Raw genomic sequence first — 72,089 nt, forward strand, 5'->3', positions numbered from 1 at the left:
CCAGGGGGAGGTGAATTAGCTATAATTTTGATTTACATTGGAAGAATTGAGTATTACATGGTACTGGGCATTTAAAGTACAGAAGTAAGGCTGTTTTGTGACTTGAAATGACCAAAGGTAGCAGTTACAGAAGATGTTCTGCTCATATTTTCTTGGTTTGCACTATTACCATGCATAGCAACCTGATAGCTTCCAAACAGAAACACCTGCAACTCTTTACCTAAACTCTTTTTCTGATGCTGATAACTTTCTTCACCTGTGAGCTGGTCCGGCTAGTATTGCCAGGTAGTTAATACTTATCCTCCCATGAACAGCCCTCATTCAATGACTGATGGTAAATGATGGAAAACTATCCCAGCTCACTGGCCTCAGATGGGAAAACCTCAAGGTATATGTTATCAATACATTGTTACTCAGTTTTCCCACTGGAATTGAGCTCCAAGTGTCTTTTGCAGTTACCTGCTCCATATGGCATCCTTTGTTGCTTTCTTCCCTTTTCTATCTCATTTTCCCACCCTTCTATCAGTACTTCCTAGAATCACCTTGCAAATAACTACTTTCATTAAATTCATGTTTCAGAATCTGCTTCTTGGGAAAGCCAATTTATAATAGGTGGTAACAGAAGGGGTCTTAGTATACAGGCCCTCAGGATAGGGCTGTGGAATTGAATCACTGATGGCCAGATGGTAACAAATACCCTATTCCAGGTGGTCCCTGGAGTGATGATCATTCCTGGCATGCTGTCACATCAAAACTACTTAAACTCTCATTTATAGGGAACTGAGATTGAATATATGTAGAAGACACCATAGTTGATGCAATGTCTCTAGTACTTGAATGTAGAGACATTGCTAATTATAAGACTTGAAATATCGTTGGCTGTTAATTGCCATTGAAATTTTGAAAGAATACATTGAAAGTCTCAGTTCATCTAACTATCAACTCAAGGAATAATCATGAACTCCATGGCAGCATTAAAAAAGATACTTATTAATATTTCATGTAGCCGGAGAACATGTTGTAGTAAAAATCAGACCCAGGTACTAATAGTGAGAGAAGCAGAGTGATAAAGAAGGTTGAATTCATATTACTGGAAAATTTTCTATGCTAAAATCAGAATCCTGATAGGGAAGTAGTGAAGCCCTGAGTCCTGGGGTAAGGATATTTGGGTTGAATGCACTTGATAATATTACATCCCAAGTTTCACCTGAATCCTATGAGCCGACATAAATGACCCCCTTCCCCTTGATAGAGAAGAATGCCTTCCTAATGTCTGAATATCATGCAGAGATTTCACCTGAGTTAAGTGTTCACAAGCTGATGCTGTCCGGCCCCTAAATCTGCCCTTGAATTCCTCATTGCTTCCAAACCAATAACTAGGGTCAAATCTTACTAGGGAAGTATTGACTCACCAGAGAAGTAGTGACCTGAATAGAGGAGTACTGTCCCTGCTACAGAGTGAGATTATTTATTAAAAGAGCTGCCGATCTGGCTAATACATGCTGGCAAGAACCAGCGTAACATATTTGAGAATAGATTTTAACAGTGCTGGACCCTAGGTAATGCAGAATATAATTCCGATATATAAATAGGTGAAATAAGTCACGCGGAGATAGGTAAATACCTTGTGATCTTTCTTATATGTGAAATCTTAAAAAAACAAACAAACAGAAAACCAAGCTCATATAGTGAACAGATTGGTGGTTGCAAGAGGCGGGGGAGGCGGGGGAGAGGAGGTGGGGAGAAATGGGCAAATTGTTGTTATTGTTTTTTTTTCAGTTTAAGTTGATTGAATATAAATAAATCGGTGGATAGATGGATGGATGGATAGATAGACAGATTAAAGTCTGTTGAGATGGGGGTACCCTCCCATGACTCAGAATTCAAAAGAAGGATAATTAGAGCCTGCCTCATTCTATGTCTGGCATTGCTCTTTGAAGTATGGAAACAACAATGGCCTATAGTAAGTGAGGTAGTGCTGTGGAACTGCTTTAGAGAAGTATTGATCAAGTGGTCAAAAGTCTCAAAGAATAGGAGTATTATAATTGATTAATAATGTTGGACCAGAGAACACACAGCTGACTATGTGCTTTGGCAGATACTGCCTGATACTTTCTTCCCATAAACAATATGAATACATCAATGAAGGGTACACATGCATTGTTGAGAGGGTAGTAGTAGATTACTGTGGATTTGGGCTCCTGGTATCAATGGGGATGATAAGAATACCAAATAGCAGAGGTATGGTGATAGCATTTAATAGTCAAAACCAAGATAAAATACAGTGTGAGGGAGCATGGAAAGAATGGAAATCAGAGAGCCTCGAGTGACTGGAATTTATGGATTTGGCTATAGATCATGATGATGCTAAGTCTGAGATAGTTGAACAGCAATCCAGCATACTACTTGCCTTATAGGACCAGAAAAAATCAAGAACAAGGAAGAGAAGGTTAAAGTCATTCACTGTAATGGAAAATTGTAATTCTTTTCCCAGGTTCCTGACTTGACCTAGTTCTCAAACCCAGAACCCATAGAATGAAAAGGAAACCAACCAGTCCCTTTGGGAAAAGACCCTATATCCCATAGCATGTCTTACAATTACCCCAGTCTTTCTGCAAAGGGATCTATGGCCATTTTCCAGAATAAGTTGGCTTTGGAAAACAGGCAGTACCCAAATTATTTGATGACCGTTGGGGACAGGATCTCATCTGTTGTTGATTCAGTGGAACAAAAATATTATTCCCCCTTTAAAATGAGGGCATATGGAGGCCCAGTAATAATGAAATCTTGGTGCAGACTCATTTCACAAAGATCTAATGGGTTTATGGACCAAACCTTCAGTCATTTCCCTTATCTCTGAGTGCAAAATTGGAATGGTTATAATTAGCAGCCAGCATAACATTCATATTGGTTTCATGAACTGTGGAAAGGAATTATGGTAGGAAAGTAAAAGTGGAAGCCCCTGAAACTAACCTTGCTCTGATTCTGACCAAGATAGTAAATCAGAAACAATACTGAATTTCAGTTAGAAAAGATTTGGCTCTAATTAGTGATATCTTCAAAGACTTAAAGAATATGGGGGTTGTGGTACCCACCATATTTCCATTTAATTCACCATCTCAGTTCCTTTAAAAACCAAATGTATCACAAATGATGGTGGAATATTATTAAGTTAACCAAAGAGTTACCTGAGTTGCAGTTGCTTTGGCATCTCTACTAAAGTTGATTGATTTAGCTTCTGGAACTTGGAATGTGGCTACAGATACGGCAAATCCATTTTTTCCCAATTCCTATCAGGAAAAAAGATCAAAAGCAGTCTGCATGCATGTGGAGTAGACAGCTGCATGCATTTATAATCTTGCCCCAGGACTATGTTAACTATCCTGCTCTGTCACAGTATAGCCCAAAGGATGATGATAACCTGGGCTTTCCACAGAAATGTTTGTCCACTATTTTGATGACAATTGTGTTAATCAGACCTCAAAATAGATCTTGAATTTGTTTTCTCTACTACTACTCTCCTGGTTCACTCCTTTGTATTGAAATAATCTCTTGGGTAGTCCCTCAAACTCATTTTTCCCTACTCCAGTGGTTCTCAATAGTGTCTCCTTGGGGCCACATTTGGCATTGTTTGGAGATAGTTTTGGTTGTCACAATGCAGGGGTGCTACTGGCATCTAGTTGGTGGAGTACAGTGCTGATAAACATTGTACAATGCGCAGTACAGTCCCTCACAACAAAGAACTGTCCAGCCCAAAATGTCATTAGTTCTAAGGTTAGGGAACAGTGCTCTGCTCAGTCTGCTCTTAGTACCGTAATCAAGTATCAAGGACAGTGAAGAGTGTGACATTTTACCTCTACTTGTGAGCTTATAAGTTAAGCTACCACAGTTGTTTTGTTACTTGTAGAAGACTTCATAGTAAGAGACAAAGGAATTTATTCGCTATGGCCCAGCAAATATAATGAGCATCAGCATATCTGCATCAATTCTTACCTTCAAGTCCACCAGAATGACACAATGAGCCTAGATAAATGCTACCCATTCAGTGGCTTTACCTCTCAGCTGAGAAACCGAGGAACCCAGAGGCTTTGGAGAAAGCAACACACATTGCAGCAAGATGCAACCAAGCCATCCCCCTTTTCTCCTCTGGGATGTGAGCAGTTACACAGGGGATATACTGTAGTTGCCTTGACCTGCTTATTTTCCTTTGTGACTAACTACAGAACTAGCTCAGTATCTGGAGATGGGTAAGTCTTGTGGTCTGATAGATTTAGAAAGAACATGAAAGGATGCTCAGAGAACACGGTGAATTGTCTATACTCCACTGTTTTTACAGTATAAAGTTCATTCTGCTTTATGTGGCAACATAAGACCCTTGTGACTTGATTTCTAAGTCAATCTTCACTTCTTAACAACAAAAATAGATTTCAGGGCTTCCCTGGTGGTGCAGTGGTTGAGAGTCCGCCTGCCAATGCAGGGGACGCAGGTTCGTGCCCTGGTCCGGGAGGATCCCACATGCCGCGGAGCGGCTGGGCCCGTGAGCCATGGCCGCTGAGCCTGCGCGTCCAGAGCCTGTGCTCCACAACAGGAGAGGCCACAACAGTGAGAGGCCCGCGTACTGCAAAAAAAAAAAAAAAAAAAAAAATAGATTTCAAAATAATAAGAAACTATGTTTACATGCCCACCATGTTGCAGGTACTGTTTGAATGCCAGGAATACCCAGGGAACAGGACCTAGTCCTGACTCCCATAATTTAAATATCTAGTTCCAGCTAGATATTATCAAAATGCATCCTGCATTTGTGTCTGTGTGTGTTGGAACTCACATGCCTCAAATCCTGAGCTATCTCCCTATTGACACAATATATTTGCAAAGAAGATATGCAGAGAAAAGGCAAGCCCCTGGAACCCAGTCTTGGATACCAGCTAGGCCATTGCCTGCCAAATCCTGACCTGGATTAAACCATGTGGAGCGTTGCCTAGCCTTGTTCTCCAAGCATATCCCTGTGTACTGGGGCATAGAGTGCCTGTGGGAGATGCTTGGACAGGCATTGAGGGGTTCTAGGTCCCTTCTTGACTCCCTTTCTGTCACACTACGTCTGTGAATTTCTCTCTTGCTACAGTAGAGAAATGACTATTATGTTTAACGTATAGCTGCCATAACTAAAAAGTGATGATGGAACAAATAATGACTGGAGGATTATTTTATCAAGACTGTATTTTCTTTTTTGCTTTCAAGTTGATATGTTCATTTCCTACAAAGAATTGTGAAATGGCACCATTAATTCCCTCTCCTAACTACGCCATTAATTCAAAGTGCCATGGAAGCACTGTTGAATTTTTAAATTGCTTTTAGTTTTTAATTTTGAGTTTGACTTAGCAAAAACTAGGAAGAAACTGGAACCTGATAAGCTCTTAACAAATTAATATGTCTCTGTAGATATGCAATGCATTCAGACGCACAAATATGATTATATATAAATTGATGCAGATTTTCTTCTGATTTTGATAGTACTGTAATGGATACAATGGGAGTGCCAAGTTACTCTTTCCTAACATTTTACTTTTTATAGAAGTCCACCTAAACTAATGCTAGTGAGTGATACCATATGGGGTGGGTTTATTCACATTTTAATTCAACCATGAAACAGCCAGATGTGCACTGTGTACCTTTCAAATCTACGTCTCTTCTTCTGTTCTTCAACCAGTGAGAATGACATTGTTCAGTGAAATGTGGGCTAACATGCATTCCAGGTGCAGATTTTCTCTCTGTTTTAAAGCTGCAATATAGAACATGGCTTTGAAAAATTGGATTAAGCTTTTTAAAAATAAGAAATTATAATAAAACTGTGCGCAGGTACATTTTCTTTTCAAAGAATGGAACTTTTGCTCTGCTGTCAGTAAGATAAAGCATCAGCTACAACTGCCAGGACACAATTTCATTTCATTGCAATTTGATACAGATGTTCAACTTCCCATTGAGAAGAATATTCCATATACAATATTGAAGATAAATTAGATTAAGAGAGACAGAGTAATTGCCAAAAATTGAAAGACGTAAGTTTTATTTCCATTAACAAAGCAAAGTATTTCTGGAAACTTGGAGCAAACATTTGGGTCTTCTTAGTCCAAAGCTGAATTGAAATAATACTGCTGTGCTTTTGGAAGTAGCCACATCAAACCCTCTACTTAATTCTCATCACCATCATCCATTCATACAAGTGCCTTCCTACAATATCTATTTGTCAAGACTCCTTAAGGAAATAGTGGAAACACTATACCTATTTAAGTATCTCTGAGATATCTTCTCAATATATATAAGTCCAACAAATTCTGGACTAATAAAACACCCACTACTTGTCAGATTCTTGTTATCATACTTAATTCCTATGAAGTCAGGAATACTACCTCTCTTTTACAAGTCAGTAAACAGGTCAAGAAGCTTCAACATATAAATTTGAGGGGACAAAATTCGGTCTATAACAGATGGCATGCTGGGTGGAGACCCTTTGATCTATTTCAGTGGGGATATGTTAAAATGTTGGGATTATGTATGGCCTCAGTGTTACAGCACTGACCAATGTGTCCCTTCTGAAGTGTACTTCACAAAGCAGTGATTCCAGCAGAGCAGACCAAAAGCCAACATGGACTAGGCAGGTAACATGAATAAGGAAGGAGAAGTCTGGTTACAAGAAAAGCAAGGATGTGTTAGCTTCTTTCATTTTTTCCTCCCACCTAGAGGCATGGCAACACAGAAATATTTCTCACTGTAATAAAGCAGCAGAACAAGCACAGTGATAAATGGAAGTGGACCTTTAACTTTGGCTAATAATGGAGAGATATTAAGGAGTGGTGCAGACTAGGACAAATTGGGCCTTCATGCCATCTTAAGTGGAGCAGCTACCATGTAGGAATATAGAATTTCTGTTGTCAGAACTTCTGATTTTTTTTGAGAAATATTGGAAATATGGATTTTTTAATGAAACCTCTTGATCTGTAAACAAACGAAACCTAATAAATCAGCTGTTTTTAGAATGTACAAATTCAGAATAAAGTAAATAATTGAGACAAAAAAAGAGATGGGGCTTTTTGATGTGGAGAGATAAAGGGGATGATGCAAGCAGAGAGAGGTTGAGAGAAGATACCAAGGAAGGTAGAGTGCCAGGTCCAGGGGTTGAGTCACCACCCAAGATATGCTGAAGCCTATATAAAGGAATGATGGGAGCTGGCCAGCCAGTCGTCCCATGAGATGCAGCTTTCACCACCACATCTCCAGCTGGTACCAGTTGACTGTCCAGTCTACAGTCAGGAGACATCTTGCCCTGAAGGCTGAAGGCATTCCCAGCAGCTGGACTTCCAGCTGGAGCACTCCCAGACATGTTTCAGGACTTCGCTCAGCCCTTTCATATATGCCACAACACCATGTCCCAACAATGCCCTCAGGACAATTATAAGACCACAGGAATCCCTTGACATCTAGCAGGATGGCTGGGGGAATCACGTGGGGTGGAGGCCAACTTTGAATGGTTCCCTTTCTAGAGGCTGATGTTGGGACCACCAGTAGACACTGATCCATACAACACTAGTCCCATAGGATGCTGAGGAGGTGCAGTGGGGCCCAGGAGGAATCTGTAGTTTAAAATGTTCAAGAACTGCAGAACTACATCAAACAAAAGGTGTGTTTATGCAGGGCGCTCAGATAATGTCTATGCTAGTGAATTTTATAAATCTGCAAGGGTGGGTGTAGCATCTATTGGGTTTCTAATTTATGTGGCCACAGAACTCTCTCTTTAAGAAGCTTCTGGCCCAGAAATCTCACAAGGGCAGCCTCACTGATATGTTTTGTCCCACAAAAGTCTGCTGAAGAAATTTTTGAGCTGAAAGATGAAGGAGAAGCACATGAGATAGGAGGGTGTGGGTAGGAAGATCTTTATAAAGGAGCTGCATGAGCAAAGGTACAAAGGAAGGAGGGCAGACTGTTCTCAGGACCTGAGAGAAAGTCGCTGTAGCTAGAGTTCAGAGAGCGAGCTTTCTGTGAAATGAACAATTGGGGATCAGACCACAAGGTGTCTTTTTTTGTGTGTGTGTGTGGAATTTTTTTTAATACATATATCCTTTCATTTAACTTTAATTTTTTCCCAGGCCCATATAAAACTCAAATGGGATACTTTTTGTAGTTTATGTCTTAATTGGGGAAGAAATTATGTTGTTATTAGGTTGAGTCTTTCTATTCAGCAACATATATTCCATTCAGTAACTTCTTTTCCATGGATCCTGATCCTTTTGAGGTAAATTTATTCCTGGATATTTTAAGGTGTTATCACTATTGTGCATTGAAGTTTTCCTTTTAAATTTCTGAGTGGTGATTATTATTACTGATATAAATTTTTTAAAGCTATTGATATTTGTATATTTTTTTCTTGCATTCTGTCACCTTACCAGAGTTTCTTGTTAGTTCTAACTATTTTTGTAAAGTTTTTTGTAAAGATTTTTGCAAAGTTTCTCGGATGTTCTATTATACAATTATATTACCTGCATATAAAGGTAATTTTGCCTCCTCTGTTAAATATTTATATGTTCACGTCCTTCTATTACATTGGTCAGATCCTTAAAATTCAATAATTGAGCTGATAATGGCATTCCTATCTTGTTCTTGATTGTAATGGCAGTGGGTCCAGTATTTCACAATTTATTATATTTATTATTGATTTGAGGTAAATAGTCTTTTGTGTATAGGGAGTTTACTTCTGTTCTAATTTTTCTTAGATTTTTAAATAAATAGGTACTGAGTTCTATCATTTTTTCATCTATTGATATAATCATGTTTTCTTTAAGAGGTTGACTTATTTTCTAATTGTATTGAAAATTTTCTCGTATTGAACTCTGCTTGCATTGTTGGGATAAGTTCCACTTGGCCACAATGTATTACTCTTCAAATTCACTTCTGGTTTTCATTTGCTAATATTTGATTTAGAAGTTTTAGAATTATTTTCATGGTTGAAATTGGTTTATAGTTTTCATTTTGGAGCATCACTGTCAGGTTTTGGCATTAAGATTATGCTAGCTCTGTAGAATTAATTGAGGAGTGTTCTTCCTTTTTCCATAATCTGAAAATAGTTTTAATATCAAGATAAGCATCTGAATATTTTTTTAGTGAATACCTTTTTACTTATTATTTACATGTAACACTCGTTCACCTATTTTCTTGCTCTTGTTTTTCTGTGTTATATCATTGCAATAGCTATCCATTATTTACTAAGACAAATAAGAATCCAGACTGATAAGAACTTTCAAACTCCAGCACAGCAGAGATTATGCTTTAGTGACTAACTGTGAATTCATGTATATGGATATTCATAAGAACAGGTAATTTCAGTTGTTCTCTTTAGTGTGTTTGCTCTTATGGGGGGATAAATGCTGCCAAAGAGATGTTACATAGGAACTCAAAAACCTAAGAGTTAATGTGCACTTTAACTTATCTTAAGGTGTTTTAAGATTCATGTTCAAGAGTTAGTCCCTTGAGGGCAAGGGGAAGCCTTTGAAGTGTTTTAAGCAACAGAGTAATGTAATTAGATTTGCTTTTCAAAATAATGACATTGACTGCTTGTGCAGAACAGATTGCATGGAAGGCAGTCCAAGTGGGTGTTGGAAGATCAGTTAGCAGCTTTTGAAGCTGCTCAGGTGAGAGTAACAGTGGCTTGGATTCTGGTAGAGGCAGAGGAAATGCAAAGAATTAGAATAGAAAGAGTTAATTACTGGGAAGTAATGATATGTCCAGTGAATGTGTTAGTGTCCATACTGTCCTTTTGAAGTCCTTCAGGGACAGGAAATATAGCTTCTTAAACTTTCTTTCATAATACTCAGTATAATTACAGTCAGAAATTTAATAGATGCGTCTCATCATAAAATCATAGACTTGTAATGACCCTGAAAAGTTGTTCTACTTTACTGCCTTTCCTTAGGATAGGAAAATACAGTTTCTATTAAAAGTATTTTTATTCTTGTAATCTAGGTAAGGGGGTTTTGTATTAATTTTGGACTCCCTCTCATTAAAACTTCCTATAATCTAATCAGCCATGGGAAAACCCACTGGTATTTTCCTATCCTTCACTATAACTTGGTTTGGGATGCTCTTCATGACCCATCTGGATTATTTCTAATAGCTTCTATGTCAGCTTGTTTGACTACAACTTTACGGTGGTGTAACCAAATAGAAGTTAATTTTTTTAAATCACATAATAAGAAGTCTAGAGGTAACATGATTGCTGATTTTGTTAATTTTATGTGTCTATGTATTAATATCTCCATGATAAAGTTTCTATCATTCTCTTGGCCTTTTTCACATAAGGTCACAACATAGCTGGCATTATGTCTCCATTCCTAGCGGGAAAGTAAAAGAGGTATAATAAAGAAAACAGAGTGACAGTTATATCAGGAGGGCAAAGGATTTTCCAGATAGCCTAAGAGAAGTCTTGTCTCATTGGCCAGTATTGTCACATTATTTCTTCTACGTGAAAAGGAGTCTTGAAAGATGTATCTTTTAGCTCCCCATACTTTATAAGTAAGGAATGCTAATAAAAAGGAAATTGGAATCCGTGCTAAGATAGCCAAACTACAGTATCTACCACAATTTCCTAAATAGTATTTTTCTTTCTTATTCTTTGTCCTTTTAACTTCCCTACCCACCTATACTTCCCAATACAATGCCAAGTCTTATCAAATTAATCTTTGCAAAACGTCACTTTGGCCATATAATTTCCCATTGACTACAGGAAAAAATAATGCTTCTTAACCTGGCATTCAAAGATCTTTACAGCTTGGTCCTAAAGTACTTGTTAAAATTTATCTCTAAATATTCTTATATAGAAATGCTCTACTCCAAGCAATATCTGGCATGTTACTATCTTATGTCCTGTATTTTCCTAATTCTGTTTTACATGATCTTTACCTTACACAGATTCCATCTTTCCTCATTTTATACATTCATCATACACAACTTCCATTTTAAATTCTGTCAGACCCTCCCCTCTTCCCGCAGCAGTAATTATCCCTGCCTTTCAGTTCTTATGTATATTTATTTGCCTTGTTTTTACACCTTGGTTTTATTAATTATTTTATGTAGTCTACCAATTAAATTGCAGTTCTGTGCGGGCAGGGTCTATGCCTTTTGCCTTTTCTTGTGCCTGTATATCATATCATATATCATATCATATATCATATCATATATCATATCACGCAGTGGGGGCAGAACACATATTTGTGGGTTTAGACCATGTTGAAACAATTTCAGACAGAAAAATTATTTTTATTTAAAAATATTTCCAGTACTGCATCAGAGTTTAACTACCTCTAGGTTTAACCAGTTTTCTCCTTATGTGCCCTCAAATCAAGATATACAGCTATATTATGCTAGGTTATTTTAATATTAATTTACAACTATAAATGTTTACCTTTTCAAGATCTGATCAGCTGCATACAAGATCAGCATTTTGCATTTATATTGAATTTTCTTCATCATATAGTCTTGTTTCCTTAATCATTTGCACATTTGATAACAAAATTGACTTATTACTTATAAAAGGTTCACAAAACAGAATTCACCTCATGACCTTTTCTTATTGTGTTTTAATGGTCTGTATGGTATAAATTGATATGATTATGTCAGAAAATAGCAGAGACAGACAAATCATATGAACCCATAATGTATCCAGTGATCTGTGAGCTGAGAATACATTTTAAAATTTATTTATATTTTGGGGGATACCTCCCAAAGACGCTATTATGATGAATTGAATAACATTTCAGTGAAAATGTTTATAGTGTTTCAGAGTAACAAAAGCATTTACTACTGGAGATTTTCAGACTAGACAAATTCAATTAGGCTAGCTAAGAGGCAAGATGAAGAAAAGAGCTGCTTGCCCGTTCATTTTCTACTAGCCAGCTGAAATTTCAAATACAGCAACTTCTTTCTGTATCAGTCACAGGTGTATGGAGATAAATCAAAACAAACTATTTCTGTAACATTACAATATAGTAAATTGGCATCATGAGCTAGCACAGTGGGAGTGGTATCAAACAGATATTCAATTTGTGAAAAGAGTTATCTCAAAACAGGCATTTTCTGAAATACTTTGCTAAACACTGGTATGTTAATTGTTTTATTGGCATACCAATTCCTGTGGCTTATACAGAGGTTGCAGGATGTAGCTCATAAATTTCAGAATAAGATATGTGGGTGTGAATCTTACATCCATTACTTGTTAGTGTGGGCTAATTAGTCTTTCTGAATCTTGGTTTACTTACCTATAATCACAGTATGGCTGTGAACATTAAATACAAAAAAAAAACCTTTATAAATAGAATAGTACATGTAATAATTGATTATTAACTTATGTTAGAATCCTTTTTCTCTAGTAACGCATGTTTCCAATCCATTAAGCACTTTCCTAATTGTCACCTTAGGGACCCACCTGGCCCAGTTTTAGCATCATTAAAACAAAACAGAAATACTAGTATGTAAAAAAGGTAATTGCTATGTGATAACAATTTAACTTGTATCTCTCAAATAACTCTAAATTTTAATCAAGTTTATCTCATAAAAATACTTCCAAAAGTCTTCCTTTTTTCCTCCTCTTGTTTGTTTACAGCCTACAGGGTCTGATAAGCCTCTTATTTTTAGAATCTTTCACCCTTCCTCTCCAAAAACATTGCCTGAACTTTAACTCATGAAGATTCTTATGTCTTGATTTTTTTTCCTGCCTCTTTAGTCATGTTTCTTTCTACTCATTCTTTATTTTTTTTAAGTATTATTTCCATTTTATTGTCTTTTCAGAGAACAGCGTTTCTCCAGTCTTTAAGGACTTATCTCCTTACATGGGCTTTGGTGGACTTTGTGGGGCAGCACGCATAGATCTAAATTGGGGCGAAGGTGCTTGGTTCTTCCCGGCTTCCTGAGAACAATTCCTGACTACCTTGTTGTGAATGGCACAACTCACACAGTAATGTAGTTTCACATACAGCTTGGGAAACAGATAGGCATTGAAAACACTCACTTCAGAAATGTCCCTGAAAGCTGCGGCCTCTACTATGTTCCAAATGACAAACTTCTTAATGGCCTTGTCCTTGGGCATGCATTAGGCACAGCTGGTGCGGTGAATGGGCTGCACATGGCCATGGCCCTTTGGGCACGACCATTGTTCCTTTTTTTCTTGGTCATCTTGGAAGCAAGACATGAGAGAGGACTCTTTCTACTCATTCTTTAACTCCCTATATGAACTTTGGGAGAATGGTCTGGTAAAGGTACATTTTCTTGAGGGATGAAAGAAGGTGAAGGCAGGAAAGAGCAAAAAGAGAAGTAGAAGAACATTAACATTTCAATACATCTTTTTCCAGTTCTTGTCACAGGTGAATGAACTACAATATTTTTAAATTGTTTTGGGCAACAAAGTTTAGTCTTGAGTTACCAACTTCGTCTTGAACCTCAAAATCGATTCTTCTTATGATTTAGATTAGAGTACAAAACTATTAATAACTCCTATTTCCTAGAAATTAAAAAGAAAAGTTTTTAAGATTGTTCATCTCACTTCATTGAGAAATCAAGGATACTCTTTTATATACATTTCATTCTTCCTATTCTTTCTAACATTGTCATTCAAAAGTATATCCTTTTCAGATTTATTCTAATCATAAAATTACCTTCTTATTTTATATTTGTCTGGCATTTTGAAGTAGTGATTCAACAGCCAACAATCACTTACCGAACTCCAGATATATGTTAGGGACTAAATCATTTCCTAGAGATACAAAGTCTAAGAGGATAGAAGCTCTGTTCTTAAGGCCAGTGTTGTTCTAGTTACTATATAAGAGGGTGCACTTTATGAGAAGTTACAATTCCTAGATGACTCATAATGATGCGTACCCAATTATATTGACTTGTGCCATATTCTGATAGTAATGGATGCTTATGGGAAACACAAAATTAGAGGGATAAAAAAATGCTAAAAAAATGCCCCGTCCAAAAAAAGGCCAACTATGTTTTGTCATATTTTTGTGGAGAATTAAGTTGTTGGAGAAGGACATAGTTGTCAGGTAGAAACTTAGGAATTGTAAAGGGCATTCTAAAGGGCAAGAAAAATCCAAACTGTTTTAGTGGCTTTTAGGACATAGGAGCCAAACTACTATTCTCTTGAGGGAGAAACATATACGTTTCTTGGCTGAAACACAGCTCTACATGAGTTGGAACTCGTCTAAAAGAAAAGGGGAGTTAAGAAAGAAGAATGTAGTTAACAGAAGATTTAATTGTGAAAATATTAGTAGTTAAGTTTAAGGGCTCAGCATTCATTCATTGATCCAACAATATTTATTGAGTATCTACCATGTGCCAGACATTGTGTCAGATGCTAAGAATAGAGCAATAAAGTGGTAGACCCCTCATCTTTCATCTTTGGGAGCTCTCAGTCTATGAATAAAAAAAATGTACATTTTTATTTCTCTATGTGTTTAGTGTCTATGAAAAGTTATGTGATAAGCAGGCACCTGTGAAATATTCAGTGAGTAAGACCTGTATGTCATTCATTAATTATTTGCTGAAAAAAGGACACATTCCCTGACCTTAAGAAACAAACATAATAACTCACATTTAACCCTTGCTGTGTGCTAAGCAGTGGTAAGTGCCTTATGTTGATTTTTTTTAAAAAAATTGAATCCTTGCTATAACTCTATGAAGTACTCTGGTTATAGATGAGGAAAGTAGTTTAGAGAAGTTAATTAAGTTGGTCCTAAGATTCTATAACTACTAAGTGGCAGACCTAAATTTTGAAAGGAGCAGAGACTCCAGGTTCCTCTCTTAACCACTATATCACATTGGATTCTATTGCCTTCCTTATATGGTTGGCAGGTTCCCAGGATCTAAAAGTCTTATATGCTTTTACTCTCTATTGTTGATATTGTTCTAATACAGAATACAGAAACTGATCATTGCATCAATTCTATGAAAGTTTTCTTATAATGATTTATGTCAAACTAGGTCATCAGTCATCAAAAAGGGAATAGAGAAAGATCTACTTATTTAATTGGCATATTGTCTCAATCAAAAATCATAAACCTACCACTCCCTGCCTGTCAGAGTTCCCATTATGAGTTACACTTCTGGGATAAGACCTTAAACTCTCAATGAAAAAGTAAGTAAACAAAACAGTGTGGTATTGACACAAAAACAGACACATAGAATGGAACAGAATAGTGAGTCCAGAAAAAAAACACATGCCCATATGGTCAATTAATCAACAACAAACAGGCAAGAATATATAATGAAAGAAAGACAGTCTCTTCAATAAGTAGCGGTGGGGAAAAACAGACAGCTACCTGTAAAAGACTAGACTTTTCTCACACCATATACAAAAATAAACTCAAATGGATTAAAGACTTAAATGTAAGACCTGAAATTATAAAACTCCTAGAAGAAAACATAGGCAGTATGCTCTTTGACATCAGTATTAGCAGTATTTTTGTATCTGTCTCCGTAGTCAAGGGAAACAAAAGCAAAAATAAGCAAATGGGACTACATCAAACTAAAAAAAAGTTTTGCACAGTGAGGGAAACCATTGATAAAACAAAAAGGCAGCCTACTGAATGGGAGAATGTATTTGCAAATGATATGTCTGATAAGGGATTAATATCCAAAATACAAACAATTCAATTCAAAAATAGCCAGAGGATACGAATAGACATTTTTCCAAAGAGGACATACAGGTGGCCAACAGGCACATGGAAAGATGCTCAACATCACTCATAATCAGGGAAATGCAAATCAAAACCACAATGAAATATTACCTCACACCTGTCTGAATGGCTGCCATCAAAAAGACAATAAATAACAATTGTTGGCAAGAATGTGGAGCAAAGGGAACTCGTGTGCACTGTTGGTGGAAATGTAAATTAGTGTAGCCATTATGGAAAAGAGTATGGAGTTTCCTCATAAAAATTAAAAATAAGACTACCATATGATCTAGCAATTTCACTCCTGGATAATTATCCAAAGAAAACTGAAACACTAATTTCAAAAGATATATGCACCCCAGTGTTCACTGCAGCATTATTTAAGATAGTGAAGATATAGAAGCAAACTAAGTGTCCATTGACAGATAAATGGATAAAGAAGATGTGGTATATATGCAGGATGGAATATTACTCAACCATAAAAAAAGAATGAAACCTTGCAACTTGCAACAACATGGATGGACCTAGAGGGTTTTATGCTAAGTGAAACTTAGCTTTCAAACAGAGAAATACAAAAACTGTATGTTTTCACTTACATGTGGAATCTAAAAAATAAAACAAATGAGCAAATGTAACAAAACAGAAACAGACTCGCAGATAAAGAGAACAAACTAGTGGTTGCCAGAGGGGAGGTGGATAGAGGGTTGGTGAAGTAGATGAAGGAGATTAAGAAGTACAAACTATCAGCTATAAAATAAGTAAGTCACGGGGATATAATGTACAGCACAGGGAATATAGTCAATAATATTCTAATAACTGGTGCATTATCTATAAAGATATTGAATCACTGTGTTGTACACCTGAAACTATTATAATACTGTAAGTCAAATATACTTCAATTAAAAAAAGGAAAGAAAAAATAAGTTTAGTTGTTTGGGGTTGTTTAAATATCTTGTCTTCAACTATTTTCCAATAATTTGTTGGACAAATTCTACTCAGTATCCTGTTCATTAAATTCAGACAGTGTTTGAATCATCTTTTATTTGTCAGGTACTGTTTAGGTATTAAAAATACCAGAGTGGAAAAAAAGCATCCATGGTCTCATGGAACTGTATGCTGGGAGGGAGGGGTAAGGAGACAAAAATCTATCTTATCTATCTATCTATCTATCTACCTACCTACCTACCTATCTACCTACCTACCTACCTACCTACCTACCTACCTACCTACCTAATCTATCTAGGATGTTATGACAAATATTAAGAAGAAAACTAAAGCATAATAGAGTGAGAGATGAAAGTGCAGCTAATAGGTGGATTATGAAAGGCCTACCAGATGAGGTGACATTTGAGCACATATTGAAGTGAGAGTTAGCTGTGAGGGTATCTGAGAAGAGCCTTCACATCAAGGAGACTTTGGGACAACTGTATGCTGAATACGGGAGTGCAGAAAGGGATGAGGAAGGAGGAGACTATAGGGTATAAAGAATCTGTGAGACAATTTGACTGTGGAAAGTTTGCACACATGTCTGTAAGCAACACATAGCAGTGATTTTCAGATCACTTTGAATATATTTTAAATTATATTGCCTATAATAACAGTAAAATAATTGTTCATCCTGATTAGAGGCTTGATTGGTTTTCCCATTTTGGAAAGTTGATGTGTAAGAAGTGCAGCGTCATGTATGACATAAATCACAGCAAGATCCTTTTTGACCCACCTCCTAGAGAAATGGAAATAAAAACAAAAATAAACAAATGGGACCTAATGAAACTTCAAAGCTTTTGCACAGCAAAGGAAACCGTAAACAAGACCAAAAGATGACCCTCAGAATGGGAGAAAATATTTGCAAATGAAGCAACTGACAAAGGATTAATCTCCAAAATTTATAAGCAGCTCAGTGCAGCTCAATAACAAAAAAACAAACAACCCAATCCAAAAATGGGCAGAAGACCTAAATAGACATTTCTCCAAAGAAGATATACAGACTGCCAACAAACACGTGAAAGAATGCTCAACATCACTAATCATTAGAGAAATGCAAATCAAAACTACAATGAGATATCATCTCACACCAGTCAGAATGGCCATCATCAAAAAGGCTACAAACAATAAATGCTGGAGAGGGTGTGGAGAAAAGGGAACCCTCTTGCACTGTTGGTGGGAATGTAAATTGATACAGCCACTGTGGAGAACAGTATGGAGGTTCCTTAAAAAAATAAAAATAGAACTACCATATGACCCAGCAATCCCACTACTGGGCATATACCCTGAGAAAACCATAATTCAAAAAGAATCATGTACCAAAATGTTCATTGCAGCTCTATTTACAATAGCCCGGAGATGGAAACAACCTAAGTGTCCATCATCGGATGAATTGATAAAGAAGATGTGGCACATATGTACAATGGAATATTACTCAGCCATAAAAAGAAACGAAATTGAGCTATTTGTAATGAGGTGGATAGACCTAGAGTCTGTCATACAGAGTGAAGTAAGTCAGAAAGAGAGAGACAAATACCGTATGCTAACACATATATGTGGAATTTAAGAAAAAAAAATGTCATGAAGAACCTAGGGGTAAGACAGGAATAAAGACACAGACCTACTAGAGAGTGGACTTGAGGCTATGAGGAGAGGTAAGGGTAAGCTGTGACAAAGCGAGAGAGAGGCATGGACATATATACAATACCAAACGTAAGGTAGGTAGCTAGTGGGAAGCAGCCACATAGCACAGGGAGATCAGCTTGGTGCTTTGTGACCGCCTGGAGGGGTGGAATAGGGAGGGTGGGAGGGAGGGAGATGCAAGAGGGAAGAGATATGGGAACATATGTATATATATAATTGATTCACTTTGTTGTAAAGCAGAAACTAACACACCATTGTAAAGCAATTATACTCCAATAAAGATGTTAAAAAAAAAAAAAGAAGTGCAGCATCCAATGGAGTTTTCTTTTGTGGATATGGCTCCTCCACAGTAATGTATACTAGCTGCGAACACTTTATTTCTCTATGCATTTCTTTGTTCTTTTATTATTTACTGTTTTCTGTAGTTGCGTATTTTATATTGTTCTATCTTTTAGACGAATAGGAGAAGTAGATTTCCAAACTCCTAGTCTGCTGAAAAGTATTAGAACTTACAGTTTTTTTAACCTGGAGGAATTTTAAAATGGCATGATAAACCATTGCATTTTAAGACTGTTCTGAATAAATCAAACTTTAAAACAAAGTTTATTTTGCCAACCATAGCAAGATTTATCACTAGCAAACTGGTCCTGGATCAGAAAGTAAATATTTCAACTAGCAGTTATGCCTGGTTTGTGAATAATACAGCTAGTAAATAGGCCATTCTCCTTTTCAAAAAAGATAAGCATAAAAACTCATTTGAGATGAGAGAGGCCCTTTTTTTTCACATGCTAAGCACTGAAGCTCTTTAGAATATCATTTTAAGAAGTTAAAAGTGGGAAAAGTACCTTGGCAAAGAAATATAACTATATAGGAATGAAACAATTGCCGTTTAAAACTATTACTAAATAATTTAGGAATATTGTAAAATAGTAACAATTATTTCATTAAAATAGATGAAGTCAGAAGGTCAGTGCAACCATGATGCTTTTACTTGTGTTTGGATGGTCGAGCAACCTGATAGGGCTGGTTTTTAATTTATACTGTGATGACACTGAAGTATGCAATCATATTAACCCCATTTATGACAGTAAATCACAACATAAAGAGAGTGTAATTTTGCCAAATATATTAAGACAAGCCATAGAAATGATTTCCTGCCTGCTTGAATCTGATTAACTTACTTGTATGTATACATGTACCACCCAGGCATACAGCTTATCCTTACTTTATGAGAAATATGGTTCCATTTGGAACAGTGGTATTTCCCATCAAAATTTGAATTATTTTGGTAACATAATTTATTATTTTGTTTGACTTTGAGAAGTAAGTGATAAACACACCGATTTCAAAATAGTTAAGGCCAATGATCTTTTGTCTACCTTAATTTGATTGTGATTGTGAATTTAGCACACCAAGTGATACATGTTAAAATTTTAAATTATTTTGGATTTACTTTGATGTTCTTTTTGTAATGATCATAAGGTGCTTTTGAACAAAGTTAACTACCTACTATATTCTTTTTTTGTAGTTCTGGAGACGTTTTATTTTTAATTAAATTTGTCTTAATCTACATGAAAATACACATATCTTATTATGTAATATCAACTACATTAGAAGGAATGTTGCCAATTAGACAATCAATAGTAATACAACATTTTGTGCCAAAAGAAAAAGAAAAAAGTAAAAAAAGTAAACCTTGCCTTTGCTATAGAGTTACAGAGTCATTGTTCTACTTTAGCACCAAAATCTCCATCCGAAAGAATAAAGCGCATATTAGAATGAAAAAAAAAAAAAAGGGGATAATGAGATAGAAAGACCTGTATATTGGAGTATTATAGGTAAAGCTTTGTTAGAAAAAAAAAAAAAGATACAAGAAGGAGATAAAATTGAGGGATTTTTAGAGAATATTTATTTTTGTTTCCTTTGAAAAGTAATATGTCCATAAGAAATAATTAAAACAGTAACAAAATGAAAAAATTAAAAGCAAGTCATCTTCCCACAGCTGGCCTCAGTATACCAGACTCTCTCCTAGAGGTAATCCTTGCGACAGTTTGAGTATATCATTCTCAAAATGTTTTACACAAATGCAAGCAAGTAAATGTACACCTATGTTTAATTTAAACATAGATGCACACTTGCATTAGAGACAATGTTTTGTACTGTTGTGTATTCATACATCTTGGAGATAGTTCCAATCCTGTACCTAGAAATATACTTCATTCTTTTTGTTTTGCTTTGTTTAATTTTATTTGTTTGAACAGGTAATAGAGGCAATGTCACAAAATTCAAAACTCAAAAAAAAATTATAAAGCTGAAAGTTAGTTGCCTGTCCTCCAGCCACTCAGCCCTATTGATTAGCAACAACCATGTGACATTTTCCAGAGATTTCCAGTTATTCCATTTAGTTACAAACATATATAACACTTCCCCCACCACACACACACTCAGGTTGTATAATATACAAATTGATCTGCAAATTGGGTCAATTGTTGAGATGTGGATGGATCTAGAGACTGTCACCCAGAGTGAAGTAAGTCAGAAAGAGAAAAACAGATATCGTATATTAACACATATATGTGGAACCTAGAAAAATGGTACATATAAACCGGTTTGCAGGGCAGAAGTTGAGTCACAGATGTAGAGAACAAACGTATGGACACCAAGTGGGGAAAGCCGCGTGTGTGTGTGTGTGTGTGTGTGTGTGTGTGTGATGAATTGGAAGATTGAGATTGACATGTGTACACTGATGTGTATAAAACTGATGACTAATAAGAACCTACTGTATAAAAAAATAGAGAAAACCTATTTATTAGGTTTATAGACATGTGTGCAATTAAAAAACAAAAAACAAAACACTACTGTTACCTTTCCAAAAAAAATCCCAGATGTATAGAGTACTATCTCTGGATTTCTATTTTATTCCTTTGAAATTTCAGTCCTTCCATGAACTAATACCACATTTATTTATTCAGACTGAATAATATTTAATATCTGGTAAAGCTAGACCCTATTGCCTTGTCAGGTTTTCTTGGCTCTTCTAGTATGTATATTTTTCCAGAACTACTTTTGAATTGACCCTCTAGTTAAAAAAAAAGAAAAAGTCAGATATAAAGATTAACATATAAATAATAGAGTCATATTTGGGGGTATTGAATTACATTTATTGATTAACTCATGAAGCATTGACAATTTTCTGACTTTGAGTGTCCCTATCCAAGAGTAAGGTATGTCTTTTATTATTTTATCTGAATTTATGTTTTGCAGTCATTTTAGACAGTTTTTAATCATATTTTCTGTTGATTTTTATGTATTTGCAAATCTTAAATGTCACATTATTAAATTCTTTATTTTTTATAATGTATATTCTTATTGTTATTTGTAATAGTATCTATTATTGTTATTATTAGTGGTAGTGGTACTAGGTGTAGTAATAATAATATTGATTTTTCTTGGTTTATCTAAGAAATCCGGTAGTATTTGCAAATCATTGTAATCTTTATCCTTGGATGTTTCCTGTTATCCTTTCATATATATGTTTGTATATTTATATATATATATACAGACATATAATGTATATAAAATATTTGTATGTCTATATATTTCCTTTGTCTTAATAACTGATTAAGAGGGACTTCAAAACATTTCTTGCATGCTTGTTTATGTTGGGTGTTACTAATTTTTACTTTAATTGAATTATGCTCAGAGGATATTGTTTGTATTATTTTTATTTTGAAATTTATGGAGAGTTTTGTGAGGCTTACTATATGGCTGTTTTTACAAATGATCTTGGGGAAGCTGAAAAGTAGGTATATTCTTAGTTTTCAGATTTAACTTACTGAGTATACTGTTTGGCCATTTACATATTTCTTAATTTTGTTCATATGATCTGTCACATACTGAAAAAATACTTCTTTTTCTTATTTCTTTTTAAATTTCCTGATGTTTTTGTGTAAGAATATTGATGCTATGTAATTTGGTGCATAGATATTTTTAAATTCTAGAACTGACTACTGATGGTACTCTTTAGCAATAGGAACTACCTTTTTTTTTGGTCTCTTTTTTTTCTACTTCAACCTTGTTAAACCTTGTAATTATCTTATGTGACTGTTCATATTTTTATTTTTATCATCTTGCATCTATGTTTATACATACTGTGTGATGCACTCTTGAGAATTTTTTTCATTTTAAGGAAGCCTTTTTCTCTATTTACACTTATTGATATAAGTATTTCTAGTCCCAGAAACATATTTTATGTAATACTTTCTGAGTGTATTGCTTCTTTTTGAGTCTTTCATTCCGAGGAACATATTTTTGTCTCTAGGTTATTTTATTTTATTTTTATTGAAGTATAGTTGATTTACAATGTTGTGCTAATTTCTGCTGTATAGCAAAATGACTCAGTTATACACATATATACATACTTTTTAAAAATTCTTTTCCATTATGGTTTACCCCAGGAGACTGGATATAGTTCCCTGTGAGATACAGTAGGACCTTGTTGTTTATCTATTCTAAGTGTAATAGTTTGCATCTAATAACCACAAACTCCTGGTCCATCTCTCTCCCTCCCCACCTCCCTTGTGGCAACAAGTCTGTTCTCTATGTCTGTGAGTCTGTTTCTATTTTGTAGATAGGTTCATTTGTGTCATATTTTAGATTCTACATATAAGTGAAATCATATGGTATTTGTCTTTCTCTTCCTGACTTTCTTCACTTAGTATGATAGTCTCTAGTTACAGCCATGTTGCTGCAAATGGCATTATTTCATTCTTTTTCATGGCTGAGTAGTATTCCATTGTATATATGTATCACATCTTCTTTATCCATTCATCTTTAGATGGACATTTAAGTTGTTTCCATGTCTTGGCTATTGTGAATAGTGCTGCTGTGAACGTAGGGGTGCATGTATCTTTTAAATTATAGTTTTGTCTGAATATATGCCCAGGAGTGGGATTGCTGGATCATATGGTAGTTCTATTTTTCATTTTCTGAGGAACCTCCATACTGTTTTCCATAGTGGCTGTACCAACTTACATTCCCACCAACAGTGTAGGAGGGTTCCCTTTTCTCCACACACTCTCCAGCATTTGTTATTTGTAGTCTTTTTAATCATGGCCATTCTGACCAGTGTGAGGTGGTACCTTATTGTAGTTTTGACTTGCATTTCTCTAATAATTAGTGATGTTGAGCATCTTCTCATGTGCCTACTGGCCATATGTATGTCTTCTTTGGAGAAATGTCTATTAAGGTCTTCTGCCCATTTTTCAGTTGGGTTATTTGTATTTTTGTTGTTGTTGTTGAGTTGTATGAGCTGTGTGTGTATTTTGGAGATTAAACACTTGTCGGTTGCATCATTTGCAAATATTTTCTCCCATTCTATAGGTTGTCTTTTCTTTTTTTTTTATGGTTCCCTTTGCTGTGCAAAAGCTTGTAAGTTTGATTAGGTCCCATTTGTTTATTTTTGTTTTTATTTCTATTGCCTTGGGAGACTGACCTAAGAAAACACTGGTACAATTTATGTCAGAGAATTCTAGGTTATTTTATATTTCTCCAGAGATTTTGTTCTAATGATTACTTTTTAAATTATATCTTTATGTCACTGCAACTCAAAGGGTAGCCTATGAACTAGTGCTGCTCTGCACATGGTGGCTTAATGATTCATACAGAGATGAGTACAAAAATTGTGAATATGCTTTTAGAAACTTATAGGAATTGACGATGCAACATCCAAGCCTGTGATCAGTTAACAAGCATTAGTGAACAGGATTGTACAGACCAGTTTGGATGTTACTGTGCCCATGTGATGAGTCAAAGTAGCCAGACATGCATACTAGTTGAGCTCACTAAGACTGTGCTTTAGTGTGTAGTATCTGAAGTTTAATTTGTCATGGGTGTATAAATAAAATGAGTAAAAAATGTAAGGATTATCAACAAAAGTTAGAAAGTTAAAACAGAATTTCTCCGTATATTATTGCATATTCCATAATTTAACAATTGCCAAATGAAATAGGAGTTAAAGTTATCATTATAAGCCCTTATACATTAGAATTTTATTTTCAATCAAAAATCTTGATAGGTAATTTGTGTAACCATTTTTATTATTGATAATTTAAATTTAACTTTTTTTAAAAACGTCTTTATTGGAGTATAATTGCTTTATAATGGTGTGTTAGTTTCTGCTTTATAACAAATCTGGAACGCTTCACAACTTTGCGGGTCATCCTTGTGCAGGGGCCATGCTAATCTCTGTATTGTTCCAATTTTAGTATATGTGCTGCTGCAGTGAGCACTAAATTTAACTTTTACATTATAAAGTAAATAGTTGGACTGACTACTGGTGAAGGATTGAAGATAGAGTTTAAAAATAAATAATAAATTTATGAAGATTATTTTAAATTCAGTTTAAAATTATAAAAAATGAAAGTTTTCAAGTTATGAGGCAACATCTTTCTTATTTTAGAAAGAAAGTAAAAATAAATATTCTGAGTTTCCCACTGTGGCTTTAAAATATCTTCTTTCCTTCTAGTCAATATAACTTTTAAGACTGGCTTTTGCTACTAAGACTGGCTTTTGCTACCATGAGTGCTAATGAAGTAAAACATAAAAACAGTTTAGGTTGTACAACCCATTTTTAGTAGCATTATTGTCAACCCAATCTAGATGAGTTAAAAAACAAGCACATGCATTTGTCATGACTTAATTTTTTGTCATAAAAAATTTTTTAATATTGAAAAATAGTGTTTATTAAAGTGTCCATTTAATATAAGTAATCACTTAATATGGGGAATCACTCTAAAAACCAGGGTGTAATAGCAACTCTGTATTAATTATACGCATATAGTCAATAAACAATGTATACAGTTGTGTCATTTTCCTATTTTATTTTTAGACTATTAAAATGTTTCCTGTCTTTTGAATCTTAACAATATGAAAGGAGGTTGCATTTTGTAGATCTCTTTTTTTCTGGTAGTTCATTTTTTTTATTGAGGTATAATTTCTATAACATACATTTCACTTACTATAAACGTCCTGCTCAATGATTTTTCAGTAAATGTATGCAGTTTTGCAACCATGAGCACAATCCAGTTCTAGAACACTTCAATGATCCAAAAAGTTCCCTTGTGCCCCTTTGCAGTCACTCTATGTTCCCATTCCCAGCTCCAGGCAAGCACTCTTCTGGTTTCCTTCTTTATAGTTTCGTCTTCCCTAGGCATTTCATGTAAATGGAATTATACAATATGAAGCGTTTTGTATCTGGCTTCTTCTGTTTAGCACAGTGCTTTTGAGTGGTTTAAAAGCTGTCAGAAGTAAAAACAACAACAAAACATGGAGTCAGACTCCTCATTTCACCCTGTCACGCTGATAGAATGCTTCCTGTAAATATGGCTTAACTGTGCCCTTCCATGTGGAACACCTCCTTTCCAGACATGCACAGTGTTTGCTAGACAGATTGTACAGCCTTCAGGCTCACTCTACTTTTATTGTTCCAAATGGATCGCTGGTGATTTTGTGTCTTGTTATATACCATTACCCGCTAAGTAAATCTGCCAGAGTATACATAGATCTGCATCAGTCGGCCTTCTCTCTCCACACCCTTCCACACCCCTTTTCATCTTCAGTATTTATCAGCCTTTCTTCTCTTAATGGTTCACTGTGGATGAACCGGCGTTGATGATTTCAGTTGACAGTGAAAACATAAAAGCTAAACAACCTCACTCACACACTCTATTCTGCAACATTAGAAAAATTACTGACAGCCTAGTATATATCCCCTCATTAACTTCCCTTCCCCCTTATCGCTGTATGGAGAATGACTTAGTGAAGTCATATGAGTAGACAAGAAATAGATAAAGGTGGCTTGGACTAAGGTAGTAGCAATGGAGTTATTGAAAAGAGAGTAAATATGAGGCATTTTATTGGTTATTTATTATTTGTTGATTCTGAGTGCTTTACTTTATCCCACTTAACTCATATGACTATGGAACGGTTCTTTCTAACCTCAACTTTCACATGAGCAAACTGAATCTCAGAGAAACTAGGAAACTTTCCCAAGATAATTTAATAAAAGCTTGAGCTGAATTTTGACCTCCAACCAGTCTGGCTATAACTTTTGTTCTCTTTCGTGTTTGTTTGAAACCTCAAAAGCTCATTATCTAAAACAAAACAGAACAAACAAAATACCTGTGTCATGGAGGAGGGAGATGTAAACACAAATCATCCGTGCCAATCCAGTATAAACATTGAATCATTTTAGTGTGTATTTCTACACAATCTTTTTGCTTTTTCTCCTGTGTAAATAAGTGTCTTTTCTCTCACATCAGTTTTATAACCTCAATTTTTTACCTACAGTTTTAATATAAGCAGTTTCCTATCTCATTAAAAATTTGTAAAGCCCCAAGCAATAGTATGAAAAAAATCCTTGAAATGAAAATACAACTAAATCTGCATATCAAAAAGCAAAATTAAATTCCAAGAAATGTTGATTCAGAAAAAAATCATCAAAAATTCTGATATATTCTATGAACATTATTATAGTGAAAAGGAAAAATGTTCAGTTGGCTTTAGATTTTTAAGCAGAAATACCCAGTGACATAAGACAATTAGGATATGTTTGAATGAAAATATAACTCACAGAATAAAATTATTTTAAGCCAATGTATCATTCAAGTTCAGAAACAACTGATAAACATTCTTAAATCCTGAAAGACTCATGTAATAATGCACTCAGGACTCCCTTTTGAAGAAAATTGAGATGAGAGATGAATTTAAATAAAGAACTCAGTAATGACATCTAAGAAAGAGGACTAGTAGTGAACATTAAATTTACCTAAGTCTAAACAACTATGCAGAAACTGGTTACAAAATAGAATGGAAATGCAATAAACCTTGACATTTGTGAGGCTAATTAAAAAATTGAGTTGGGGAAAATTTTTGATAACAGTGTGAGAATGTCAATTATCTAATAATTCATAAAATAAATATATACTATCTACATTTGAAATATGTAATATGAAGACATGATTTAATCCTCTTAATTTTTAAACTATTTTTTCTAAATAGAGAAGATTTTATTTTTAGGACATAATATTCTTATGGGGTTTAGCATTTCCTTCAGTTTTACTTCAATATATTTCTTTCTGCTCAATTCAAATGCAGTTATAATGTTTTAATTTTAAAATAACTTATATAATGTGACCCCATTATTTATAAAATTATTTCTATCTTTGTATTTATTTATCTATTGATATACATACTCCTCCAGAATATTAATAATTGTGTGTGTGAATAATTCATTTTGGATGATTTGAAAAATGTCTTTGGAATTCTGTATATAGACTGACTTTTTATAATGAGCTGTATTATTTGCCCAAAATATTATTATTTTGTTAGCACAGGTATTAAAAGTTAAAATTGAAAGCAGAATCTTTAGTTAATGTACAGTTACCTTCAAAAGAATGAACCATGTTTTATTTAACCATTAGGCTATGGAAACCAATTTATGTTATTTCTATTTTTATGTGTTTATTCATTTATTGAAGAATTATTTCAGTATAGTTTCGGAAATAGTCATTGTAGTAGTTGGCAATTGTCACAGTAATGCTATATAAAAATTCACCCCTAAACTGACCGATTTAAAATCAAATCATTATTTTTTTTTCATGCACAGCCTCTGGGTTGGCTTTGGCTATGCTGAACTTGACCGCAGGATGCAGATTGGAGGCAGTTTGACTCCAAACCTTTCTCATTCTCTGGCTATCCAGTTCACATTCTTCTCATAGCAAAAGCAAAAGAGCAATAGCACGACGGCAGGTAGAAACCAATAGTGCTTCTTAAGGTCTTGGCTCAGGCTAGCGCGTATTCCATTAGTTAAAGGATTCACATGACCAATCTCAACATCAATATAACAGGGAAATATACTCTGCATCAAGGGGGATGATAATAAATATTTGTTGAAAAATAATTCAATCTACCAAAATCAAATATGAAACCAATAAATGTGTAACTACAGCTTAGGTATAAGGTTGTATCATCTACTGTGAGGTTGAGGTAATGTTTTCCGTACCTGACATATGGTTGACAATAATTAGGATTTCATTAGACAAATAGGAAAGAGTGAAAGTGTTTAACCAAATGGAATAATATCCAAAAGGACTGCTTTATGGAAGGAGCATGTGTTGAAGGGACGGACATGTGTTAGTGTGGCTAAAGCATGGTGAGAGAAAGTAACAATTTGATTGTAAGTCAGATTTCTGGGGTAGAAAAATGTAAATCCTCAAAAAGCCAATATTCCGAATGACCAATTTCTTGAAAGGTTATTTGCTGAAAATCACTATTGACCTAATAATCAAGTTACAATTTTTAAAGTATCAAGCAGAGTTTATGGCAATTTATGTTACATGATGGCTTCTATAAGCTTTGAGGATGTTTAGCATTTTAGTTTTACTTTTATTTTTAATTTATTACTGCTATTTCGTTGAGGCTGGCCAAAGTATAATACAGTCTTCCCAGATCGGGGCACGAACCCGTGTCCCCTGCATGGGCAGGCGGACTCTCAACCACTGCGCCACCAGGGAAGATCTGATCTTTTCTTAAATGTATTTTAGTCCCTATATATCTTGACTTACCTGGTTGAATGAATATTTTGCATTTACTGTAAAAATGTAAAGCATACTAAGTGTCTGAAATGTGAAATACACTCAGTGGATATACTTTAAGCTGCAATGAGAATCCATGGTGAATCAATGTTAGGGGAGCTGAAAGTAAATTAAAACACAGCTAAAACTATGAAAAAAAGTTCTAAAAGAGCATTAACTTTATTCCATGAAGACAAATTCATGCAATTTTGCATATAATTAATAGATGCACATTTTAAATTTGAGGAGGGAGTGGTGTGTGTGTGTGTGTGTGTGCATGTGCATATATACACATTAAGTGAATCTTTGGTAAGTCTTTTTGTTTCACTATTTAAAATATGCATTTTCCATTTCACAAAAAAACTAAACCCACCATCTTTTGTTATATTGTGAACTGCATGTTTGCCAGTATATACCAGGTACTGGTTGACCTTTGCTTTACACGTGAGTCCCAATATTTTGCTTTCACATTTGATTTAGATTCACTGGAGCTTGTGTATCATTTATTATTAAAAGATACTTCTCCAGTGTTAGTGTTCAGATATCCAGAATAACGTCAATATACCCCTGAAATATCCCCCCCCAAATGAAACCACTAACCAAAGAGCCAACAAACTGAAACAATGTTAACCAAAAAGCAATCTCAATTTATAAATTTCTTCCCTTTCATTCTTTTCTCATCCAGTCTCTGTCATTCCTTTGGGAGTGTTTACTTGTGGTGGAATCAACTGCCTCTATTCTTACTGGTGACAAGAACCCTGAGAAGCACTGATATAGAAATAAAGTTCTTCTAAACAGGAAATGACTCCCATGACCCATGAGTTACTATATATATAGTCTTTATGTCTGATCTAGTCACATTTTTTTTTTTCCATCATGGTTTTCCTGTCAGAAGCTTATGGCTTTTTTTTTGTTTTTTAAGAATCCATCCCTTTTCAGGACTGATGCTATATGTGGCCTCTCTCTTGCTATATACCAGGCACAAGTAGGCCATTACTTTGCTGTTCCTGGAGTCTTGTTTACATGTCTAATACAGGAAGTATTCTCCCTGCTCAGCAATTGTATCCTGCTGTCTTTTATACCTCATGTCTGTTTTAGACAGGCCTCCTAGCTGGCCCATGATGTTCTAGCATCTCTTTAAACATAAGGCAAACTTCTTTATGTACTTTTCTGCACCATGACACTATTTCCTACTCACCATCTCCACTTTTGAAAAAATAAATTTATATGCTTTTTTGATTACAGGAGGAAGGTATGGAAGAATATTGTAAATTCACATCTTATTGTATATTCACATCTTTATACAGGTATATTTTTAAAATGAATTTTATTATTTTTATCCTGAGCTAATAACATCTCTTTTAAAACATTTAAAACAATAGCTATTTTACAAATATCATTGCAAATTTATAACATAATCACTTATGGATAACCTTTACTCAAACAGAGCAGCTCTTTAATTTTGAGATTTTTTGCCGGATCCTCTTTTCTAGTTAAGTCCAGATGTGTATGCATACATGTACATGTATTACATATAAATATATTTTAAGTCTTTGGTATTTATATTAAATCCATCAATGTACCTGATAAAATAATGCATTTATTAAGAAATTCATACCTTCTTTTTAGGTTGCAGACTTTCCTCTCCTCCCATTGTATAAATGACTTGATAAAGTAAAGAGCCTCTAGTTTTTGGCTTGCCATTTATTTCATTCCCAGAGTTTCTGAGTGTGAAACATTTGTTTGAAATGTGGTTTGTTTTCTTTTTGTTTACCTTTGTTAACTTTGCTACAATGTTTTCTGAAAACCACTAATGTTAACAATGTTCAGTCACTTTTTCTTTTCCAATAGTTATTGTTTCTTTAAATTTCCACAAACTGTGAATTATTGAGTTACCTGAAGTTACTGGATTTGTGTTTCTTGCCTCCCAGGATGCACATTTCTGAATCACAGAGCAGGCTGCATTTTCTCTGCATTTCCTTTCATTCACTATATTTTACCTTATAAAACCATGTAAAAAATGTGAACGGGGGCTTCCCTGGTGGCGCAGTGGTTGAGAGTCCGCCTGCCGATGCAGGGGACACGGGTTCGTGCCCCGGTCCGGGAGGATCCCACATGCCGCAGAGCGGCTGGGCCCGTGAGCCATGGCCGCTGAGCCTGCGCATCCGGAGCCTGTGCTCCGCAACGGGAGAGGCCACAACAGTGAGAGGCCCGCGTACCGCAAAAAAAAAAAAAAAAAAAAAAAAAATTGTGAACAAATCTTTAATCCTAACATAATACATTTGAATTTTCATTTTTATATAGAAAAATATGGATTTATTCTTTATTTTTATATTGTTTTCATGTTTTTCCTATAATGATGCTTTTTCTCAAGGGATCTGCTGGTATCAAAGCCCTAAATAAAACCCTTTTACTCACATTTCAAATTTCCTATTATTTTTAATACCTTATAACCTATTTTAGGGTTTTTCCTTTTCATAAAACACTGCTCATTTCTCACATCCCTCTCCCTGTGCTATGTTCATGCTCCCTTTGGTCATGTGTATATATTTAGTTTTTCATTAGAAAAGAATGAAAATTAAGATAAAGAGCCATTTATTTTTTTGTTTCAGATATAGATACACTTAACACAAAGTTTTATCAGTTTCATTAGTCCTTTTTCAAATTTGGTTTTATTTGATTAAATTTCTCCACATCCTTCTCAAATTTATTGTGCTTCATTTTCTATATTATTTAAAAAATTATGTCTGAATCTGTATTTTCCTATAAAGATTCTATTATCTTTTAACAGTTTTTTAAACTGAATCTTGACATGCATTATTTTTTTTCTTAATATTGTTTAGACTCACTAAATAATGACTCTTTTTTATTAAGGTAATTTTCCTTCCAATTGACATCAGCCTGGCTAAATTGCACAGTTTTATTACACCTCATTATGAAAGAGGACATCATTTCAGCCATTATAAAGCTTTTCTATATTTTGCTATCTAGCTACAAGTTTTTCTTAAAATATTTCTTATTTATGTCAGTGATATTTTAAAATATGTATTACATGAAATTCTTTTGTGTATTAAAATCTTGGTCAGTTTCTCTATTAGGTAAATATACATTGATATGTATATTTTTTAATATTGAGTTACATTTATTCACTTTTGGAAAATATTTCATTGTCTCTTGGTTTGCACTGTTGATAATTATGAATCTGCTGTCAATCTAATTGTCATTTCTTTTCTCTCTGAATGGCTGTTTAAAGTTCCATCCTTTAATTTTGGCTTCCCACAATTTTACTACTAGGTGTTTAGTTGTGGACTAAAAAAAAATCCTGTTTCTAGTTTTTGTATTACCTGAATTTTAGGATTTATATGTTTAATCAATTCTAGGTATTTCTTAGCTAATATATTTTAAAATATTGCAACTAATCCACTATCTCTGTACTCTTTGCTTATACTTAAATTGGAAGCACATGGTGAATTTTCTTACTATATCTTCTTGTCTTAAATCCTCTCTTTACTGTTTTTATAGTTTTATGTCTTTGTGCTGTATTCTGTGCAATTTTAAAGGTCTATTTTGTAATTCACTAATTTTATTTTTAGCAATATCTATTTATAATTGTCCATTGAGATTAATTTTAATTAATCAACTAATTTTTAATTACTGTAATTTTTAGAGAAGTTCTAGGTTTATAGAAAAATTGAGCGGTGGGACTTCCCTGGTGGTCCAGTGGTTAAGACTCCATTCTTCCACTGCAAGGGGCACAGGTTTTATGCCTGGTTGAGGAACTAAGATCTTGCATGCTGTGTGGCTCAGCCAAAAAGTTAAGAAAAACAATTTAAAAAGACGAAAGAAAAATTGAGCAGAAAGTAAAAAGAGTTCCCATATATTTCCTCTCCCTCTTCCCACAGTTTTCCCTATTATTAAGATCTTGCTTGGGTGTTGTACATTAGAGTTGATGAGCCAATATTGATACATTATTATTAACTACAGTCCATAGTTCACAGTAGCATTTACTCTTTGTATTGTACAGTTGTATGGATTTTGACAAATGCATGATGTCATTACCCACTGTTACAGTACATACAGATTAAATTCACTGCCCTAAAAATCCTCTTTTCTCTACCTGTTTATTCCTCTTCGCTCTTCCCTCCCATTCCCCCACTTAACCCCACCAAACTCTTGGCAAACCCTGATCTTTCTAAAGTCTCTAAAGTTTTCTTTTAGAACATCATATAGTTGGAATCAAACAGGGTGTAACCTTTTTAGACTGGCTTCTTTTACCTAGCAATATACATTTAAGGTTCCTTCTGTTTCATGGATTGGTAGCCCATTTCTTTTTATTATTAAATAATTAATGTTCCATTATACAGATGTACCACAGTTTGCTTATCTATTGGCCAATCGAAGAATGTGTTGGTTGCTTCCAAGTTTTGGCTTTATACTACAAACATTTGTGCACAGATTTTTGTGTGAACGTAAGTTTTTTGTTTTTTTAAAAATAAGTTTATTTATTTATTGGCTGCGTTGGGCCTTCGTTGCTGTGTGCGGGCTTTCTCTAGTTGCAGCAAGTGGGGGGCTACTCTTTGTTGTGGCGCGCGGGCTTCTCACTGCAGTGGCTCCTTTTATTGTGGACATGGGCTCTAGGCACGCGGGCTTCAGTAGTTGTGACACGCGGTCTCAGTAGTTGTGGCTCATGGGCTCTGGAGCACAGGCTCAGTAGTTGTGGCGCCCGGGCTTAGTTGCTCTGTGGCATGTGGGATCTTCCCAGACCAGGGCTCAAACCCGTGTCCCCTGCATTGGCAGGTGGATTCTAAACCACTGCGCCACCAGGGAAGTCCCTGAATGTAAGTTTTTAACTCATTTGGGTAAATATCAAGGAGCATGACTGTTGGGATTGTATGGCAAGACTACTTTTAGCTTTGTAAGAAACAGCTACACTCTCTTCTACCTTTATAGCATCATTTCGCATTCCCATAAGTGTTGAGTGAGAGTTTCTGGTGCTCCATATCTTCATTAGCACTTGGTTCATTTGTGTTTTGGATTTTAGCCATCCTAATAGATGTGCACTGGTATCTCATTGTTATTTTAATTTGAAATTATCTGATGATTTTGAGTATTTCTCATGTGCTTATTTGTCATGTGTGTATCTTTTTAATGAGATGCCTGCATGTATCTTTTGCCCATTTTTAAAAATTAGGTGGTTTGTTTTTTCATTGTTAAGTTTGAAGAGTTATTTATATATTTTGAATACAAGTTCTGTTTCAGATAAGTGTTTCGCAAATATTTTCTCCCCATTTGTGGCTTATCTTGTCCTTGTTTCCTGGAGCAGTTTTTTCTTTTTTTTTAATGCATTTTAACTTATCAATTTTTCTTTCATGGATAATACTTATTGCCAAGCCCAAAGTCATCTAAATTTTCTCCCATGTTATTTTCTACAAGTTATTTAGTTTTGCATTTTATATTTTGGTCACAATCCATTTTGAATTAATTTTTTTGAAGGTTGTAAAGTCAGTGTATATATTAATTTTTCTTGTTGTTTGTTTGTTTGCATGTGGATGTTCACTTGTTCTAGCACTATTTGTTTAAAAGACTATCCTTTCTCCATTGGATTGCCCTTGCTCCTTTGTCAAAGATCAGTTGATGACATTTATGTGGGTGTTTTTTTGGTCTCTGTACATTGTTACATTGCTCTATTTGTCTATTCCTTCACCAGTATTACACTGTTTTCCTTACTGTAGCTTTGTAGTAAGTTTTAAAGTTAGGTAGTGCCTATCCTCTGACTTTGCTCTTCTTCAATATTGTATTGGCTATTCTGGGTCTTTGCTTTTCCATATAAACTTCAGAATCAGTTTCTTGACATGCACATCCATTTAGATTTGAATTCTAATGATTTTATATGTAGACAGAGATGGAGGTCCTATTTGCATTGTGTGTGTGTGTGTGTCTTTTTAAATCTTCTTTACTTATTTATAGTCATATTCTTTGCCTATTTGTATGCCTCTTTAATTTATCTAAGTATTTTAATATCATTGCTTCATATCATGTGTCACATTATATATTTATATTTGTATGTATATATATTTATATAACAGCCTACAGGGTATCCATACTACTTATTGTTTCTGTTGACTCTCATGCATAATAGCTTTTTTTTTTTTAATGTGTTTTGTTATTGTGGATCATGAACTCTTATTCGACAGGTTTTAAATGTAGGAAAGATAGCAGACCTTGATGGAACATGTATCCCTTCAAGAAGAATTTTTTTCTTTTTTTTCTATCTGAAAGAACAGAGGCACATGGGAGTATTGCCAACCTGGACCACATAAAGTTCATTTATTGAAGTTTATTTTTTTTTCATGTGATTTTTCTGGACCGCAAAGGTAATATGTGTTCAGATTTTAAACCCATATGATAGAAGGCCTATGGTTCCACATTCTCAGAGAATTTTTTTCATCACTCAAATTTCAGTCTAAGAGGATTAGTTTCTTGTCTTTGTTTGATGACAGGATAGTTTTATCTCCAGTTGTCATAGGTCAGGTTCACTAGATGCAGAATGTGAAATGGAGATCCTTGTTAACATGATTTATTGGGGAAAATCTCCCAGGAAAAGAAGAGTGAAAGAACAGGAGAGGGCACATGAACTTATCCTGCAATTTGCTTCTTTAGTGACTCTTCTCCATGGGATAGTCTCTCATGGAAAAATGCTCATGCTTTGTACCTATTCTCATAGTTCCATCCTCATGCTTCTAACACAGTCTTTCGACGTTCTTTTCAGGCTCCTGATCAGCCATCTAAGGCATTTGCCACTGCTCAAGAATCTGAGTATACCTTTGGCCACTTCTTTTTCTAAATAAAATGGATGACCTGAGTCACTGTCTAAAAGTTAGACCTTCAGGAGAGTTTTCCCTCACTGTGGTCTATCAGGACTCTCCTGAATGGAGTAGTCCAATAGTGTTTATTTTTGGCTTGCACCCACTTACCAAGCTGATCCATCTTTGAACTAAGTTTGGTCTCTTTCCTCCTCTGTCATTTCATCACAGGGAAACTCCCTTAGGGCCATGCATGTGAGTTGATGGAGAGGCATCAGTGAAAGAGTGGTAAGGGATAAGGAGGATACTGGCCTTCTATTTTCACTACTTACTTGTGGTCTCTGGACTTGCTTAATCATAATTCCGAGTATACTGCCCACAACATGACAGATTGTTTCACAGCTTCTTCCATTCCCTAATCTTGTGACTTGGTAAGTATCTTAGTCCATTCAGGGTGCTATAGCAGAATATTATAGTGTTTCATAAACAACAGAAATTTATTTCTCACAGTTCTAGAGGCTAGAGGTCCAAGATCAAGGTGCCAGCAGATGTGGTGTCTGGAGAGGGACCGCTTCCTAATTCATGGACAACCACCTTCTCACTGTGTCCTGACATGGTGGAAGGGGCAAGCGAGCTCTCTGGGATCTTTTTCTTAAAGGCACTAATCCTATTCATGAGGGCTCTACCCTCATAACCTAATCATCTTCCAAAGGCCTACTTCAAAATACTATCACACTGGGGATTAGGTTTCAACGTATGAAGTTTAAGGGAACACAGGGACTTCCCTGGTGGCGTAGTGGTTAAAAATCCGCCTGCCAATACAGGGGACACGGGTTCAATCCCTGGTCTGGGAAGATCCCATGTGCCGTGGAGCAACTAAGCCTGTGCGCCACAGCTGCTGAGCCTGTGCTCTAAAGCCCACGAGCCACAGCTACTGAACCTATGTACCACAACTACTGAAGCCTGCACACCTAGAGCCTGCGCTCTGCCACGAGAGAAGCCACCACAATGAGAAGCCCGCGCAACACAACGAAGAGTAGCCTGTGCTCGCCGCAACTAGAGATAGCCTACACACAGCAACGAAGACCCAATGCAGCCAAAAATAAGTAAATAAAAGAAAAGAAATTAAAAAAAAAAAAGAAATTTAAGGGGACACAAACATTCACTCTGTAGCAGTGAGCTTGATAATATCTACTTCATAATGAGCACTTTGGCTGCATGGTATCCTGTAGTCAGTCACTCAGATTCTATCAGAACTCATTGGCCTATAAGAGCCATTTATCAATTGATCTATAGTTCTTCCCTATATATGGCATGGTTTTGTTTGGTACTTTCTCTACCACAAGTACTTATACTACCATGGAATATTCTGAATCGTATGTCCTGAGGTACAGGACCCTATTTTTTTTTTTTTTTTTTTTGTGGTACGCGGGCCTCTCACTGTTATGGCCTCTCCCTTTGCGGAGCACAGGCTCCGGACGCGCAGGCTCAGTGGCCATGGCTCACGGGCCCAGCCGCTCCATGGCATGTGGGATCTTCCCGGACCGGGGCACGAACCCATGTCCCCTGCATCGGCAGGCGGACTCCCAACCACTGCGCCACCAGGGAAGCCCTAGGACCCTTTTTGAGGCCCAGTCAAAGCCAGGCCCTCCTGCCTCATCCAAAAAATGGTCCAAGGCCATCTTGCTAAGTACAATATATGCTGCCTCCAAATCTTAAAGAATCCTACTACTAACTAAGAGTTCTGCTTCTTTCTTAGTGGTGTGAGATGCAAGGTACAAAACTTGTCCTTTGACTTCACTGATGTACCTGGCCTTTTTAGTGCTTACTTCTCACTCTTTAGAGTGTATGTCTCTCATAAGGTATTCAGAACCCTTGCTATTTCTTATTCGTCAGGATCAGTTACATAATATCATCAATATAGTGGATTAATGTATTATCCACCAAATGGATTACATTAATTCATATGCCCAAGTAGTTCTTGTTCCTTCACACAGTATTCTGATAGAGGGCAAGGTAATTAATAGCCTTCAGGTAAAACCAGAAGTATAGATTGTTGTCTACATCAGGTGAATGAAAACCAATTCTGATTTTTCCTCTTAATAATTATCAAAAAGAAAATTCTCACCAGATCAGTATTCACATACCACGTGAACAGAATTGTGATAATTTGCTCTAGAATAGATACTACATTTAGAGCAGCAGTTACAGTTGGGGCTATCACTTGATTAAGTTTGCAGTGGGCTATTGTTATCCACCATGATTTATTCAATTTTTGCACTGATCAGACTAGTGAATTAAATGAGGCTACTATGGCAATATCATTTAAGTCTTTGAGAGTAGCATTAATCCCTGCCGTTCTCCCAGGATGCATTATTGATTTACTATCTTGGCATCTTATCTTTACTAAGATGTTTCAGGGGCTTTTACTTGGCTCTTACTTTGAAGGTGAAGGTTTTGTCTTGTGAGAATTTTGCCTATATCTATGTATATCCATTCCAAATATATATTTGGGAACTAGAAAAATGATCAATGGATGGGTCGGTGAATCCAGTGAACTCACTGAGAGATGAGGCTCATGAGGAAACAAGCCATCATGTTAGAAAATCAAGAGAAACAAAGTGTGAAGATTCCCACAGAGGATATAGATGATATAGTATCAGTAACAGACCTTAAAATAACTAGCTTAATATGATCAAAGGAGTAGAAAACAAAATTGAGAATTTTATTAGCAAGCTAAAAAATATAGTATTAAATGAGTATATATTCTAAAATTTAAAAAGTAGCTAAAAGAAATAATTTAATTGATATGTTTAATGGTAGATTAAAAATTGCTTGAAGAAAGAACTGAAGGACGTTACCAGCATGAAGCACAGAGAGACAAAAGAATGGAAAAGAGAAAGAAAGTAAGATTTGCAGAGAGGAGATATAATATTTATGTAATTAGAGTTCTAGAAAAAGGAGAGAGAATAGGACAGCATCAGTATTTGAGAAGAAAATGGCTGAAAATTTTCCAAAAATGAAGAAAGAGTCTAAGTTACAAATTTAAGAAGACTTATAGGATCAGAAGCAATATAAATAGAAAGAAATCCATATTTTAGCACTTCACAGTAAAACTAGGAAATAAAAGAAAGAGTGGATATTAAGAGAAACCAGAGAAGAAAACAAGATTATTTTCAAAGAAACAGTAATTATCCCAACAGCTGACTTCTCAAGGGAAACAATGGAAGCATAATACTCTGGAATAATATCTTCAAAGTGCTGAAAGAAAGTGACCTATCCAGTAAAAACATCCTTCAAAAAGGAAGCTCAGAGAGCATAATAAAGAAGCTTGTTAATGATAGCAATTATAAAAGCTTGACAAAAAATAACACCAAAAGAAAACAATTGCTGGGCTCTGAAGGGAAACAGGAAAGAATTTGCAGGGCTGCTGTAATCCTTGAAAGAATTCAAGCACGTGAGGTGAGCCTCACACTTACGGATTTTCCCGTGAAAGCATTTTCTGGGGGCACTAGGGAAAAATGTTTACACTTGTGATTGGATTCTTACTAGGCTGAGGAGACTGAGATTAAAGTTTGGGGACAACAGCATGACTGGAAGTTGAGGGACAAAATCCAGGAAAGAAGGGAAACAAAGAAAATGCTTTTTCTAGTATTGGCATTTTGATGTGCTCTTATTCCTTTTCCCAATTTTTGTACTTTATGGCAAAATATATTTTCTTGAGTATGGAGCAAAAAAGGACCTTCCTTTACTTCCTTTTCTCTGTGAATTAACTGTAGTTTCTCACTTTCTCTATTCTTGGTGCTCTGGCATTTTGGAACTTGAGGATTGGTAGGTTAACGCCTACCACAGTTAACCAATTTGAAGAGCTAACCAATTGCCTGCCATCATGCCTTTGGTATCCAAACCAACCAATCCCCAGCCAAAGTCCATACCACCTCCCTCCCCCAAATCTCTCCTTTTATCACACTTATACAATCTGGATCCGCTACAGGGCCAGGTAATGGACAATTGGAGACCCCTCCTATAGCTAGAGCCCACTGAAATTATTCCAACTATCCAATCATAATTTGTTCTGCTTGCTTACCTTGCTTTGCCCATACCTTTCCTGGAAATCTGAAACTGCAGTAGAAGCTCCCACCCTCAGTTCCAATGTCTGTCTGCCTGCTCATCTCTGTAAGGTGCTTCCATGCCTGATGTGCCATGTCTCCCATTTCTGGGAGGCTGTGAATATAATAAAAAACTTCCTCCGTCATGGCAATTATTTCTGTGTCTGTGTGTCTTACTATAACTGCTCAAAAGAAGTCTCGGGTAGTACACTTTTAGAAAACTCTTGAGTTTTAAGTAGTGAGTTTTTGGGGTGTTTTTGGTTTTTTTCCTAATAAACTAGTGACTTTGCTCTTGACTTCATGCAATGGCCAGCTGAAAGACCTATTCTACTTCAGTCTGAAATATGTGGACCAAAAGTGCACAGAATTGGCCTGCTACCAATACCAGGTCTGTCCCTTCTAGCCACTTTGGGTATTAGTCTGATGAAATCATCCCTGATTGGGACCATTCAGTTCTTCACATGGACACAAAGAATCTCATATTTTCCAACCCTTATGGTAATTGAGGCTGACTGTTTGCTGAATGTTTGTAAAGGTTGTTTTACCCTTCTTTTCTATAAATAGCACAAAAGAAAACCTTGGTAAAATCTGATCTGGGATTCTGAGAAACGATAGAATTAAAACAAGAAAACAGATTGCAAAATATCTTGTGGAAACATTAAAAAATTGGCTGAAAATGCACTTGACAGGAATCTTATACCTAATTTTTTTCCTGCACCTTGAGAAGCTAGCTTATTGACTTACATCTGGATAAATGAAACAATTAATTCAACCAAATGGAGATTTACTGTCCGAGCTCTCACTTCTTTCTGTCCTCTCTCAAAGTAGGAATGCTGCCTTCTTCTTTTGTTTTGTATTATTTTACCTATGTGCACAAAATGTGTTTCACTCACAGGCCTGGATTACAGATTTATTTTTATTATAACAACTTATGAAAATATATGAGAGAAATAAATAGTTTGATTTAGATAGAGGACTTGGAGATATAGCTATAACATTTGTATTATACTATAGGCCCTCATCTAATTAAGTGGATTTTACAGCATTTCAAAGTGTACACTTAAGGACCATAAAGACAGTCTATCCTCATTGCAACTCAGCTTGTTCCAAATTCTGTAATGGTGATTAGGGAAACCTCTTTACCATTACTAAGGTGCCTCTGGATTGCTAGCTCAGACAACAGCAAGTTATTTAAAACAAAAATGATTATTTCATTTTTATGTCTTGATGGATGTATATTTTTGGAAATATTTTATTTTGCTTAAATATATTACATTTAAAAATATTTTTCATTGTTTGACCACCCTTTATCTGAGTTTGTGAGACTTTGTAGGATGAACATTTATTTGTGCTTTGTGTGATTTGAAAATGAGTATGCACTCAGGGCAAATAATAATAGTTATGCCTAAGACACACTGAGCCCTTACTATGTGTCTGGCACTGACCTAAATACTTTATGTATGTAACTCAAAACAACCCTCTGATCTGGGTCTCAACAGTATTCCCTTTTTATTTTTTAAAAAATAGGTTACTCTATTTTTTAAGACTTTATTTTTTTTTGAGAAGTTTTAAGTTCACAGCAAAATTGAGAAGAAGATACAGAGATTTTCTCTATAATTCCTGTCCCCACACATGCGTGGACCCCTCTATTATCAACACCACCTATAGTCAAACATTTGTTACAATTTATGAACTTACATTAAGATATCATAATCACTCAAAGTCCATAGTTTACATTAGGGTTCACTGTTGTGCATTCTATGAGTCTGGACAAGTGTATGCATCCTTATAGTATCATACAGAGTATTTTCACTGCCCTAAAAATCCCCTCTGCTCTGCCTACTCACCCCTCTACCACTCTCCCTACCCGCTGGAAATCACTGATCTTTTTACATATCCATAGGCTTGCTGTTTCCAGAATGTCACATAATTGGAATCATGCAATATGTAGCTTTTTCAGATTGTCTTCTTTCACTTCTTAATATGCACTTGTTTCCTCCATGTCTTTTTGGGGTTTGAGAGCTCATTTCTTGTTAGTGCTGAATCATATTCCATTGTCTGAATGTATCAGTTTTTTTTTTTTTTTTTTTTTTTTTATCCATTCACTTACTGAAGAACATCTTGGTTGCTTCCAAGTTTTGGCAATTATGAATAAAGCTGCTATAAACATCTGTGTATGCAGGTTTCTGTGTGAACACAAGTTTTCAAATCCAAAAGAGCACAAAGTGCACAACTGCTAGATCATATGGTGAGAGTATGTTTAGCTTTGTAAAAAACCACCAAACTGTCTTCCAAAGTGGCTGTACAATTTTGCATCCTCTTCAGCAGTGAATAAGTGTTCCTGTTGTTCCATTTTCTCATCAGCATTTGGTGTTGTCAGTGTCCTGGATTTTGGCCATTCTAATAGATGTGTAGTGGTATCTTATTTTTTTTTAACTTGCATTTCCTTGCTGATTTACAATGTGTAGAGCATCTTTTTCTAGGCTTATTTGCCATCTGTATATGTTCTTGGATGTGGTGTCTGTTAAGGTCTTTGACCATTTTTTATTTGGGTTGTTTGTTTTATTTTGTTGAGTTTTAAGAGTTTTTTGTGTATTTTGGATAACAGTTCTTCATCATATGTGTCTTTTACAAATATTTTCTCCCATTCTGTGGCTTTCCTTCTCATTCTTTTGACATAGTTTTTAATTTTAATGAAGACCAAGTTATCAGTTATTTGTTTTATGAATTGTGTCTTTGATGTTGTGTGTAAGAGTCACTACCATACCAACAGTCATCGAAGTTTTCTCTGTTATCTTCTAGGAGTTTTATAGTTTTGCATTTTACATTTAGGTCTGTGATCTGTTTTGAATTAATTTTTGTGAAGGGTTTAAGGTCTGTATCTAGATTCATTTATTTGCATGTGGATTTCCCCATAAAGTTGCAAACTGTATTAGGTCAATTCCTTGCCTACCTTCATTCAATGTTGTATGCTCAGTAATAGCACAAAGGCTGGTACACAGCTGACAATCAATACAGGTATTTTGAAAAAATGAATTTAAACAGATGAATATGGTGCCACATGAATAAAATGGTAATAGACACATAAGTACACAGAGTAAGACTCGGCAGGACTAAATCTGGGTAATTGTCTGTTCAAGACACAGTTGCGTATTGCAGGATTTTAGGATCTCAACAGGAAACATTGGGTAATTAGTTTATTTCCTTACATAGGATTGGGCCAGTTTTAAAGAAACCAACAATGGATGTGCAGAATGGCCCTGAGGCCTAAAGGGGAAGGGATGGAGTAATTACTGGACCCCAGAGAAGCTAGATGCTGTATGAAGAGTGCCATTTGATAGGAGCTGAGGCCTTCAGTAGAGGAGCTCATTCAACTGATGGCAAACTTGCAAGGAGGGAGCTGAGAGAAGGAATAGCTTGTACTTGCTCTGTGTATTAGTGTTCTCTTGTTGCTGTAACAAATCTCCACAATCTTAGTGGCTTACAACAACACACATTTATTATCTTACAGTCTTGTAGGTCAGAAGTCCTACACGTGTCTCACTGGGCTAAGTCAAGGTGTTAGCAAGGCTGTGTTCCTTCTGGAGACTTCAGGGGTCAATCTGTTTCCTTGCCTTTTTCAGCTTCTGGAGGGTACTGGCATTCCTTGGCTCTTGGCCCCTTCCTCTAGCTGTAAAGCCAGTAGGGTAGCATCTTCAAATCTCTCTCTGACTTTCAGACCTCTGCTTCTGTCCTTACATTGCCTTCTCTCTCCTCTCTCTCTCTAACCGTCCTACTTCCCTCTTATAAAGAACCTTGTGACTACATTGGGCCCACTGGGATAGAACAGACAAATCTCCCCATCTCAAAATTCTTAATCATACCTACAAATTTCCTTTTTCCATAAAAGGTAATATATTCACAGGTTCTAGGGATTAATATGTGGATATCTTTGAGGGGCCATTATTCAGACTACCATATACCCTCTTTAACCTCTGTTCTCCTGCCAGTGTCTCCCATTGGCTCAATCCAACTGGAAGCCAGAGGGAAAGGAACCCATTGATGTAGTCTATGTAGATTAGCCTCCCTGGGTACAGTGCTTGATGAATTTGGAAGTATAATAAAATATATACAGAGAAGATCATATGAAGCCATTAATATTATTACTGGTTGTCATTTGGTTCTACCCTACACATTTTACAACCTGAATAGGATCTTTCATTTATAAGTTTGATTCCTTTAATAATATGTACTGTGCCTCCACTGTATATTTTTTGAAATTTAAAATAGTTATAAACATGAAATAATTGTATAGAAAGGCCAATATTTGATTTGATTTATTTTGGTTTTATTCCTCTCAAATAAAAATCTCCTAGATCCAGAAAAACAAGGGAAAAAGTCAGCTCATTACAATTTTCTCTGACTTCAGATGTTTCAAAATACACAATCATTTAAATAATTTGAACAAACTATGATAACTATATATTTGAGTCAGTGGATAGAGATTTTTATCCCACCCATCTAAGGTAATTGTAGGCATGTCGTTGGGTTCTAGAGAATTATTGTTAATTTAAATAAGTGTTCATATTTATGTGGCAAATTCTTAGACCAGGTATAGATTATTATTTTCAAATATTTAAGACACATAAACCCAATAAATATGTAAAATGTCATAATTTAAAACCAGCGGAAAGAACATGTTAAGGGATAGTTTAGAAAAGAATAAAAGAGAATGGAAAGATTTCTTGATTTGAGATTGAAAAGTGAAAGACATGCTGGAACTAAAGCAATGATTAAGTAGCCAGAATGATACTTGTAAACAGTTATGTGTTGACCAGGTGGGTGTCGGATAATTTAACTCCTTTTACAATCTGTCTTCTCTGTTATGAAAGACTCTTGGTTTACATGATAATAGCTGTTATCTTATGAAATGTTGTTCAGGATCTTGAAGATGTTTCTGAAATATGTTATTGTAGTTATGAATCTTCCTAGTTACTACCAATATCTCTTCATTTTCAGGAGTTAGAGGAAAATGACTCAGTTAACCCAACCTAAATGATGTAGCGCCTTGGTGAGGATTTATCATTATGGGCAACTATTCTTGAATATTGTCTTTCTCTGGTACCCCTCCTTTATGGGAGTGCATTTCCCTAGCATATGAAGGTATTTCACACAAATTATTTCTTCTCTGAGGAAGTTGACAGACATTGACCTTAGGTATCGAAACATTTAAATGTGTCAGATTTTATAAGTAGGTTTGCTGGTACAGTCAGGAAACAGTTTCTTTCATCAGCATTTCCAGAAGTCACATATAAGCCCCGTAACAAACTATACCCAGGAATCACTAAGATACACTTTGCTTCCAGAGATCTAGTTAGTCTTTTAATTCTTCCTTACTCTAATCTTTCTTCTGATGTCTAGGTACTTGGTAGATAATTAAAGCTTTCTTTCACACACTGGGTTTGGCAAACTTATTTACCTCTCAGGAAAATTGCATTGTTCTTTTCTTCTAGATTTTTTTCTAAATATTTTCTAAATTTTATACCATTCATCTCATTCTGCTGTATTTCAGGGTGATAAGGGGGAAACAACAATATTATTGTTTGTTAATTGAAAACTTCTGTATAAAGATACATTTTTACAAGATGGACAAATCCACCTAGTATTATTTTACATCAAACAATTATTCAAGATTATTATAACCATTACAAGATGAAGTCAGAAATCATTTATTTTTCTTCATTTTTGTTTAGTCATTTTACAAACCTTATCAAACAGGCACTATGTACTTGCACTATAATATGCTGTGCCCTCTTTGGGGGGATAGGTATGTTTAATACATGCTTTTGTTTCCACATTAAAACTGAACTGTACATGTTATATATTTTTTTATGCTCAAAGCTGGGAATAGGTTTAAGGTGAATTTAGTTATCAGTGGCATTGTACAACTGAGTAATTATGGAGTCTGATATAGAGAAGATGACAATTTTTTACTTCAGAAGAGATAAACAGGTAACTTATAGTTCAGTTGATAGGTTCAGTGACAGAGAAAACCATAGGATACTTATTGGAGGCCATAGGAAAAGGAGTCAAGATAAAGAAAGGTCAATGAAGGGACCTCTTTGCATTTTCAAGGATAATTAAGGCTGACTGGGAGGTGGAAATAGTGATGAACTTGAGAGGATATTTCTTGTTCAAGGAACTGAAGCAGGTTGGCAAGGTGACATTGAGGATTTGAGAAGAAGGGAAGACTGGCTCCCAAGGAGACCAAGGACCACATCAGAGCAGGTCTTGTAAGTTAAGCCAAATACACCTTTTTAAGCTTCTGAGAGGATGTGTGACTTAGTGAGAAGGTATTTACCTCTCTGTGCCTTAGTGTCCTTATATGGAAAATGTGGATAATAATGCTGGCTACCTCATATGGTACTTGTGAGAATAGAATGGTTTTATATATACCTCCCATAAAACAGTGCCTGACATAGTAAGTACTGGATAGATGCCAAGTTAACTATTGAAGAATTTAAAGCAGGAAAAATGTCACCGTATATAAAATCTCATCCAGAGCAGACATCTTTCTTTATGATATGTTTGCTATTTCCTTTATCATTATAGGATTTTTATGGTTTCCTTGGAATAGTAGGGTAAACTAAGTGAATAATTGCTTAATCACCAGGAAATTCATTAAAAATAGTTTAACTGAAAGTTAATTTTCAGACCACTTAATTAATAAGCACTCGACCTTTCCCTTTTTAGGATAATTTATCATGTTTTTCCACAGTCTGTATTTAGACAGCTACCATAAACACAGCTTGATCAGCTCAATATTCTGCATAAATCTAACAGAAACCAGAGGTTCTCTGGCTGTATCTGTTTCCTGAAGAGAACAGTTCATGCCAAGTTTCTGTGGCAAAGGTCAGTACTTAATAGATACTGTGGTACACTTAATAACCCTATGAAATCCTGGATGTTAAACCACAACTTGGAATCATAGCTCTATTTTTCAGCTCTGTTCTTTTGCACATAGCTTTAGGTGCAGAAACAGATCTCCTGAACATTTCCATTTCTTTTCTTTCAAGTGTATCTAACTTAAAAAAATATGTTTTTGAGTTATTTCCACCAGTGCCGCCCTTGTTTCTTTCATTTACAAACTCCGTCAAGGTAAAATTAGAACATCAGTAATTGCAAAGAAACATTTTATTGAATAACAAAGCACAACTGTTAGTGCTGTTCAGAATTACCTAGGAATAAAGATAATGGCAGCCAGTTTAAAGCATTGCAAAGTCTTCCCTTTCCTTCCCTTCCCTTTGTTTCCCTGTTTCTCTCTGTATATGAAATCATCTCTGTAGACAGAACTCTGGTATTTATTTCCATTAAGATTTGGATGTTTTCCAAATCATTTTCAATTCAAAATTATAAATGAGTAATTGAAAAACAATAAAATGTATCAATATTAAAACATTCCACTTTAAGAAGAAATACTTGAAACTTTCATATAGCATGTCTACCCATAAATTTGGTGTTGTCTATTGAGATGAGTGTATGTTTATGTGTATGCTAATTAGGGCAATACGATGATTTTTATGATTGTAAAGATGCTCTGTCCTACTCCATCTGTTTGCCTTTTATATTTAAGTGCAAAAAGAAAGAGTACTCTCTGTCCATAAGATTGGAATTTGAATTGAGGCTGTATAGAATATAGCTAGTGCACTGTAATTGCTAGAGGTGCTCTGTTGATTTTATATATATTGATTGAATAGATTGCACTTGAATGGCATCTACGTGAAATCTGATTACAGCTTTGGAATTAAAAATGGAAATGGTCCAGTCCAAATGGAGTTGTAATAATGTTCTTAAACATTATTAAGAATAACAGAACTGAATAGAAGAATAGTGGAACTGAAAAGAACCTGGGAGATCATCTAGCCCTACCCCTCATAGGAACAGGTGACAACACTAATGTTACTGAGTCCAAGCTCCTACTTCTCACTGTACGAAGGCAAATAAATTGAGAGATGAGGTGTTGGGGCAAAGAATAGCAACTTTATTTGGAAAGCCAGCAGACCAAGAAGATGGTGGACTAGTGTCCCAAACAACCATCTTACTTGAGGTAGAATTCAAGCTTATTTTATACTAAAAGGGGAGGGGATGTGGCTTATTGTTGAAAAATTCTGGGTGCCAGAACATTTGTTCTTAAAGCTGTACACATAGGTCTGGTCACAATGTTCCTATAAACCCCAAAAAAGACAAATGTTATTCTCTGTACCACAACTTTTTATATCTATATGAATGAAAAGTGTTTTACCTTTAAAGGTCAAGCCTGGGAGACAGAGCCTTGAGAATGGGCTATCGTGTATATTTTAGGCTATAGGCAACATTCTTTTACAAGGATGCAGAGCCAGCACGACTGAGCACAGGCAACAGAGAACAAACTTTAGAGCTAAAGGAATAGATCCAATATGGAGTTGGGTTTGTTCTTCTCTGTTACACTAAAAGCCAGTAAGGTGAGGTTGATAACCATTGTTGTTGGAAAGTGAGGCCCCTACCTTAGATGGAAGAAAGGAGCATTCCCAGATTTCTGCTAAGTCTAGCTGGTCTTTCCTCATTTCTCCTTGGTGGTCATTATTTTCAGCTATAGAAATATTTATAAAAGTAATGTTTGCATTTCCATAAAGACAATGAGTTATTTCTTTCTTACTCTGCCTGTCCCAATAGCCTGTCATGAGGAACTTCAGCTTTGAGGGAAAAGGTGACAAAATTCAAGCACCTTCCATCTGTCCCACTAATCATCCTCCAATCACCTTATACCCATAATTTTATAATAAACACTCTCATTTGATAGGACTTGAAACCATGCTAATAATGTTGGGTACTTTACCCTGTTTTTTTCTTAGAATAATTTCTTCTTTTTCATTTTTCTAGTTAACTTCTTTTATAGTCAAAGCAATAAAAAGCATTGTCGCCCTTCCTACATCGATAACATATTCTAACTAACCAGTGTATTACTGAGAACCAGAAAATGTATTAATTATTCTGGAACTGGAGAATGGAACTTGATTTAGGAGGGCAACTCTACGTCAGGGTCTTGAGGAGCTCGCGGTCCAGAGTAGGCTGTCAGAGAATTCCCATATCTTGTAGGATGGGCCTGCCTCAGTGTCTCTGCCTCTCTGAGTAATTGGCTGGGAGCATGTGTATAGCGGTGGTGTGGCCTTTGCATGTATATAGTGCTGGTTCACGGTGCAGCAGCTGGAAATGTCAATCTGTGACTTTCCCTGTGACAGAAGATTCCAAGTGTTGTATTTTCATGGTTGCTACACACTCCCGTCAAATGTGGAATTTATTTCCCTTCTGCATCAGTCTGTGCTGGGACTATGAGCTGTTTTGGCTGATGCAATGCAACAGAAGTGACTGTGTATAACTTCTGTGACTGAGCCTTAGGTCTGCAGTGTCTTCCTTCACTGCTTGTGGTGATCTCTCTTGGAAATGAGATGCCACATAAGAAGTCTGCATATACTGAGATGACCATGAAGAAGCCCACTTTAGCCACATAAAGAAAAAAAGTCCACATAGAAGAGCACAGTGGTGCCAAACAGGTGAACAAAGACTTTTTGGATCTTATTTCCCAGCCCAGATAGCAGGAATGCAACTGAGAGACTGACCTCAGCCAATACTGCATGGAGCAGAAGCACTGCCTGGGAAAGCTCTGCTCAAAATCCTGACCCAAAGAATTATGAACAAATACAGTGGTTGTGATTTTTAAATCTCTAAGTTTTGGGTGCACTTGTTACCATAAAGATGAATCTGCCATAGCATCCCTGCCACACTCAGGTATTGGCTATGAGTAGCCTGCAAGAGGACCGCAATCATGGTGTAGCAACTGGGGCTGTCAATCAATCACACTGGAACAGATAATCAACTGAAATAAAATTCAGTGTCTTTTGCACTAACAAAGACTTTATATGTGCATTATTGACTTAATGACCAAATACAGATGAAGGCCTGCAATATGGAGAAGAACCTGTTGTGGAGAATAGAAAGGCAGTGAAGATTGTTTTTGGAGGGTGGAGAAAATTCAGCCTGTTTCATTTGTTGGTGGAATGTTTGATAACACTGTACCTATTATATCCTGGAAGAGAGGAATGTATCTAATTAACTCATGGATCTGGCTATGGGTGTTTGTCCCATATTGAAAATGCTAACTGACTTCATTTAAGAACCTATTTTGAAGTAAGGTGAGAGAAATCAACAAAAAAGCAGTTATTTCATTTTCAAGTAGAATTTAGAGGAACTACATGTAACTTAGGACTTGCCAGGGCTGATAATAAAACTGCTTCTCAGTCTCAGCTTCTCTAACTGGTACAAAGTCCCCAAGGCTCTCTGGATACAGAACCAAGATCAAATCCAGGTGCTTGCCTGTAAAATGTGACCTCAAGGTCAATATCACATCAAGGGTATTTGTTAGGATCTCAGAAAATTTGAAAACGTAGTGCTTTGACCTCTCAGTTTGACAGAAGAGCTTCTATGAATCTTAAGTGATTTGTCCCATGACACCTTATTCACAAACCAAAGTAGAGGGAAGCATGTCTTGAAGATATTTGTAGATGTGGCCTTTGTCTACTGGTGTACATTATAATTTTTTATTTCATTTTATTTTTTTCACTTTGTTATTTTCAGTTTTATTGAGATATAATTGACATAAAACTGTATAAATTTAAGATGTACAACATAATGATTTGATTTACATACACCATGAAATGATTACCATGATAGGTTTAGTGAACACCCATTATTTCATATAGGTACAACAGTAAAGAAATAGAAAAAAATTTATTTACCTTGTGATGAGAACACTTGGGATTTACTCTCTTAACAACTTTCATTTGTAACACACAGCAGTTGTAATTATCTTTATCATGTTGTACATTACATCTCTAGTACTTATTTATACTATAATTGGAAGTTTGTACATTTTGACAGCCGTCATCAAATTCCCCCTCCCCTCCACCCCTGGCTCTGGTAGCCACAAATCTGATCTCTTTTTCTGTGAATTTGTTTATTTGTTTTTGAAGTATAACTGACCTACAACACTATTTTAATTCCTGATACACAACATAGTGATTCAATATTTCTCTACATTTCAAAATGATCACCATGATAAGTCTAGTTGTCATCTGTCACCATACAAAAATATTACATAATTATTGACTACATTCCTCACACTTTACATTTCATACCTGTGGCTCATATTTTGTAACTGAAAGTTTATACCTCTTAATCTCTCTCACCTATTCCTCTCCACCCACCATTTGGAAACCACTTGTTTGTTCTCTGTGTCTATGACTTTGTTTCTCTTTGGTTATATTTGTTCATTTGTTTTGTTTTTTAGATTCCACATATAAGTGAAATCATACAGTATTTGTCTTTCTTTGTCTAACTTATTTCACTTAGCTTAATACCCTCTGTGTGCATCCATGTTGTTGCAAATGGCAAGATTTCATTCTTTTTTATGACTGAGTAATGCCCACTATCACCACTTTTATTCAACATAATATTGGAAGTCCTAGCCACAGCAACAAGACATGAAAAAGAAATAAAAGGAATCCAACTGGAAAGGAAGAACTGTCATTGTTTGTGGGTGATATGATTCTGTATGTAGAAAACCCTAAAGACACCATGAAAAAAACTACTAGAACTCTTCAACAGATTTGGTAAACTTGCAAGATTAAAAATTAATATACAAAAATCTGTTGTGTTTCTATACACTAGCAATGAACTATCAAAAAAGAAATTAAGAAACAATCCCATTCACAATTGCATAAAAAGAATAAAATAGATGGGAATAAATCTAACTAAGGAGGTAAAAGACCTGGACTCAGAGAGCTGAGATACTGATGAAAAAAACTGAAGATGACACAAACAGAAGGATATACTGTGTTAATGGATTGGAAGAATTAATATTGTTAAAATGAGCATACTATCCAAGGCAATCTATAGATTCAGTGCGATCCCTATCAAAATACTAATGGCATTTTTCACAGAACTAGAACAAATAATTCTAAAATTTGTATGTAAACGCAAAAAACCTGAATAGGCGAAACAATTTTAAGAATAAAAATCAAATTAGGGGGCTTTCCTGGTGGCGCAGTGGTTGAGAGTCCTCCTGCCGATGCAGGGGACACGGGTTCATGCCCCAGTCTGGGAAGATCCCACATGCTGCGGAGTGGCTAGGCCTATGAGCCATGGCCACTGAGCCTGCGCGTCTGGAGCCTGTGCTCCGCAACAGGAGAGGCCACAACAGTGAGAGGCCTGCATACCACAAACAAACAAACAAACAAAACAAAATAGGTATCATGCTCCCTGATTTCAAACTATACTACAAAGCTGCAGTAATCAAAGCTGCATGGCACTGGCACAAAAACACACACATAGGTCAATGAAGATCTATGTGAATAGAGAGCCCAGAAATGAACCCACACTTATATGGGCAGTTAATCTACAACAAAGGAGGTGATAATATACAACAAGGAGAAGACACTCTTCAGTAAATGGTGTGGGGGGGGAAACTGGACAACTGCATGCAAAAGAACCAAACTGTACTACTTTCTCACACCATATACAAAAATAAACTCAAAATGGATTCAAGACTTAAGTGTAAGAGCTGAAACCATAAAACTTCTAGAAGAAAATAGGCAGTACACTTTTTGACATTGTTCTTAGCAATACTTTTTGGATATGTCTCCTCAGTCAAGGGAAACAAAAGTAAACAAATGAGACTACATCAAACTAAAAAAGCTTTTGCACAGCAAAGGAAACTATCAACAAAATGGAAAGGCTGCCTACTGAATGGGAGAAGCTATTTGCAAACTGTATATCTGACAAGGGGTTAATATCCAAAATATACAAAGAACTCATACAACTCAACATCAAAAACAAACTTTTAAACCCAATTTAAAAATGGGCAGAGGGCCTGAATAGACAATTTTCCAAAGAAGACATACAGGTACATGAGAAGATGTGCAACATCACTAATCATTATGGAAATGTAAATCAAAACCACAGTGAGATATCATCTCACACCTGTCAGAATGGCTGTTATCAAAAAGACAAGAAATAACAAGTGTTGTCAAGGATGTGGAGAAAAGGGAACCCTCATGCACTGTTGGTGAGACTGTAAATTGGTATAGCCACTATGGAAAACAGTATGGAGGTTCTTTAAAAAAATTAAAAATAGAACTACCATACAATCTGGCAATTCCATCTCTGGGTATTTATCCAAAGAAAACAAAAACACTAATTCGAAAAGATATATGCACCCCTATATTCATTGCAACACTATTTACAATAGTCAAGATATGGAAGCATCTAAGTGCTCATCAGCAGATGAATGGATATGGAGTACATTGTAATTTGATATACAGGAAAGTCATATTTATTTTATAGGAACTGTACCAGTTTGGACTGAAAGGGTTAAGAGTTTGAAATGAAAAGAGAAGACCCCTGGGCCCCCAAATTTTACAGGCAAGAAGCAAGCAGAGAAAACCACTCAACTGAAGACATGGACACTGTTTTATGGAACATAAAACAGAGGGTGAAATCATGCTCTGAGGAGAATCACTCCATGGGAGCAGAGGTGGATTGTAATTAATGGACACTTCCTGTCTTCAGAGCAGTAGGAATTGGTGACATATGCTCAGTGGATTTTAAGGTTGTTATGGATAAGTGACTATTGTGTGTCTCCTGTTCCCCCCCTTTTGGAATGAGAAGGTCTACTTCAGTTATTGTCTCTGTTTCCCCATTATATGGTTGGGTGACAGTAGGGGAAGACCCCTTTTGGGTTTTTATTCATATGTCTCTGAAGTTAAGATGCTGCACCCAAAGAACTGGGTTTGAAGAAATTATTCTCATCTGGACCTGATGTAGATAAAGAAATCCTGGTCCTCAAGCCTGGGCCTGATAATATAATAGAATGAAATTTTGAAATTTGGGGGAGAGGGTTGAGTGTATTTTACATGAGGGAAGGAATTGTGGACAGAGGGCAGAATATGTGTTTCCAAAATTGGTCACAAAAATACTTCTCATCCCACGTGCTAGTTTGCAATGTGACTTTTCCTTGACTGTATTAATTATGGAGTCTGTTTCTCCTCTGCGGGTATCTGGGCTATCCCTGGTCCCTGTTTGACCAATAGAATACAGCAGAAATGACTTTTTGTATCTTCCCAGTCTTGGCTTTAAAAAGTCTTTAGTTTCTGTCTTCACCACTTGGAAGCCAGTGGCCCTATAAGAAGCCCCACTATGCTAAGACCACCATGCTGTTAAGAAGCCCAGACTAGCCATGTGGAGAGAGAACAGCCATGTGGAGGAACCCTTAGATACCAGCAATGTGAGTGAAGCCGTCTTGGATCTTCAAGCCCAGCCCAGTTACCAGCTGACTGCTGCTGACTTAATGTCCCTTGTGCAGCAGCAGAACAATACTGACCCATATCCGAACCCATATATTCATGAGAAGATAAAATAGTTATTGTTTAAAACACTTTTGGAGAAGTTGGTCATGTAGCAATAACTTCCAGTCTTATAATTCTCTAGCTTCCCCTGCATCAGCTGTTCAGTTTCCTTGGTATGTGCCTGCCTGCAGTCCAGGAACAAACATAGCTGCTGTGCTTATTGGGCATGCTGATTTGTGCTGCCTATGCAATTGTAGTTTTTGATCAATTATCTCATTTTGTGTTCCTCCTCCAATTCTAAGTTGTTAATTTATTGACTCCAGAACACTTCTTCATAGAAAGCAAAAGAACAGAACAAAATACAACATGAAACAAAATTTCCTTCCTTTGCTGCATTTTTCTCCTGTGAATACTTTTCCTGAAATATGTCTTAATTTTAGTTTAATAGTTTCCCTCCTTTCATTCTCAGAACTTTAATGAATTTGTTTGTAATTTAATACATTTACAATCATTCAGTGTTTAGGTGGGAGGAGTAAACTTGAGTATATTCTGGAACAAGAAGTCCATTCATCCACATTCTAATCAACATTTACTCATTTATCTCCTTATTACTTCAACAAAAGGATTGTCTTACATAAAGCATCATATTAGGTCTTAAGCATATTCGGTAGGAGCTTACAATACAGTGAAGGAGGCAACCATTTAAACAGGTAACTAGCACAAGTCAAGGTGAAATGAAAGCTGAAAGGAAGTCTCATACAATGTGTAGTTTGGTCACAGAAATGTAGGTCTTAAATCTGATGTGGGAGTGTGGAGATAACTTCACAGGGAAGGGAACATGTGAGCACCTAGCACTTAGCATAGTGTGCTCAAGTAGGCATATGAAGTATGTTTAATTGAAATGTTTAATCTTGAGTCTGGTATAAGTATGCCTTCAATAGGTAGACTAGATAAGATGGATTTTCATACCCAGAGAAAAGCAGGAATAATAGCTTGAAAGAGCCAACAGTGGTAGCAGGAAGTTTCATAGCGTATCTGGAATACTGGATTTGTGGAGTGGTGAAGTGACCCATTTGGCTCTAAAAGGGCAAAGAAACTGATGGCAGAATATAAATAATTTGTAAGGAGATATATATATTTCTTTTTAGTTGATACTGGGAAGATCTAGAATATTCTTGAATATAGTAGTGATGAAATATGAAAAGAAAATAATGATGGGATTATATTGGCATGGAAATTGTTACAATATGAAAGATAAAGAATAGAGGAAAAGCAAAGAAAATTTCTAGATTTTTAGCTGGGGGGCGAATATTTAGCTATTTTAGCAATGAAAACAAGCGATAAACTGTTAAATATTGCAAAAAATCTGAATCAGAGTTTTCCAATTGAATCTGTTTTCATATAATATAATTAACATGGAAATTGTGGCAAAGGATGTTTCTGTGGTTCAGATACTCACTCTTGTCCTCCACAGCTATGATCCCATGACCTAGATTGTGAAATTGAGCTGCCACTTAGTCTGATTCATTAAACAACATCCTAAAAATAGCCACTGAAGTAGTAACATGAAATCTTACCAAATGGCTGTTAATGGGGATCTAAAAACCCATTATCTGGTAACTTAACGCATATTTCTTTTTTTCTGATAAAAATAGATTACTCAGATCATAGGTAGCTTTTAATTACATTTAAAGGAACTCACTGAACAAACTCATTTCTAGTGGAAATGCAATGAAATTTTTAGCCTCAATCCCAAGAAAATAAGAAAAACGTGGTTAAATGATATTTCAAACCAAGCCAATTTATTGAATTTTATGGACAATATAGAAAATTTTATACCACACTTGTACCTGAAGTATCTGAAAAGAAATCCCATTGGATTCACAATTTTAATAATTCTTACATTTATGCCACATATTATTCCATCACTTAAAAATTTTCTGAATTGTTAACTTATTTTCCCAACTTTCTCACTCCAGGCTTCTTACCTGCAGGTCTTCCCCTCTTGATTATGAAGGTCTCACCTGTTGTCTACTTACGAAAACTTCCTTTCAATAAGAGAAATTTTATTCAGTGTTACAAATGAGTAAAAGATGAATGGACTTCTGGCTGTCCTGAGCCTTGAAATCCTAAATAAAAATCAACTTTCTGAACTGCAAAAAATCTTTCATTTCTCTCCTCCTCATTCCACTCTGTCGTCTAATGAAACTAAGTTCATTAAGGTGTCAGTGGTTGATGTTTCTCCCTGAGCATATTTGCACTTTAAAGGCTTTTTGGACAAATATCTAAAATATTGAAATAAAAAATTTTCAAAGATTTTGAAGCATGAAATGCAGGAAAAATGGAAGAGATGACAGGTGGTCAGCTTGTAATTTCATGAAGTGAGTTGTCTGGGGAAAGGAATTTAATAATTAGGGAACAAGTTTGGGGAAGAAGTGTCTTCCCAGGATTCAGAAATCACATCATATTGGGAATTATCAAAATTTTCACTTTATAAGGCCATCATTTGGTCAGCTAGTCACATTTCCTTGTGTTTACATTATCTCAGCCCAGACCATCTGAAATTTAGTATATGTGCTGCCGAAGCGAGCACAGACCATCTGAAATTTAACTATGAAACAGACTAGTGAAGTTATCAATTATGAAGAAAAATCAAACAGGGGAAATACCTTTACTTAGAGTCAGTGGGAGTATTGGCACTTCTGTCTTATGAATGCCATGCTATTGGAAAACAGAGACAGTCAACATTGTAACTTGGAAATAAGAGCATACTATTAGATGTGGGCATAGAAAAAAAATAAATGCACAGAAAGGATTTAAAATATTGACTTACACTGAGGGAAATAAAATGGCAAGTGGCAATGTTTTATTATGGTACCATGAAAAACAAACCTCCCAAATGTTCAAAACAAACAATTCCAGTATTACAAAATCTCATTAGCAATTAATCATAAGAGTATATAGACACAAATGAGATTAGAAATAATATTTCTAGAAGGTACTTTAGTTCCAAATCTGCATGGACATAGAAACCTTGAGCACATTAACATGACCTATTGTAATTAGAACTCAGCCAAGATAGGGCACTAAAGACAATTTATGGGATTGGAGCCCTGTAAGAGCTGCATAACCTGATGAATCATTTCCCCAAACTCTGCTGTAGTTCCAGGGCTCTCATAATTCTGGTGATAAAAGCACCTAATGAAACAGTTCTGAGGAGGAAGCATGTTTATCAAACTTCACTAATTGTGTTATCCTTTCACTATCTCATAGCTGCACTGATGAGACCCTAAGGGAAGACTGTCTACTATCAAAGGAAGACTCCAATTCATCTCTACTTAAAAGGGGTAATTTTTATCCTCTAAAAAAATAAGTTGGCAGTGAGAGGAAGATTATTCTTTTCTTTCAATCCAAGAGAAAATTGAATCTCAAACGGTAAAATAGTAAAAGGGTGTCTTAACCGCTTCTTTCCTAATTTAGACCCCTTTGGCTACACTCCATTGGTTGTGCCAGTAGTCCTCATTTCAGAGTAAAAGAAAAGCTATATGTCTGGATTTATTTTTAACTATCCAACTTGGTAAAGGTATATTAAAACACAAATACAACATGCTATTTCAATTAGCATTGCAAAATTTATACCCAGTATTTTCTGCTTCTCCTCTTCTTATTCTTGTTTGTAGATTCAGAGAGAAGCAAATGGAACTGAAAATAGGATTTTTAAAAGTATGTAATTTATTTTTATAGTCAGGCTTAAGTATAATTTATATACAGTAAAATTCATCTTTTTCAGGTGTGCAGTTCCATGAGTTTTGACAGATATATAGAGTTATGTAGCCACCACCACAGTCAAGCTGTAGAATACAAACATGGGCAATTTGTTTTAAAAAGTTCTTAGAGAAGGAGTGAGTTGAGGAATGATTGCAGTGGTAAAATGGAGTAAGTCAATTAGAGTGAGCAAAGCCATGAGAAAATAAGGCTGATTGTACAAAGGGAGGAAGAAAGAGGTGGTTAAGAGAGAAAAGGTAAAGAAATAGTGAAATAAAGGACATGGGCTGCAAGAATGGCACTCAAATGATCAGGGTTGGGGATTTGGACCCGTGAAGGAGATCCTGTATATATGGTCTCCTTACCACCCCTTTCATCTTTTCCAGTCTCCTCTGTTGATCTTTCTCTCATAATGAATCCTGCATGGTGGGACACTGCTTTAAACCACCTGTGCCTTATGTTGACTGTTTAATCCAATTAATATATGGAGTAGTAATTTTCAAACTTGAGTATGATTCAAATTGTCTGTGGAGCATTTAAAAGTCTGTATGATTAGACACAGCTCCCAAAGATCATGATTCAATAATTCTTATATGGGACTCCTTTTAAAAGGTTGAAAAAACACTGCAATTAGATTTTGGAAAACAGAGTAACGTATTTTAGTATCAAGAGTACTTAAAGACACAAAATATGCCATGAAGTGAGCACACAATGAGACCTATTCCTGCTAAAATGCTAAGATGCACACTACTCAGAGAAGACCCCTCTAGGCCCAGCTGTTAGTCCTTGCCCCATACAGAGGAGGATGAGTGGGATAACTGGCTGCAGAATTGGAACAGCTGCCAATTACTCATTGTGGTCTTCAACTCCTCTTTACTCTCCCTTCTTTCCATTTTGTATATGAGAATATCTTTCTCTCCATTCCCTTCTCACTCTTTAAATACATCTCCTCACACAGAAGGGGGCTGGTAGTCATTTATATTCAGACTAAAACCCATTCATTCTAGTTTATTAAGTCTCTTATTACCATTTTCTAATTATTTAACTCTAAAAAAACAAAAAAGATATTTTAACTCTTATAAAAGCAGGGACCACAAAACAGCAGCTTGCCAAATAAATGTATGTTTTATTCGGTAGATGATATTTTAAAAAATAATTTGAATTAGGTGCCAATATTTTAAAATGGAGATATTTTAGAAAAAAAATGAAATTCCTCCTTGGTAAAATGTCTGTAATGGAAAATGCTTCAGAATAATCAGTATGTGCTACAGATCTGGCATATTAGCCTGGTTTTAGTCCTTGGTGGGTGAGATGATCAGCCAAATTGAGTAATTGGTAGAAAGGGCCAAGTACCTGAGACAGCTGTTTTAAGCCTCATTTTGCTTTCTTTCAAAAAGGGATTTTTAATGGTGAAATTCTGGTCTTTTTACTTATCTTGAATGAATGTTAGAACTAGTTTTCAGTAGTGAAACTAAAGGTATTCAGCAGGATGTATGCACTGGCTGCTCATATATGTTTTAAAATCCTGCAAAGATGATTATGGGTCATGCGTGAGCACCCCAGGTTGTTCTCTAATCCATCCTTGTATATCCATTGGTTTAGGAGCTTTTAGGATTGCATCATACCAGCAAGAGGGTACAGAACAGTACCTCAGGAATCTTTCAGTTCCTGCCTTGAGTAAACCTTTTATAAGGCTGTGATCAGAGCACCTAAAAGGCCAGAGTGAGACATCTAGAAAGAACATGTTATATTAACTTTTTCTTTCCTTGCTTGCCACTCAGTGTATGTCTTAAAAAAAAGTCTGTGTGTGGCAGATTTTGGTCTAAAAGGTGCTTTCCTTGTAGCCTGGTAGTGAGTTTGTAGATGAGAAGCTAACCTGCATCACCCCAGACTTCTTTGGCCACCGCTGCTGTCTGGAAAAACCTAGAAGTTGTGCATTTCCAAACTGGATTATGTCCACTTGCAGTACTCCTCTTGAAAAATAAGATTTGGCAACTCTAAGCCCCCACTATTTGAAAGGGAACAACCAGAAAGACCTGAGAAGTAGCTGCATCCTTTACTGAGTCATGTAATCTCTACTTTCCACAATAAACACCTCTTGCTCTTGCCTTAATCCCAGCCTGGTGCTCTTATTTACATTTCCTGCCTGGCCCCATGGGCATTGGTACCTGTGATCCCTCCACTGAAGGAATTTTAGATCCTGTGTGGGAGCAGATTTAAGCTTAGACCACTTATCTTGGTGTTCAAAATCATGTATATGAATAGCTCTGAGGATAAATTTACATTTATTCATTTTGGTTCTTAGAATGGATTAGATAGGCCTTGAGGCTCACTGAACTGTCCTTATTCATTTCTTTTCTCTTTCCTATTCTGTCATCTTATTCTTTCTCATCCTTTGCCCCTAATATCACAAAGCTGGGGCTCCAGAGGTTTTACCTCTCCCCACCCTCATAGTGCTAATGCTAGCTAATGGAAGCCATCTATAGCTCAGTGACCCATGGCTTTAAATAGGCCAGCAACTAGAGCACCAGAATTTAGAATGAGTAGATGCTTCCAAAGTCCTCTGATGACTGTATGGAGGAGGGTACATCAAAGGAAGGATGCGGGTCTAGGACACAAAGTACAGCTGGTGGGAAATAAAGTCAGGAGTCTGTGACCCATTGTGTGTGTGGGGTGTGTGTGTGTGTGTGTGTGTACATGTGCAAATTATGGTGAATATTGAAGACTATGCAGGTACATGGAGTCAGGGAAAATTTGAAGTTTAAATAATGAATCATCAAAATGAAAAGAGAAAAAATGAGGCATTACTACTATACAAATGAAATGTTCGTCTCTGCCTTTTGAATAAGCTGCCACCTATGTATTATTTTTGTTTCTTAACATCTTTATTGGAGTATAATTGCTTTACATTGTTGTGTTAGTTGCTGCTGTATAACAAAGTGAATCAGCTATAAATATACATATATCCCCATATCCCCTCCCTCTTTCGTCTCCCTCCCACCCTCCCTATCCCACTCCTCTAGGTGGTCACAAAGCACAGAGCTGATATCCCAGTGCTATGCCGCTGCTGCCCACTAGCTAGCTGTTTTACATTTGGTAGTGTATATGTCAATGCCACTCTCTCACTTTGTCTCAGCTTACCCTTCCCCCTCCCCGTGTCCTCAAGTCCATTCTCTATGTCTGTGTCTTTATTCCTGTCCTACCCCTAGGATCTTAAGAACTTTTTTTTTTTTTTTAGATTCCATATATATGTGTTAGCATAAGGTATTTGTTTTTCTCTTTTTGACTTTCTTCACTCTGTATGACAGACTCTAGGTTCATCCACTTCACTACAAATAACTCAATTTCATTTCTTTTTATGGCTGAGGAATATTCCATATTCCACATATTCCATATGTGCCACATCTTCTTTATCCATTCATCTGTCGAGGGACACTTAGGTTGCTTACATATCCTGGCTATTGTAAACAGTGCTGCACTGAACATTGAGGTACGTGACTTTTTAAAAAATTAAAAAAAATTTTTTTTTAATTTCTGAGATATACATTTTAAAGTAATAACTAGAATTATGACTTATAACATTATACCAGAACATATAAGATTTTTAGAAATTTCATGTAATGTCTGAAACATTTATATTAACATATTTCCATACAAGTAGCCCGAAGAAAGTTTAGTATTTCTTTTTTGTTTGTTTTTTATACTATAGGTTCTTATACTATAGGTTCTTAGTCATCAGTTTTATACACATCAGTGTATACATGTCAATCCCGATCACCCAATTCAGCACACCACCATCCCCACCCCACTGTGGTTTTCCCCCCTTGGTGTCCATACGTTTGTTCTCTACATCTGTGTCTCAACTTCTGCCCTGCAAACCGGTTCATCTGTACCATTTTTCTAGGTTCCACATACATGCGTTAATATGCGATATTTGTTTTTCTCTTTCTGACACACTTCACTCTGTATGACAGTCTCTAGGTCCATTCACATCCCAACAAATGACTCAATTTCGTTCTTTTTTATGGCTGAGTAATATTCCATTGTATATATGTACCACATCTTCTTTATCCATTCGTCTGTTGGTGGGCATTTAGGTTGCTTCCATGACCTGCCTATTGTAAATAGTGATGTAATGAACATTGGGGTGCACGTGTCTTTTTGAATTATGGTTTTCTCTGAGTATATGCCCAGTAGTGGGATTGCTGGATCATATGGTAATTCTATTTTTAGTTTTTTAAGGAACCTCCATACTGTTCTCCATAGTGGCTGTATCAATTTACATTCCCACCAGCAGTGCAAGAGGGTTCCCTTTCTCCACACCCTCACCAGCATTTATTGTTTGTAGATTTTTTGGTGATAGCCATTCTGACTGGTGCGGGGTGATACCTCATGTAGTTTTGACTTGCATTTCTCTAATGATTAGTGATGTTGACCAGCTTTTCATGTGTTTGTTGGCAACCTGTATATCTTCTTTGAAGAAATGTCTATTTAGGTCTTCTGCCCATTTTTGGATTGGGTTGTTTGTTTTCTTGATATTGAGCTGCATTAGCTACTTGAATATTTTGGAAATTAATCCTTTGTCAGTAGCTTCATTTGCAAATATTTTCTCCCATTCTGAGGATTGTATTTTCGTCTTGTTTATGGTTTCCTTTGCTGTGCAAAAGCATTGAAGTTTCATTAGGTCCCATTTGTTTATTTTTGTTCTTATTTCTATTTCTGTAGGAGGTGGGTCAAAAAGGATCTTGCTGTGATTTATGTCATAGAGTGTTCTGCCTATGTTTTCTTCTAAGAGTTTTATGGTGTCTGGCCTTACATTTAGGTCTTTAATCCATTTTGAGTTTATTTTTGTTTGTGGTGTTAGGGCATGGTCTAATTTTATTCTTTTACATGTAGCTGTCCAGTTTTCCCAGCACCACTTATTGAAGAGGCTGTCTTTTCTCCCTTGTATATTCTTACCTCCTTTATCAAAGATAAGGTGACCATATGTACGTGGGTTTATATCTGGGCTTTCTATCCATTGATCTATATTTCTGTTTTTTTGCCAGTACCATACTGTAGCTTTGTAGTATAGTCTGAAGTCTGGGAGTCTGATTCTTCCAGATCTGTTTTTCTTTCTCAAGATTGCTTTGGTTATTCAGGGTCTTTTGGTTTTCCATACATATTGTGAAATTTTTTGTTGTAGTTCTGTGAAAAATGCCATTGGTAGTTTTATAGGGATTGTATTGAATCTGTAGGTTGCTTTGGGTATTATAGTCATTTTCACAATGTTGATTCTTCCGATCCAAGAACATGGTATATCTCTCCATCTGTTTGTATCATCTTTAATTTCTTTTATCAGTGTCATATGCTTTTCTGCATACAGGTCTTTTGTCTCCTTCGGTAGGTTTATTCCTTGGTATTTTATTCTTTTTGTTGCAGTGGTAAATGGGAGTGTTTTCTTGATTTCACTTTCAGATTTTTCATCATTAGTGTATAGGAATGCCAGAGATTTCTGTGCATTAATTTTGTATCCTGCTACTTTACCACATTCATTGATTAGCTCTAGTAGTTTTCTGGTAGCATCTTTAGGATTCTCTATGTATAATCTCATGTCATCTGCAATCAGTGACAGTTTTACTTCTTTTCCAATATGGATGCCTTTTCTTTTTCATATCTGATTGCTGTGGCTAAAGCTTGGCAAAACTATGTTGAATAGTAGTGCTGACAATGGGTAACCTTGTCTCGTTCCTGATCGTAGAGGAAATGGTTTCAGTTTTTCACCATTGAGAATAAGGTTGGCTGTGGGTTTGTCATATATGGCCTTTATTATGTTGTGTAAGTTCCCTCTATGCCTACTTTCTGGAGAGTTTTTATCAAAAATGGGTGTTGAATTTTGTCAAAAGCTTTTTCTGCATCTATTGAGGTTATCATATAGTTTTTATTCTTCAATTTGTTAATATGGTGTATCACATTGATTGATTTGCATATATTAAAGAATCCTTGCATTTCTAGATAAACTCCACTTGATCATGGTGTATAATCCATTTAATGTGCTGCTGGATTCTGTTTGCTAGTATTTTGTTGAGGATTTTTGCATCTATGATCATTAGTGATATTGGCCTGTAGTTTTCTTTTTTGGTGATATCTTTGTCTGGTTTTGGTATCAAGGTGATGGTGGCCTCATAGAATGAGTTTTGGAGTGTTCCTCACTCTGCTATATTTTGGAAGAGCTTGAGAAGGATAGGTGTTAGCTCTTCTCTAAATACTTGATAGAATTCGTCTGTGAAGCCATCTGGTCCTGGGCTTTTGTTTGTTGGAAGATTTTTAATCACAGTTTCAATTTCAGTGCTTGCAATTAATCTGTTTATATTTTCTATTTCTTCCTGGTTCAGTCTCAAAGGTTGTGTTTCCTAAGAATTTTTCCATTTCTTCCAGGTTGTCCATGTTATTGGCAAATAGTTGCTTGTCTTAATCTCTCATGATCCTTTTTATTTCTGCAGTGTCAGTTGTTACTTCTCCTTTTTCATTTCTACCTCTGTTGATTTGAGTCTTCTCCCTTTTTTTCTTGATGAGTCTGGCAAATGGTTTATCAATTTTGTTTTACTTCTTAAAGAACAAGCTTTTAGTTTTATTGATCTTTGCTATCGTTTCCTTCATTTCTTTTTCATTTATTTCTGATCTGATATTTATTATTTCTTTCCTTCTGCTAACTTTGGGTTTTTTTTTTTTTTGTCTTTCTGTATTTGCCTTAGGTGTAAGGTTAGATTGTTTATGTGAGATCTTCCTTTTTTCTTGAGGTAGGATTGTATTGCTATAAACTTCCCTATTAGAACTGCTCTTGCTGCATCCCATAGGTTTTGGGATGTCATGTTTTCATTGTCAGATTTTTCTAGGTATTTTTTGATTTCCTCTTTGATTTCTTCAGTGATCTCTTGGTTATTTGGTAGTGTATTTTTTAGCCTCCATGTGTTTGTATTTTTTACAGTTTTTTTCCTGTAATTGATATCTAGTCTCATAGTGTTGTGGTCGGAAAAGATACTTGGTATGATTTCAGTTATCTTAACGTTACCAAGGCTTGATTTGTGACCCAAGATATGATCTATCCTGGAGAATGTTCCATAAGCACTTGAGAAGAAAGTGTATTCTGTTGTTTTTAGGTGGAATGTCCTATAAATATCCACCTTGTTCAATGTGTAATTTAAAATTTGTGTTTCCTTATTTATTTTCATTTTGGTTGATCTCTCTATTGGTGATAGTGGGGTGTTAAAGTCCCCTACTATTATTGTTTTGCTGTTGATTTCCCCTTTTGTGGCTGTTAGCATCTGCCTTATGTAATGAGGTGCTCCTATGTTGGGTGCATAAATATTTACAATTGTTCTATCTTCTTCTTGGATTGATCCCTTGATCATTATGTAGTGTCCTTCTTTGTCTCTTGTAATAGTCTTTATTTTTAAAGTCTGTTTTATCTGAAATGAGAATTGCTACTCTAGCTTTCTTTTGATTTCCATTGACATGGAATATCTTTTTCCATCCTTTCACTTTCAGTCTGTATTTGTCCCTAGGTCTGAAGTAGGACTGTTTTAGACAGCATTATAGGGGTCTTGTTTTTGTATGCATTCAGCTAGTCTGTGTCTTTTGGTTGGAGCATTTAATCCATTTACATTTAAGGCAATATGTATGTTCCTATTACCATATTCTTAATTGTTTTGGATTTGTTATTGTAGGTCTTTTCCTTTTATTGTGTTTCCTGTCTAGAAGAGTTCCTTTAGCATTTGTTATAAAGCTGGTTGGTGGTGCTGAATTCTCTTAGTTTTTGCTTGTCTGTAAAATTTTTAATTTCTCCATCAAATCTGAATGAGATCCTTGCTGGGTGGAGTAATCTTGGTTGTAGGTGTTTCCCTTTCATCACTTTAAATATGTCTTGCCACTCCCTTCTGGCTTACAGAGTTTCTGCTGAAAGATCAGCTGTTGACCATATGGGGATTCCATTGTATATTATTTGTTGCTTTTCCCTTGTTGCTTGTAATAGTTCTTCTTTGTATTTAATTTTTGATAGCTTCATTATTATTATGTCTTGGCGTGTTTCTCCTTGGATTTATCCTGTGTGGGACTCTCTGCACTTTCTGTACTTGATTGACTATTTCCTTTCCCAAATTAGGGAAGTTTTCAACTATAATCTCTTCAAATATTTTCTCAGTCCCTTTCCTTTTCTCTTCTTCTGGGACCCCTGTAATTTGAATGTTGGTGTGTTTAATGTTGTCCCAGAGGTCTCTGAGACTGTCCTCAATTCTTTTTTTTTTTTTTTTTTTTTTTGCGGTACGTGGGCCTCTCACTGTTGTGGCCTCTCCCCTTGTGGAGCACAGGCTCTGGACGCGCAGGCTCAGCGGCCATGGCTCACGGGCCCAGCCGCTTTGCGGCCTTTGGGATCTTCCTGGACCGGGGCACGAACCCGCATCCCCTGCATAGGCTGGCAGACTCTCAACCACTGCGCCACCAGGGAAGCCCTGTCCTCAATTCTTTTCATTTGTTTTTCTTTCTTCTGCTCTGCAGTAGTTATTTCCACTATTTTATCTTCCAGGTCACTTACCTGTTCTTCTGCCTCAGTTATTCTGCTATTGATTCCTTCTAGAGAATTTTTCATGTCATTTTTTGTGTTGTTCATCATTGCTTGTTTGCTCTTTAGTTCTTCTAGGTCCTTGTTCAATGTTTCTTGTATTTTCTCCATTCTATTTCCAAGATTTTGGATTATCTTTACTGTTATTACTCTGAATTCTTTTTCAGTTAGACTGCCTATTTCCTCTTCATTAGTTTAGTCTGGTGGGTTTTTACCTTGCTCCTTCATCTGCTGCATATTTCTCTGTCCTCATGTTGCTTAACTTACTTTGTTTGTGTTTTCCTTTTTGCTGGCTGCTGGTTCATAGTTCCCATTGTTTTTGGTGTCTGCCCCCAGTGGGTAAGGTTGGTTCAGTGGCTTGTGTAGGCTTCCTGGTGGAAGGCACTGGTGCCTGTGTTCTGGTGAATGAGGATGGATCTTGTCTTTCTGGTGGGCAAGACCACATCTGGTGGTGGGTTTTGGGGTGTCTGTGAACTTAGTATGATTTTAGGCAGACTCTGTGCTAATGGGTGGGTTTATGTTCCTATCTTGCTAGTTGTTCAGTATGGGGTGTCCAGCACTGTAGCTTGCTGGTCCTTGAGTGGAGCTGGGTCTTAGAGTTGAGACACAGATTTCTGGGAGAGCTCTTGCAGAGTGATATTACGTGGGGCCAGGAGGTCTTTGACTGACGAATGTCCTGAACTCAGCTCTCCCACCTCAGGCACTCAGGCCTGACACCCGGCCAGAGCACCCAGACCCTGTCAGCCACACAGCTGTATGGTGAACAGGAGTTAGATGGTGAAAGGAGTTGAGCAGCAGTGGACAGGGAGAGAGTGCTCAGCAGCTCAGAATGAGGAAGGCCAATATCTGTTCCCAGATATTTCAGTTCACAATTCTGTATTCTTGCTCACATCCCTCATTATGAGCATCCTTTTCTGACACCTTATCTGGGAGTAGGAAGGGTTTTAAGAAGTTAGTTGCGGTTCTCAAATGTATCTGTCATTCAGGTAGAGGTTGTCACTGGTCCCTTGTGGACCTGTCTGTGAAGCTGCTTGGATGTCTTCAGTGACATGGCATCTGCCTTCCCCAGAATGAGTGACCCCAAACTGGCTCCATTGGCTCCACCCTGGCGGCCTCACAGACCCTACGCGCAGCGCGCTGCCCACCTCGTCCCACCCCCTTACCCAACCCACCTATGTATTCTTAAATTCCATCAGAATCATGGTTATGTATGTCATTAAATAAAAGCACAAGTATAATTGTTATATTATTGATTTAAACAGAAGTATCTCCCTTTACTACCATTCTCAAAGATTGTTGCTTGTTTAATATAGTCATATACAAACCTTCATGAGCAGTTATTTACTTAAAAATATAGAAGAGCCATAGCAGTAGGAATTTTGTTTCACTTGTTCACAGTATCCCCAGTACCTCAACTAGTTCTTGGCACATAATAAGATGAATTTTTTTAAATGGATGAATGGCTGTGTATATGTTTGTGAGAGACAGAGAGCAGTCTCTGAGCATTTGGGTGGAGAAATGTAGTAATCTCTATTATTACATCATTGTTGTATTATTGAATAAAATTATGGAATAAAAAGTATTACACTTCCTATGTATACATTTCTTTATATAAAGACTCAAACTGTTCAAGATTTGCACAATGTTAATATTAAATGTAAGATGTGTATTCTTTGATTCACTGATATAAATTTTAGTTCATGAAAAAAATTACAAAATTCTCACTGACAGTAGTTTTCACTCAGTTGTGGTAAACAGGTGTTCTGCATTAGACCTCAGAAAGTAAAGTTCTTCTTCCCTTTCCCAAACAAAATAAAACAGTCAGTGGCCTAATCTTGAAATCACTTCATCTTTTCATCAGGGAGGATGTGAATATGAGTTAGTAATTATTTAGTGAGTACTCGAGTTCTTTCTTGAAATATGTTAATTGGTACAAAATACCATCATACCTAGCACTCCTGCAAATTAGTATTGTGCTGAATTCAAACCCTCATCACTTGATTGACGTATATGTCAGAAATCTAGCCCTGAGGAACCTAACATTGTAATATGTGGTATTTTTCATATTATCATTGTTTTGAGACTTTGAAATATTGGGAGGAGAAAAAGTAACATTGATTTTGACCACTCTGCCAGTGTGCTTCTAGCTAAGCATGTGGAGAAGTGTGAAATAGAAAGAGATAAGATAAAGGAGAAATTCAGAGGATCAGAATAAAGTCCCCTAAAAGTCAAAAAGAGCACTTTTTCTTTCCTTTCTTACATCACTTACACTTCTGTACTAATAATAACAGTGCCTCTGTTCCATCTCTGCCCTGGCTCTGGGGAAACCTGGTTCACTCTGTTCTACTAGGGCACATAGCCCTTCTGCACTCCTTAGTATCTAGGGCCCTACCCTCTAGTTAAGAGGATTATGAGTGTCCTGGGCCACAAAGAAGGCTAGTCCAGCATAATTCAAATGGGGCTGAGAAAAGACTCAGGGCAGATATAGCAGACACTGATCAGCAAACTGGGAAGTCCTCACCACACAGCACCCATAAACAAGCCAGAATGGCTCTTTGCCCCTAATTGCAGAAAGTGCACACTCAGAGGCATCTGAGATGTCGGTGCCCATATATAAGTAATTTTGTAATAGTGTTTTACACTTCAGATTATGCTTATTTATTTGGACAACAATCATGTATCAACTTTCGGTTTGTTTTTACTTTCATGGAAATTACTGTTATCTGTTTTCTTCCTTATACTAAATATTAGCATATGTATAAAAAAGGGGAGGGCTTCCCTGGTGGTGCAGTGGTTGAGAGTCTGCCTGCCGATGCAGGCGACATGGGTTCGTGCCCTGGTCTGGAAGATCCCACATGCCGTGGAGCAGCTAGGCCCGTGAGCCATGGCCGCTGAGCCTGCGCCTCCGGAGCCTGTGCTCAGCAACTGGAGACGCCACAACAGTGAGAGGCCCGTGTACCGGAAAAAAAAGAAAAAAGGGGAGGGTATCCCTACAGAAAGGAAACTACAAAAGTATTCAGTAAATACAAAGACTAAACACATCTTTGAATTAAAAGAGTGAGTAAATAACAATGAATAGCAGATGAAGAAAGGAGAAGGAAAAAAGACAAATGGGTGGATAGAAAAGCATAAAAAGTCAGAGACTGAGCGATTCTAAAATAAGTTAGAAGTAAACTCATATTTAACCACACATAGAAGAAAGAAGAAGACAATGAATGATCCACTCAAACACACAAGAATGGCTTTTGCCTAGTGCTTGATGCATGTTAGAAACTCAGCACATGTTTATTAAATGAGAAAATGAAAGAAACACAGGCAGAGAAAAAAACCCTGCTGAAATAAAGGATCCATACTGTGACCTTTATACTGCATGTAAAGACTTAAATCCTAATGTGATTTTACCAAATATGTATTGTTTAGGCATAAATGCCTTCAGTGTTTGAAATAGTCTGGTTCATGTAAAATAAAAGACTGTCTTGTTTAACCATAGTCGATTGCTGACAGTCTGCTGTTGGAAGGAGAAAAACATGTAATTTAGTACAGAAGATAATTTAAAACTTTTTAAAAAGTATATCATGAAGCAATGTCTAGGTTACACATATTCAAATAAAGAATTTTCCCTATTAATCATGATTTTCATAGGAAAACATTAAAATTAATATTGTTTTTCTCTGGGACATAAAATTATTGGGTAAGGCATTTTAGAAAACTAAAAAGTCAAACTTGTCAAAAAAGTTATCGTAAGAGTAAATGTCCAAGCATTGAAAAATGGCTATGTAAATAATGATACAACTTAATTGAATTTTAAAAGCTATGTAATCAATTATAAACACTCTTACAAAGAATTATGTTACAGCTATGTATAAGTGAATGTAAATACATAGGAGTTGGGAGAGAAATTAGAAAAAATAAAAAGTTTTAATTAAATTTTTATTAATATTTAATTTATTAAATTAATATTTAACTTATTTAAATGGTAGGATTTGAGATTTCCTGTTTTTATTTCTGACTGACATATTAGTTCCATAAAAAGTGAAGAGTTGTCAAAGACCATTCACAAAATTTGTTTTCTACACGTGAATTTCCCCAAATCAACATTTCCTGTATGTTCCTTTGAAAACCTATAGTGAAATTATTACATGAAATTAAGTTTTCCAACTATGGGACTCACACTTTTTCATTAGATGAATAAAGGACTATCCTATTGTTTAGTGCATATGAGATCTGTCATTTACCTTTAGTACGTTTTCCAGTGTTTGTTTTCGCTAGTGAATTTCTGAAGGAGACAAGATCTGGTGTCTTCAAAACTTATTCTTCCTTGGGTCATGTTTTGGTTGTTTAAGGTCATCACTCTTATAGAGGAGATGGATGATGGGTTCTTCAGAGGTGAAAAAGTAAATTTGTTCAAGACATTTCATCAATATTCTTTATGCAAATTATAAGGCTGTGTAATTTTTACTGCAATTGTTATTATTATTTTTTTTTTGCGGTATGTGGGCCTCTCACTGTTGTGGCCTCTCCCATTGCAGAGCACAGGCTCCGGATGTGCAGGCCCAGCGGCCATGGCTCACAGGCCCAGGTGCTCCGCGGCATGTGGGATCCTCCCGGACTGGGGCACGAACCCATGTCCCCTGCATCGGCAGGCGGACTCTCAACCACTGCGCCACCAAGGAAGCCCCTTACTGCAATTATTGATAACTAGTTAATCTAACCTTTGGCATCAGTTAAAGGCAGTGAGGTGGAGGCATTTGTTTTAAAAAAATCAATGAGGTTTTTCTTTTTTTTCCTGAAATATCATCCAATAAAATAATGCTTGGAATTATCCAGTTGCAGAATTCTCATTACTTAGACATAAAATGTATATATGCTATCAGCAGAAAGCTCAGATTGTGATAGTGATATTAACAGACAGAATTGACACTGGGTCCTAATGGTACCTAGCAAATATATTTTTGACTTGAGCAGTTGTCATTAATTCCACCTTGATTTATCAGTGCCACCAGCTTTCCTCACTGGTTTTCCGTATCATTTAATAGTTCTTGAGATCTGTAGCTCACCAGATTGAACGAGAACCTGAAAGCATCAGTCTTTCAAAAATATATCTCAAGATGAAGGAGAGGCAGAGAAGGTGCTCTTGATTTAATCCTGTTTAATTTTATTTACCTAAATGATTATGTTTTATTAAATTTGAAATATATGTTTAGAGTTTCAAGAATAAGGATATCTGATCTTGAATGTTAAACAAGTTAAGCTGAGCCTGGTGAAAATGGGAAGTAGTAGAAGACATGAAAAACTGAGAGGATGACGGAAGTTAACATAAATTGAGGTAGGATACAATTATTAAAAAACAAAAGTGTTTGATAATAAGTTTTCTGATGTCTTGTACATAGTAGGCATGATGCAAACTTTATTTAGGTTTGT

At 36.0% G+C, this 72,089-nt stretch overlaps 1 non-coding gene and 1 pseudogene across 1 annotated transcript; both read right to left on the reverse strand.

Moving 5' to 3' along the window:
* Window positions 1-12,868: 12,868 nt before the first annotated feature.
* LOC137220750 (small ribosomal subunit protein eS26-like) lies at window positions 12,869-13,221 on the reverse strand (annotated as a pseudogene).
* An 11,309-nt stretch (window positions 13,222-24,530) lies between these two features.
* Window positions 24,531-24,634, reverse strand: LOC137222816 (U6 spliceosomal RNA). Its single transcript, XR_010942607.1, has one exon. It is a non-coding gene; the product is annotated as a U6 spliceosomal RNA (small nuclear RNA).
* Window positions 24,635-72,089: the final 47,455 nt, after the last annotated feature.

This window comes from Pseudorca crassidens, chromosome 3, assembly GCF_039906515.1.
Source record: "Pseudorca crassidens isolate mPseCra1 chromosome 3, mPseCra1.hap1, whole genome shotgun sequence".
Classification (NCBI taxonomy): domain Eukaryota; kingdom Metazoa; phylum Chordata; class Mammalia; order Artiodactyla; family Delphinidae; genus Pseudorca; species Pseudorca crassidens.